The 59,192-nt window shown below is 40.7% G+C and overlaps 1 protein-coding gene across 1 annotated transcript; it reads right to left on the reverse strand.

The window, feature by feature from the left end:
- Nucleotides 1-895: 895 nt before the first annotated feature.
- LOC139665643 (disks large-associated protein 1-like) lies at nucleotides 896-48,096 on the reverse strand (the record flags this gene model as incomplete). The annotated part of the gene is made up of 7 exons (XM_071544725.1): nucleotides 46,627-48,096; nucleotides 35,269-35,483; nucleotides 26,978-27,173; nucleotides 19,562-19,844; nucleotides 2,110-2,234; nucleotides 1,099-1,224; nucleotides 896-913 (listed from the first exon to the last, which is right to left on the reverse strand). Coding segments are annotated over exons 1-7 (2,433 nt in total), but the record flags the coding sequence as incomplete, so codon positions are not given.
- Nucleotides 48,097-59,192: the final 11,096 nt, after the last annotated feature.

Consider the following 59,192-nt stretch of genomic DNA (forward strand, 5'->3'; position numbering starts at 1 on the left):
CACACTAGCACATGATTAGAATTTCAACAAGTTATATGTAATTTAATGTTCAAAACTTCCTAAAATCTATACCTGAGTCCATTTCAACTCACTGTCATGAATGCCTGGTTTATATAATGGAATTGTATCCAATTCTGGACACTGTATCCAATTACGGCCACTCGCGTAATTTCCGGTGTTTACCGACATTTTTATACAGAGTTCCCAACCGAACGCTAAGTGACGGAAATTAATACACATTTCAGAAGCTAGGTATCAAATTTCATAAATATCTATACACATTTAAGCATATAAAACACTAAGTTATGAAATTAGTCACAAACAAGAAGCGGGAAGCCTTAAATCCCACTTTGGGCGACAGTTACTTCATGTAGAGAATCGGTATTGGCTGATAAATGGAAAAATAAGAGCTTTGAGTACATAGCCTGCACTTCTTACAAGTATCTGTAACATTGTGAAGGTACAGGAAGGGTTAATAAAGGGTTAATATTGAGTATATGAATACACCGACACAGACGAAAGTAAGTGTCCGGAATTGGATACGAATTTTGAATCTCAAAAATAGGTGCTCTATCATCCATTTGCAGGGACTGGAAGAAAATCAATTACAATGGAGGGTAGAGACTCTGCAGGTTTTCATTCCAACCAAACACTACACCAGCTGATTTCACTGATTACTTCCAACTCTCTGGTTGAAGGTGTGTTAATCAGTAAAAACACCTGCTGCAGGTATCCTGGACGGAAATCAGGGCCAGTATTTCTGTTACTTTGCTGTGGCTACCTACCTTTTCCCCCAAACCTTAAAATAATCCTAGATCAGGTCTGAAAAAAAATTCTCCCACAATTGACCACTTTTTGTGGTTTTCTATTCTTGAGGAATAGACACCACACACACCTCCAGGCATCCACACGTCTGTAAAGACAAAGGGGTCAACATATACGCACACAGATACGTATATGTACGAATATACACACACACGTAATCACTATCATCATTAATCAAGTACATCATGTACAGTGCTGACCTTGTTTAGTCAAGAAGATGTAGAGATGTATGTTGAGCATTTCAACCAAGCCAACATACACACACACACTAACCTGTGCATTAGCAGCCTCTATGGCGGCTGTCAAGGCCTTCATGCTGTCGATGCTCTCTGTTGAGTTACTGAGCCCTGATTGGATGGTCATGTCGCCTCTTGGCCCCTCTCCTTCCATGTAAGCATCCTGGTTGGTTTTAAAAAATCATGGAACATTGTTGAAAAGACCCGGTGTTAATATGATAATGTCATCCACTGATCATTTGTAAATGATTAGGTTTGGGTGAAGACTGACTAGAATAAGGAACAAGGCAGTCTCCCTTTGGGCCAATCAGTAATAAATATGTCACCTTGTTTTTATGGTGAGATGCATCATGGTAGTTAGGATGGGAAGAAGCAGATGCTAACTCAACAATACCGAAGGATAAATTTGGTGTCAGGTTGGTGTTGGTTTGCTACATGCAATTAAACTAATCATTTACTAGATTTTGCAGCAGCTAGGTGGTAGTTCAACTAAATTCAAATGTGGATAGCGGGTTTAGCAGTTTATTACTTTTATGTAATTTTGAGGTGTAGTTAACCACTGCAACTACCAATTATTTTTGGCAATAAAAGAAAAGAAAGGACTTGTATTTTTTCCATCCATTTATCTGATTCCAGTCCCTGTAACTTTAGCGAAGCATCATAAACTTGTCGTCACTCTTTGCCATAACTTACCTTCTCTTGTGTTCCTACCAGTTACGAACACAAGAAGAAATAGCTGAATATGAGCATCAGTCCAGACTGCGGTTTGCCCTTGGTTCATTTTGTTTTGCTAGGCTTTCCATTCAGGGTTAGGGTTAGGGTTAGTTAACTGCTGGAAATCAGATGTCAACATCCATCTCCATAAAATTATGAGTTCAAATAAACCGTTCTAAACATGCTTGATGTGAACGCACCCACAGAGTAGCTTCCCCACCACTGCATATAGCCAATACAGTATGATATTTGACAAATGAGCATGCATAACAAGTTATATAACAATACAAGGGACAAATTTAACATTTATAAGAAGTGAAGCTGATTCCAGTACCTGCGCAGACTCTGTGCTGCTCTGGGCCGTGATGGAGATGTAGGGCTTGGATGACGTGGAGCAGGTCGAGGTTCGGGGTGGCACCGGTGGAGGGGTTTTCTTATAGGTGGTGATACAAGATGAGACTACAGAGGATGAGAAAGAGGGTGGGAGAAAAAGAGAGAGAGGAAATGAGGGAAGAGAATAAGAGGAGATGGGGGGGGAGAGGAACAAAGAGGGAGAGATGTCAAAAATATATTCAACAGAAAACAGACGCTGGTTTTTAGGCTTGCCAGAAGGTCCAGCTGTCTGTAGGATTTTCATTAGGTCCTTGTTGAACTGCCATACCTGAAATACCTGTGGCAATGACCTTTACTGTTCATCTGATGAACCGTAAGTTACTGTTCCTTCTAACACTAGTTTTCACTGCTGTTGTACTGGAAGACTGTTCAAATTGCTTGTGGAAGCGTTTGGTTAGCTAGCAGCAGATTCATTTCAAGTTTCCTGGTTTCTTGATCATGATTTCCCGTCATTTACCATTAGATTAGATTGACTGATTTAGGTTCTGCATTTTGTTTGTTGGAGTTCATTGTAAGTGCGTCTAATCCTTTGTTGAGAAAGTAATGTTAGCATAGTAGGCCTTGCTAAGTGAAGTCATTCCTATGTTTCCAGGGTCCTATGTTCCCCAGATTTATATGGCACATAATGGGAACATGACAAAGGGTCCTATGTTCCCAGGGTCCTATGTTTCCCAGTTCTACATATGTGCTCTCCCAGGATCCTATGTTCCCAGGGTCCTATGTTCCCAGGGTCCTATGTTCCCAAGGTCCTATGTTACCAGGGTCCTATGTTCCACAGCTCCATATATCACATAATGGGAACCTTAAAAATATGTTTGAGTCAAGTTTTGAGTCAAGTTTGACTAAAAGTTTATCCACAGAACCACCCAGACTCTTTAATATTCTCTGCCGGGTCAGATTTGACCCGGAACACCGCAGATGTAACAATTCTTTTTAGAGACCTTCAAAATCAAATAAAATGATAACCATTGGTTTTGCTGTGTTTATATAGCTGTTTTGAAGCCTTGTTCCAATAAAAAAAACCCAACCCGAACACAATAGGAGGGTTAATGTGTGTTAACAGAATATTGAACTGGGGAACATAGGACCCTGGGAACATTAGATACGTGTATGCTAGCAGTTACGCTAGTTGTTACGTTGTTATGTTGAATGGGTGAATGGTGGACATGGAGAGGAGTTTTCCTTTTCTGGGACATTCAAAGTAGATTTTAACAACAAAGGATTTTCACATACACTGTATCTGTCTTGTATACACTCAAGGAGGAAGCCATCGCATCAGATCCCATCTTTAACCGGCAGCCTCTTGCAGAACGGTGTGCAATCAAGGTTTCCGCTAAGGTTTTGAATGGCTTGCATTTGGACTCAACAAATGCAAATTAATTGCAGTAGCATCTGGAGGCCATTCGGGCCACAGTGCTCATTGAGCCAGACAAGATTTCCAAGGTTAACACTTACGGAGAGGAAATTTAATCTGACCTGTGTTTGTCTTCTTTTTCAGCCCCGTCTATAATATCTAATAAAAGAGAGAGGACATGGCAGAAAAGCTCCTGCTATGATATATTGTGTGCTGTGAGCTTCAGAGCTCTCTGGGCTTTATGTAGGAGTAGTTCTATGATTTGATGCCTTTTACAGAACACCTTTGGGAGTCGGGTTAGACTGATATATATCGGGCCGATATTTGCCTTCTATTAAAACACGGATATCAGCCAGACAGTACCGTCCACCTCCAATATGTTATATAGGTCTGACTACAGTTAGTGAATACGTTTATTTTTATATCAGATGTCTGACCAGAGACATCAATGCAGTGTGGTGTGGGAGGATTTTACTCACCAGCCTGTAAAACCTGTAATGAAACCTGCCTCACCCTGCCCTAAGGAGCTGCTAACCCACATGCTTTCAATGCAGTTTCAGTGTCCAATGATGGTCTAAATGCTGCTTCAGAGGCTTTTCCACCCTGACAAGAATACAATTCTGAAGAAGAATACAATTCTTCAGTCCAAAAATATCAGCCTTGGTCTTCAAAAACCCATATCGGTCTAACCCTGTTCTTGTTTCTGTTTGGGTGGCTCAGTGATGAAGGCCCAAACCTTGTACTTTTCCCTCATTACGTTTTCTGTCTCTCTTCTACTGTCCCTGTGCCTCACAACTGTTCACTATCAATTACCGTAGAAAATGGCATACAATATTCTTCAGAAAAACAAAGTAAAAGCTGTTCCTTGGTCAACATTTCTACTCAAAGTCGTTTTGTCTCTCTCTCAATTTTCCTCCGACTGCTGTGAAGACGAACAGGGAAAGAAATAGATCCTTATGTCCTACTTTCCTTTTTTTCCTGCTAGTTTTGTGGCTCTTACAATTGTGTAAATTAGATTTCAATAAACAGGCTTGAACTTCAATTTATTCTAATTGATTTTCAATTTACATATCACAGCGGAGGAGATTAGGAGGGATGGAAAAGTTAAATTCATGATAATTACCCTCACTCAATTGAATGTTAATCCATTTAGTGAAGTGGATGAGTAAAAGCGTCTTTGGATTAAAGTTGAAAATCACTTTGTAACTGAGGCCTGTCCAATGTGGGCCCACTGGTGGTGCAATTTGTGTCACCCAACGATTCATGTATACCGCATATTATCCATCTCTTTCTGCCGTTTGTTCCACTTTGGAGTGGAAAAACAGCAATTTCCACTCATCCATATCTCCACTGTTTCAAAATCCATATCCATACCGCCTATTTACCCACTGGCTCCACAAAATCCAAATATAGATGTGAAATGATATTTATTCATGCTTCTGTGTTCATAAACAACATGTAGCCCCGGGGTGAAGTAAACCAGCTTGTTAGCCATTCAGCTAGCTGCTAATATATCATATCTAAATATCAATGCCCCGCTGGGAAGAAAAACAAGCCACCAAAACACAACAGACCCATACAGAAATCTGTCTCTCTCTCACAGGAGTTCATAGAGACAGACATGCACATATATCCTTAATACCAGCATAGCTGTGAATTGTTATTGATGTTTCATTCTGCAGCCCAGTACCTCAGTAAACTATAGTGATGGAAGATCCATGAACGATTTATTCATGGTGAATGACTCAGGAATTACCCAGGAATTACTCTGCCATACGAGTCGTTAGTTTACAGCTTTGCAGCGCCGAATCTTTTCATAGTGACTCAAAGAACCAAATCTCACAAAAGAGCCGAACTTTGCATCACAAATAAGCTGATCAGGCTAGCATTAGCTAACTTGCTACTGCGACATTATCTGATTATCATACTCCTGTAGGATTATCGCTATTTTAGTGAAGCAAGTACAACACACAGGTAATAACAAATGGGTTTCTTTGTCAACATATAGTATAGGCTAAGTTTCAAAATCCCTGGAAGATCCCTGAACGATTTGTTCATGGCGAATGACTCTTCATAAGGAACTGGGAGTCAGAAATTACTCTGCCATACGAGTCATTAGTTTACGGCTTTGCAGCGCTGAATCTTTTCATAGTGACTCAAAGAACCAAATCTCACAAAAGAGCCGAACTTTGCATCACATATAAGCTGATCAGGCTAGCGTTAGCTAACTTGCTACTGCGACATTATCTGATTATCATACTCCTGTAGGATTATCGCTATTTCAGTGAAGCAAGTACAACATACAGGTAATAGCAAATGGGTTTCTTTGTCAACATATAGTATAGGCTATGTTTTAAAATGTACACACACACACATATACACAGAACTCAAGGGTATTGGAAGTTAAGTTGCTGTAAAACACAATACTTTTGAATTGTTGATAGCTAATATTGTTGATAATTTGCTGGATTACGCAAAAACTTGTTTGCATTGTTTGTAAAAACTTGTTTGCAGGATTTGATGTTACAATCCTTTGTGCCATAATCCAGGGAGGGGAGTTGAAAGGAAAATTGCATTCCATTGTAAGATTATAGATGCCAATACCAATTTTACAAATCTTAATCTTAATTTGTGATGTTGGTTGTAAATGAATATTATGTTATTTAAATTAGTATAATGTCCTAATTCCAATTTAAAGAAGTCACTAATCTGTAATAATATTTTGAACGGACCCAACAAATGAATGAATAACAGACTCAAAGTACTCAGGTATCCCTTTAAAGAACAAAAATAATTTATTTGGCCATCCAAATTTTTTACATATTTGCAGTGGTGGAAGAAGTACTGAGATCTTTTACTTAAGTAAAAGTAGCAATACAACAATGTAAAGATACTCCATTACAAGTAAAAGTCCTGCATTCAAAATCTTACTTAAGTAAAAGTACATAAGTATTGGCAGCAAAATGTACTTAGAGTATCAAAGTAAACGTATTCATTATGCAAACTGCCCCCATTTAGAGTTATATTTTTCATAAATTATTGGAAAATTAATACTGATTTATTGACATACATGTACATGTAAGCAGCATTTTAAAGTTGTCAACGTGAAGCTAATCTTAACAATTTAGCTATACTTTTGGGTAGTCTAATCTATAACAATGCTATTTTATAGTTGATGATGATGATCAAATGTTTTAAATATAAAATATTGATCTGAAAAGTAACTAGTAACTATAGCTGTGAAATAAATGTAATGGAGTAAAAAGTACAATGTTTCCCTCTAAAATGTAGTGGAGTATAAGTACAAAGTAGCATAAAATGGAAATACTCAAGTAAAGTACAAGTACCTCAAAATTGTACTTAAGCACAGTACTTTAAAAGTAAATTCCACTTTCCACCACTGCGTATTCTGCATACGTTATTGAAGAGCTTGATGATTTGTAAATGGAATTTTGACAGCCTCAAAACCGATGTTTTGCTCTTACATAGTGTCAGTCCTATCAATAGCAAAGACAACAACTTTCGGGGAGAGAGAAAAAAAATACACTATATATAACCAAAGCTACTGTTGGGGTACTGGGGTGATAGCGCCTCAGCAGAAGGTGCCATTGTGGTATGACAGTGGATGCCTCTGACCGCCCCTCTGAGGCCTCCTTTTGATGTGAGCATGGATTAACCGATGTGCTGCTTCTGCATTTCCAACTCCATCGCAGTTCATTGAGAGCATGTTACATTAGGATTACCCCGAGGACAACTACAGTGGAAGGACTAAAGAGCATATTTAAATGTGGAATAGAGACAATTTAGCCCGTTTGTTGTTTGTGTTTCCAAAGCACTCGCCACGACTTCAAAACATCTCCAAGAAGGCAAAGGCCTGTGGTAACATCAGAGGAGAAGAAACAGAATCCAGAAACAGATTAAGTTAATGGGGTGTGCTAATCGTCTGTGTACTTATGAAAGCACTCGATACAGCATGTCCCCTTTCTGTTATTATAGGCACTTCAAAGTCATTATTGCCCACAACATCTGTCCTCAACCCCCCAATCCCTGACTGTATAATTCTTAGACCTATACACAGACTTGAGTGTTGGCTGTATAGATGCCTGAGGGCTAAACATGACCTCCCTCTATGAGGATAATCCTGTATGTTAACATGGATACTGCCAGCCTTGCAGGCTAATGCTGTCCTACATGGGTGGATGCTGCATACACAGCTTTTCAGAAAAGAAAAAGAGGGGAAAAGACGAGGCGTACGGTAATACCTACTGTGGGTTCAAATTTGCAAGTTTTTAAGAGCGTCCCTCCTCCTCTCTGTCCTCGTTTTCATCAGTCTTCCGCAATCCTTCACCCGTCGCCTCTCCCTCTGCTCTTTCTCTCTCTCCATAAGGAGACGGGCTGTCACATTTCTAAGCGTTTCAGCAGAATATTCAAGTTGTGCGTAGACAGGGTCAGGGCGCCTCGTCGCTCGTTTTTTTGTTGCATCAGCACAAGGCCAAAGGTTCGTTGGAGACCATTTTGAAAGCTGGATCTTCAGCCTCCTCAGACGGGCACTGCTGCTTCTGGAAGTCAGCCTCTCTCTCCCCGACCATTGAGATGCCGGTTGGTTGAAGCAATAAGAGAGTGAATCATCCAGCAAAAGCCTTGTGTTGCTTACACTGTCTCTCTCATGTGAAGATAGCGTTTCGTGACCTGACGTCCAAGTCCAGTGCATTGAGAAATATAAAAAAATGCAACAATGAAAAAAATCAACTCGTTTTTCACATTTCCTTTTTCAAAAATTCAATTCAAGGCAAATATAGAAATACCTAACAAATTAGATACTTTTATCTACCTCCCATTAGTCATATTCAATATATATTCAGTCATATATAATGATCCCATGATAATAAGCACACTGCATATTACATTATATAAACTAGTGGAAATATCTTAGTGCTCATCCTTTTTTATTTTCTGAACAGAAAAACAACAAAGGAAGACACTGTGCTTGGATTCTAGTCTTAATAAATGACCTTCAACTCAACTTTAGCACAATAAGCATCAAACAAAACCGGTCCATGTGAATGTTTCATGACTATAAAGCTGTATAGATTCATTTAAAAAATGAAAAAAAATTTATGTTTTTAGATTTGTGTCGGCAAAACAATGGCTCAGGATAAATGGAAGCTATAATAATGCAGGTAAAATGAAAACCTATGTATACTCAACTTCTTCCACCTGTGCTTTTATCATTATTATTATTATTATTATTATTATTATTATTGCTACACCTGTAGGGTGAATAAAACAACTCATTGTGGTCTGAATCCTCCTCCATCTACTAGTCTTTGGTTGTAGTAGAAGACCAAGGTAGACAGTTTGTTGACACTGGTTTGATTGGACCAATTTATGCAAAATAGTGTAATGATTGGCAAAAATTACACAGACTCTGTTGATTTGGTCCTTCTGTGTGGAAAAGTTGCGGTAATTTTGCAAAATTGCAAGTTCTCACAAATATTGCAGGCATTGGTTGAATATGCCTTAATTATTGAGATTGCAAAATATCATACTCCTGAAGGGACTGATTATCACAGTGTTATTGCATAATTTTTTCCCTCAACCACTATGTGTATCTGACAGATTTGGGAATTAAATCCCCCAGATCTGAGAAGAATTTGTGAATTTGCTTTGAGTGCTCGGCTAAAAGGTTCACTGACTTCGGTTTGCAAACTATAATATGCTTTTATTGCCACAAGTTGAATATCATGACAAAATTTCCTTTGTGAATTGCTGTTTTCCCTGGCATGGAACAATGAGCATAAGTTTCATTAGTATTGATTTTAATCAAGAGTGTATATATGTGTGTGTCTGCTGCCTGACATTCGTTTAAGCAGATCATGGTGGTAGGAGGGGGTAGAGCAGGACTACAGCTGTTCTCTCAATGTCACAGTGCCAAACTAACACTCAGTACTGTACCAGCACATATTTAGAAATGCACACATGTATGTATATATAAATATAACTGTACACACAGGCATGTCCAGACAGACACAAATAAAAAAACATGTACACAAAGACAAAAGATTCAGACACAAACACACTAGATTACATATGTAATCTTCCACATATGTAATCTTCTTTACTCATTATCTCTTTCTCTCTTGGTCTAACTTAAAAAAAAAAAAAATGCATGATGCCAATACGCAATGCCAAACACATGCATCAAAGATATGATAATATCAAATCCAGACAGCAGCTAGAGCACTATAAAGCTAAAGCATAATAACATAAAAATGGACATACCACCTGCAGGAGTGTAGTAGCCTGTATCAGTTGCCAAACAATATAAACCTACTGTAGAACAACTGTATGACATCATGACATGAGCTAGCACATGCAGTAGGCTATACCAGTCCAGCAGTAAATGGGATGTCAAATCAAAACACTACAAAAAGCTTAAAGCTGAACAGTGCTAAGCAAAAACAGCAAGAAGCCTGATAAGAATATGCTGAACTGAAGCTTCCTGCCTTTCATCTCTGGATACTTCTCCATCACTCTTGTACTATCAATTTTCTAGGCCTTCTCTATTTGTAGTATTTCCAAATATTCACAAAAACTCCTTGCCGCTGGTACCGATTTGACCAATAGAGTAAAGTACAGCACATACAGTTATTACACATTCATAAAGGCACTGTGCAATGACATTTCACTGAGAAAGCTGAGTCCCTTCTCGAACAGTGTCAGGTTCTCTTATTCTTAAGGCTGCTTGTGGTCTTTGAACATAATGCTGAAGAGTGCGAGCGCGCTGCCTAGAGCCTCTGCATCAATGCTGCATGTCTGGCAGACAGCTGTCACGCTCATCTCTGATGGTCTGTCGGCCCCCGAAGAAAGTGTAAATCACTCTCAGACAAGCGATCTCGAGGCTGATGCGAGAATGTTGAGTGTTCTCCTTCAGATGTCACGCTTGTACTAGTCCTCTGGCTTGTCAAACTTTGTTCTCTGCCCAGTTCTGTTGCGATACCATTGGGCCGCGAACCAATTGTTGCAATCTGGTTCCGGTTCCACTATCTGAGGCGTCATCCTCTCAAACACAGCATGCCGCTTTGCACTGCCTTCAATTCCATTTCTAAATGTCTATAGTGTTCCAAAGGCATTTTGGACTGCAGGCACACGGTACAAAACATGACCTTTAGAATCCATGAGGCAACGCCATTGCACGGGGACGCACGTCCGTACCTTCAGCCCAATGGCATCCCTGGCAACGTCACACTTCCCTGCTCAATGGACTGTATCATGCTCATTTGGCTCTAGCGTCCAGGTGGGCTACTGTGTTACTATGATGAAAAGCTGAAGAAGCAGCGGGTTTGTTGTCTTCATGATATTCAAGCCAGCGGAACAGTGTGTCACTTCTGTCTGAATCTGTAAGCTTCATTTATGACCTTAGCTCAGAATTTGATGATGGGTTGAAATGGACCGGATGCTAGACGGTGAAGGGCTTTATCTGGACCATGGCAGGAATCTCTTACCCCTTTTCCACCAACATGGCACGGGATCCGTTCCAGTTTGCGCACCTAATTTTCGACCAAAAATTCAGAGCATTTCAACCAAAAATAGATTGGTTCGGAACCCGAATAGTTGGTTCCCAGCTGTAACCAAAAAATAGCAGGTTTTCAAGTGAGAACCGTGACGACATCAGTGGGCATGTCATATTCTACAGGTATAATAACAGAACAAAAGCTCGCAGGTAATCAATGCGATCCGCCATCTGGCTAGTACTGTTTACTTCCGGTGTGCATTGTGCAACGCCCTCCGTTGATGACGCTTCCTTGATTACAGTGGTTCCGCTCAAAACTGGTGGAAACGCGGGCCGGTTCGCTAGATAGCACCAAGGTTCCAAGAATCCTGAACGGAACCAGTTCAAGAACCAGAGCTAATTTGGTGGAAAAGGGGTCTCTGGTGTTGGCTTCAGCTCTGGTATACAATGTGCTGTTCCTCCTATATTTCATGATGGCTTCTTATACCAGCCCTACCTTTGGACTGGTACCACCACCATCACCATAGTTTCTTCTAGTCACCTTAACTACTGTTCTGGAAAGACATAACTCAACCGACTAGGCACACTGGAAATTTGCAGGAACTGGCATTATTGTTCCGTTTTATAACTTTTCTTTTTCACTTTTCTGCTACACATGTACAGTTTCTCCCAGAATAAGTTACCAGTCCCGTCTTCCCTGCAGAGAGGACATCTGGATCGCCTAAACATCCTGCCCAGACACATTCACTTCCATCGTGGCAACGTGCCATCGACTCGCCAGGCCTGCCCGAACACCAGCTTCAATGTCGGGTCAAGGTCAGCTGCTCTGCCACCTTCACTGATTACCAGCAGCCAGCAGCCAAGGAGCGGGGGGCTGGGGGGGGGGGGGGGGGCAAAGGTCCTAGGCTGGACTCAAACCCAGGCGGGTACATGGTAGGTGCTTTAGCCAACTGAGCCACCAGGACGTCCAAATGGCATGTCCATTTAAAACAAATGGGTTTTTTTTATTGAATTTGACATCTTTCCAGAAAGTCAATCTGTCAATCGGCTGATGAAAAGTGTTCTCTTCAAGGATCCCTTCAGAATCCTCCCATTGGTTTTTGAATATATGCACACGAAGGCCAATCTCTCACTGTCCCTTGTTTATGTGAATATTTAGACAGTTACATGGCTGCTGTCTAGTCTGCCCTTCATTTAAACGGAGACAGAGAGAGACAGAGAGAGAGAGAGAGAGAGAGAGAGAGAGAGAGAGAGAGGGATGGTGGGAAAGTTGGATATGTGAGGCAGCCCAAAGAGAGGAGGTGATTAACTGGGCTTAAACTGCGCATCACTCCGCTCTGCTTCTTAACTCGGCCTGACCTCATTTGAAGTCGCACTTTATTACTGGAACCTCTGAACATCCTCCCTTCTCTCTCTCACTCTCTCTCTCTCTTTCCCTCACTTTTTCCCAGTATCTCTTTTGCTCCATCTCTCCTGCTGCAGCTCCTCATCTTTGCCTCTCCATGTGTTTGTGTTTCTTCCTTTCTCTCTCGCTTGACATTTCCCTCTTCCTTGACCGCCCTCTTGCTCGATCTCTCTCTCTCTCTCTCTTTATCTTTCTGCAGTTCCTCTTTCCCATTCTTTCTCTCTCATTAAGCAGAAACTTCATTATGCCTCAGCTGTCAGGCTGTTCTCCTCTCCTGTCAAGGGCAAGGACGTCGGCTCCGAACCACTGCAGGAACTCGGCATTAAAATGCATAATGAGACGCAAACACTCTCAGCTGATTCAAATCTAATGAATTGCCCTGTCAACACGCAAGTCACATCATCCGATTTGACGGCGCACATGCTTCAATATTGGCATCAGGCACCCAATGCATGCTGGGATAGGCTCCGACTCCCCATGACTACTTATGCAGGTAGAAAAGATGAATGTCTGAATGAGTTTCTTAAAAAAAAACCAAAATGCGCATCGTGTCTTTGAATGCTTTATTACTTCATTGATTTAGGCATACTTGTCCATTTTTACCCAGCTTCTGCTCTGCTGAAGCTATAATGGTTGGTGTGTATGATCTGTATATGCTTCTAGCAATGTGTTATGCTGTTGGTTGCAGTTTGAAATGTCAGTTAGATGATCTTATCCTCAGCCACGGGGCGTCCTGAAACATTTACAACTACAGAACAACCTCCCTCTCTTCCTCATGCTTCACCCACTTCATCCCCCCCCTCTTCTCTTTGCATCTCTCTCCCGTCTCTATCCCAGGCTTGGAATTTCGTCATTTTAGGGGCAAGGCCATTTGACCTTCGGTGTCACAAAATTTTTTAGGGCACAAAGGCCACATGCCAGGGCACAAAGGCCACTGAGTGAAATAAGAGGATTTGGAGCCTACAAATAATATCCTGTTAAGCCTGACGGACCTGGTACCGGGTCCACCCCTGTGGTGTAGTTACGAAAAATCGCGATGGAAGATCTTCTAATAATAGATGATATGAATGTTATACTGTTTTGAAAACATGGGGTCTTCAGCTTTCAGAATCCGTAAACCAATTGTATGTTGTCCAAACTATGTCTTATTACGAAGTATTTTAACAATAAAGTCGTACAAATATAAACTTCATAAATATAAGAGCAAGTTGTGATCAAAAGATCCGAGATAATTTTCTCGTCAGTCTACAATAACATGCTCGCTTGGTATTGCTGGAAACTAGAAATTCCGAGCTTTCCAATGACCCTAAACGCACCACGATTGGAACGATACAATGTCCGCCATTTCCGGGGAAATAGCAGTCAAACTTCACATTTTACAGTCACACTGACAAAAATCTATGTTCTTGCCAAAATATTTCACCAAGGCTTATGTTATTTTTGCCAAAAAATGGCCGATTTTAGTTACTCACGTTTCTACCGTAAGATTGAGACTGTTTCTGACTCATAGCGATATTCCAGGGATTTTCACCAGCCATTTCAGTCCAGACAGACTGGCTCTTCGTCGCCATCTGGTGGCTGTATCGAAGTAAGTTACTAACGTATTAAGTATTAACGTTAAGTGGTATTAAAAACAGAGAGGTTTGATTCAGTTAAATACTGAATAAGTCAGCTATCTATCTATCTATCGATAACTAGCTAGCTGGCTTACCTGCATATAGTCCTTCTCAGTTGCGCTCCCGTTTTCGATATTCTGAAATGAATTCAATGTAGCCTTCTCCACCCCATTTCATTTTGTTTATTGGACTATGAACAGCACAGATTGGAGTGTTGGGGTTAGGGTTATTGTCTGATCTGAAATCCATAATATACTATAGATGAGTGAACAATAAGAAATGTTGCCAAAGTCATTCCAAGTCCTACAGTGGTATTTCAGTTGTACAGCAGGCCTAAGTGGACAAATCAGTTCACTGGACATTGAAACACCATCAACCAACGCAATGTCCACTCGTGTGAATGGAGTCGGGCCTCAGCTTTAGTCTAGGTGTGTGTGTGTGTGTGTGTGTGTGTGTGTGTGTGTGTGCACGCACGAATGAATATGCGCAAATGTGTGAGTGTTTGAGTAAATATGAATGTAGCTGTGTGTGTGTGTGTACTGTTATATGTGTGTCTGTGCCGCGGCTGTGTGTTCACGTAACCCCTCGGTTGACAATACAAGAATCCCTAGAGGAGCAGCAAATGTAGGCCACCTCTAGTTGAGCCTTTGAAAATAAAGACAACCAACCCTAATACCAAACAGACTAATATGCCACACTGAGTCCCCTATGGCAATCACTCTGGCCTATTCTCATCTGAATACTATGGATGACGATCGCTCTTTTTTGGGTTTGTGTTTTTTTTAATCAGATTATCTTTGTGACATTTCGGTTTCACGGGATAGCATACTGCAGAATATGTCTGGAAGAATGTGAGAGTGAGAGAAAGAGAGAGAGAGAGAGAGAGAGAGAGAGAGAGAGCACAGATCACATAGGCTGTGAGCCAGATTACATTCCATAATGTCACAATTACATAATATGCACTTTACCCACTGAGCAGCCAAGACATTCGAAGACAAGTCACTATAATCTGGGCTAGGGCTGAACGATTTTGAAAAAATATCTATTTAATTGCGATTATTTTGACTGATATTGCAATCGCGATATGATTTGCGATATTAGAGGGAATGATAAATTTTACATCATTATTCTCATTTTCATTGAAAAACGTATTCAAATGATTATGGTGTGGTTTTTGCAGGGATCTGTACCAAACAAAGATGTTTTCTTTAATCTGTAGAACATGATGTGTAGGCCAGGACATCTCTGCAGCACCACAATATTTCATTTAAAATGGTATTTTGACACACATTTCACCTTTAACAAATATTGCGCCTCCTGCGATTTGAAAATTGCAGTAGGCCATATTGTGATTTTGATAAAATTTTGATGAATTGTTCAGCCCTAATCTGGGCACATACATTTTATGGTATGGAACAACTGCTAAGGTAGATAGATTTAAACAAGCAAGCACAAAGCTGTGCCACTATTTCCATTTCCATGTTAAAATTCCTTTTCATCTCCCCTTATGGAACAACTGCCCCCACTGAAGACTCAAACCAGCAATGAAAAGAAAAGATAAGTTAGTCTACATGCCAACGTTTTCCCCAAATGGGATCTCATCTGGAAGCGGTTTAATCTACTCATATAATCTACAAAACTGCAGTCCAGATTAATGGGAAGGACAGAATCATAGAATGAGACTTCCACTGATCCCTGTTGGCCTACATTGCCTTCAAGAGGAATCCTGGTTGTCTTTTTCAAGCTGCATGTGAAGGCAGCTTCATACATGACAGCTCACACACCCAGAGACATAGGCATGTGTTTGCATGCGCAGACATAGCAAAACATACACATACACATTTTGTCTCATGTTTGCTGCTATTTGTTTCTTCGGTAACACTTCAGATTAGGGAACAAATTTACACTATCAATAAGTTGCTTATTAACATGCATATTAGTAGTGTATGGGTTCATTTTTAGTCATTACAAACCACTTATTATCATCTTATTCTAGAAATACAGTTTATTAGCGATGGATTTCCCTCAATAGCCTCCTAACTAGTGCTTAGTGAAAAGCATTCTAAGAGTCCAATTCATGTGCAACAACTTCCTTACTGACTGCTATAATAGTTTACATGCAGAATAAGGTGCATAATGACTAATAATGAACCGATACACTACTAATATGCAACTTATTAATAGTTAATATGTGTTCCCTAAAGTGTTACCGTTTCTTCTTCATCGACAATCAAATTACAAAGTACACACACCTACATCCACATCAACCAACAAACTAGGGTTTCTGAAGGCTGATACTGGTATGTTCATCCAATATTTTCTACTGGTACTCATTTTTAAAAATTGACCATTTTAATGCCGAAGATATTACAGGTATTCAGTGTTTCCCCCATAATTGTATTCTAATAAGTAGAAAAGCTTCTGAAACAGCATTTAGACCATCACAGGACACTAAAACTCTCCACTGAAAGCCAGACTAATGCAATTCTTTTAGGTGGGTTAGCTTCTCCTAAAGGCAGGGTGAGGCAGGTTTCACTGCAGGTTTTACAGACTGATGAGTAAAATCCTCCCACACCACAATGATTCCTCTGCTCAGACATCTGCTATAAAAATAACAACAGTAAAAAACATACTCAACTAGCTGTGGTGAGGGAGGAGCCGGATGACATTGACTGCTTGTCGGAAGGTCCAGCATCTCCATGTGCTTGTGTGTCTAAGAGCCTGTAGTATTTTCATTAGGTTGAAGAGCCATGACTGAAATGCCTGTGGTAATAGCCTCTATAGACCAGTTGATGGACTGTAAGTTAGTGCTCCTACTGCCTTCACTGCAGTTACGCTGGAAGGCTGATTTTCCCATTTCCCATTTCATTTTATCACAATATTTGTCAAGACACTCACAGCTGGTAAGCATGCAACTGGCACTAAGATAGTTTTCATCTTTCACATAAAAATAACCATAAATGACATTGTCGATGTGTCTCAGTGTATTCTGTGTACCCATGTATTCTCATGTCTAAATCCCCCTGTTTGCCTGAAATCGGCTTTTCAATTATGTTGGACACTACTTGGGGCGGATACTATTTGCTATGAGCGTGTCTGAGCGGTGACTATCAAGGTGAGGCTAGCAGCTACAGAGCAGGGAAGTCGTAGGTAATAAGAAAATTTTTTTGTTTGATTTTGACAACATTGATAATAACGAATTTTAGGGTGCTTTCACACCAGGCTTGTTTAGTCAGTTTGAATTGAACCCCGGAGTGTTTACCCCCTTGGTTCGGATCGTTCGGGGTGGTGCGAACACCCTGATCGAACCCTGGTGCGGCCCAAATAACCGCTCTCTGGTCCACCTCGAAGAGCAGGTCTCAGGCCGCTTCCAAGTGAACTGTGGAGCGGTTCATTTCTGGTGAGAACACCATTCGAACCGATCTCAGGAAGCGAACCATTTAATCTGAATTCTATTGGTTAAAAACAACGTCTTCACATCCTGTTTTGGTGACTGGTGAAACTAGCGTGTGCGTGGATCAACTTTCTGGGATTTTTGCATGATTGCAATCGTCAGCTCTATAGTTTGGACTGGACCAATTTACCTCACTCGCCCCGTATGGCAAATGCCAACAAGACGTAGGATCTCATCAGAGCCAGCCTTCTTCTGTGATAAGACTGTCTGATTGCAGCGCCTTCCTCGAAATGTACCAAATTACCAGAGATTTTTTGTATTGGGGGGGCTCTCTCTCTCTCTCTCTCTCGCTCTCTAAATATGCTAAATACGCTAAATATGCAACCTTCAACCAAGAAAAACAACACAGTAAATATGAAAAAAGCACAGCCCAGCAAAAAGTCATGAAAATAACCTTCATACGACTAAGTGGACGCACCCGACGTACAACATACACTAGTGATGCGCGTCGTAAAAATTAACATTCTGATTAATAGCAGATGGGTTGCGGGTGCGTGAAATAATACATAATTAACGAGGAAAATATTGTTTATTTATTTAAAACCAGCCTACTTCAGTGTAATATGTTACCATATCATCACGCTTACATATATCCCATTGAGAAATAATGGTAATGTGTGATCGGGTGCGCATAAAAAAAAAAACTTTTTTGAGTTCATTAAATACCTGCAGCGATCCCACCGCAGCAGAAACGCTAAGTGTGTCTCCCCATTAAGAGAGACGCTGTGTAGACACTAATAACAATTATTTCTATTATACAAGAGAGAAACGGGACCAGAGCATAAATATGAATCTGTATTGCAAAGGCACAGTTCACCATGGAAACGTTTAATTACTGAAAGCAGCCTCTCTAATCTTTAAAGTAAATCGTTAAAGAAAACACTCATACTCACACTCATCGCTAACGTACACACACAAATTCTTATCATTTCAGCCGTCAAAAAATCTCGGAAATTTATTTTTTCCATCCTGAGAGACTGAGGCTAATTACTGGCCAATCCGGGAGGGTTGGCAACCCTATCTGGACCGTTTGATTTTTGACTTTGTGAAAGCGAACCGAACCAGCTGAAAAACGAAACAATGTATCATTCTCACATCAGGTGCGAACCAAGAAAGCGGACTACCCGGTGTGAAAGTGCCCTTTAGCACTTTCCAAAACCGAGTTCCAAAGTGTATTACAACAACAAAAAGTCAATAAAACAGCATATGAGATAAAGGACTTAAAGATAGAAAACACCATCTAAAAGAAAGAATACACTGAAATGGGAATAATAATTGAAATAGAATAAAATAAGTTAAAATAAACACTAAGAGAAGGCCTTTGCATAACAATGGTGACTTAAATGATGACACCCACTTTTGCTTGCCTGATTGGTTGATGTTGCACACAGTCAAGAATAGGCCTAAATAACAGATCAGGGTACCACTTGTCACAACAGCCCTTATAAGGTAACTAGGGCTGCAACTAACGATTATTTCCATTGTCGATTAATCTGTTGATTATTTTCTCGATTAATCGATTAGTTGTTTGGTCTATAAAATGTCAGAAAACGGTGAAAAATGTGGATCAGTGTTTCCCAAAGCCCAAGATGACGTCCTCAAATGTCTTGTTTTGTCCACAACCCAAAAGATATTTAGTTTACTGTCATAGAGGAGGAAAGAAAGCAGAAAATATTCACATTTAAGAAGCTGGAATCAGAGAATTTTGACTTATTTTTCTTTAAAAATTACTCAAACCGATTAATCGATTATCAAAATAGTTGGCGATTAATTTAATAGTTGACAACTAATTAATCGATTAATCGTTGCAGCTCTAAAGGTAACCTGCACCAATCTGGGCGCAGCTTATCACCAATTACATGCTTGCAATGCCTGTGGGGGCTTTACCTCAGCCTCAGGCCATATTCAGTATCGCATGAAATACCGTGATATTCACGAAATATCGCGATATTCGATAATATCGAATATCGGCCCAAGCCTATAGTAGTGACCAATGTTGGGATGGGACTAACAATACACTTCACTAGCTCAAGGCGAATAGGCCCACCAACCTGTGCTGCTCTGGATGGTCCTGACGGTAGTGGCGGAGGTGCGGGGCGGGGAGGCCGGCAGCAGCAGCAGCGGACTGCCCCCCTCGCCCTCCTCCTCCCCGGAGCAGCCCTGGTCGATGGCCCGCACGTAGCTGTGGCTCCGCATCCGGAAGCACCCGGGCATGGGCAGGGTGTCCATGGTGTCCATGCTGTCCATGGCGGCGTCCATGGCCTGGGCCTGCATCTCGCTGTAGACCTGCTCACACACCTGCTCGATCTGCCCGTTCACCTCCACCTCACTCACCTGGAGGAGGGGGTGCCGGGAGGACGGAGGGTGCGAAGGGTAGCGAAGGAGGAGGTGGAGGAGGCCGGAGGTGGGATTGGGAAAGAGGCGATGGACAAGAGGGATAATGGGGGGAGGAGAGAGTAGAGAGGGCGGAGGTGGAAAAGGCAGCAGGGAGGAGAGGGACGCAGAACGTGGAAGGAGGAGGCGAACGAAGGAGGGAGTGGCAATAGAGAAGACGCAGTGTACAGGAGGAGGGAGGACAGAGAGTGGAGGGAGGCAGGTGAATGGACGAAGAGTGATCCGGCATCAGAGGGGCGGCTGGCGGAGGGGGAAGAAGGGAGTGAAAAGAGGAGAGGAAAGGAGCAACGAAGAGGGTGGGGATGGGGGGACGGGGGGGGGGGGTTGCAAAGAAATTCCCGACAAATTATCATTCAGACAATCGCAGAAGGTGCGGATTCTTTTGGTGCATAGGTCAACTGAAAACTAAAGAGATGAAGGTCGCATATCAATATTTGAAGGTAAAAAAGGAGCTCATGAAAAAAAAAAAAAAAAAAGCAACGTCAAGATGAAGAAAAGTGCTATAACAAGAGCCAGTAGGACCCGACATGGCAGGTGTTACTTTTATTGGCACTTCCGCAGACACCTACGCTGGCACTTTGCTCTTGGTCAATAACAACCCAAATTTGCATATTCAAATGAGGTACACTTTTTATTTCACAATAGCTGAGTGGCTGTAAGTTGGCATTTATAGTTGGATTTTAATCATTGGGGCTTTTGGTTGAGTTTATTATGTCATGTTGACTATTTATTTTCACCATTTGCCTTTAATAAATTAGTTAACATTGAAGTTAGATACAAGCTCATATCTCTAATGTTGGCTGGTTAACAATTTTAAATTGCCGTTGCAACTTTAGCTACTGATACCATAGCTGATAGCATAACAACAAACTACCGTATTTCCTCTAATATTGGCCCAGGCCTTTATTTACCTCAAGTGCAGAGGGTACCAGGCCTTTTCTGGAAGCAGGCTTATATTAGAGACAGGCCTTTATTTCTAATTCCCTCTGTTTGATAAGTATATTTGCTCATATTTTAGTACGAAGCCTCCTTGTTTTCTGATCTGCTTCTGTTGGGGTTCGTTAGGTAGCCGTTTTTTTGTTACTGCAACGCATTACCGATAGTTACGGTAATCGACGACGGCACGCTCCAGAGACTTCCGCCAGCCGAGCCGTCTTGTGGCATACTGCCATCTTGTGGCACTTGTACGTTACTACAAACTACAGTTACATTATATAACAGGCACCAGGAGTTTACCGGTATCCACCGTTGTTTTTTCTTTTGTTTTTTTCCCCGGCCTGTATTTGGGGCCGGCCTTTATTTGTTCGTGTCGACCACGGCCCCGGCCATTATCGGAGACCCGGCTTTTAATTGTCTACCGGCCACTATTAGAGGAAATACGGTATCTAGCCTTGTTAGCTGTATCTATGTTCTATACCTAAGAAAATGACAACAATTAAAGCATAACATGACATCCCAAAAGTCCCAATGCTAGAAATCCAACTAGAAATGCCGATTTACAGCTTTTCAGGTGTTATGAAATTATATCGGAAGTGCAACTCCTGTGAATATGCATACTGGGGTTGGATGGTGTTGAATGCCACTAAGAGAGAGTTTGACCAGGAGGCATCTGCCAGTGGAAGTGTCGACTGCAGAGGTAGAAGTGGCGGCAACTCACTTTTCACACTTGTTGAAAGTGAATATGTCACCCGCACATTTCGAAACACATTGGAGTCACTCTGTCATCACTGGAGACATGCAGCATTATGCTAACAGTGAAATTGTTAAAATTTCATGTGATCATATTGAACAACTGTGATCACTTTGGACCCCTGTTGGAACATGTGACCACGTCCAACACCTCATGTTGGACGGTTGTTCTGATCACAAAACTTGGTAACATGGTGAGGATGTCTCCAGCAATGATGAATGCTTCCAAACGTTACATTAAAGCTGTAAATAAAAAAAAAAATAAAAAAAGAAGGACAAAAGGAGGAATTTTTTTAGTTTTTCCCACTTCCTCAGTTCCAGTTCCAGCAGTAGTAATACGAAGATGCATGCAATGATCTCAGTAATGCAGCATCAACATAGTATGTTTGGTAATTTGTTAACCTTTCTCTTTATTTACTGGTAGTAAGGTTCATATGTTTTCACAGTGGTCAGTGCTATTGCATAAATAGTAGGTAGTATGAGTTTTCAGACACAGTTCATGATTAGATTAGATTAATTTGCCTTTTTATTTACTTAGTCAAAATGTTGTCACCCTCCTGTAATAAAACGTGAAGACGAGCGCTCCAGCGTCTTTATTTAGTCTATATTAAGTGCTCAGGTCAAATAGCTTTGTTTAACTAATTATCCCTCTTTTTTTTTAAAGAAAATGGTAATATATATTGGAGTGGATCATTTTACAGCAGTTTAACTAAATATTCTCAAAAGGAAATGGGAATCTCAGTACAAATCTCAAACTAATTGGTTTTGGATTGACGCATTAAACATTGACACATGCAGCTGGACAATAATAACCCGGGTAAGATCATCACTCTGATTATGAGAAACATCTTACTGCTTTCACTCTGGGTTTTCACGGTCTGTCAAACTCAGAGTCACACAGCATTATGGGTACATTTTGATGTCAACAAAAACCATGGTTTTTGTTCGTATAACCACCAGGTACTGGAGGGAGATATACACAAGATTCTTTATCACGCCAAAAATACAATCAAAATTTACAATATCCATTAAACCAGACTGTTGGAGAAGCTGTGGCGAAAAGAATGCGAATCACTCGCATGTGTTCTTTTTCTGTCCATTACTAAAAACGTTCTGGCGACTAATTCTAACTTCTATCATGAAGATTTTCCAAATTAAACACTTGAACCAAAATGTATTATTTTAGGTATATCACCATCTGAACTCACATTAGAAATAGACAGATACCTATACAGGATACTTAGAATTGCAGCTATGAAGCAGATAACGAGGAACTGGTTAAAACCTACTCCACCTTCATTTAACAACTGGAAGTCAAACGTAAACAGCATTTTAGAAATGGAAAGAATCATTTCTAGAATCAGATCACAATTAAACAATATTGAAGGATTCAGCCTTGAAGAGTTTGAAGAGTTAACTTTTTTTTATATGTATAGGTATGTACAGATGTGCATGTATATACAGTATGTGTATGCATACTGTATATACTGTTTATGTATGTGTGTATATGTATGTGCACCATCATACTAGCCTATCTTTTCTCATTCTTTTCCTTCTTTTTATTTTACTTCATTATCATTATTATTATTTTTTTTTTTCCACTATAAAATATATAAATATTGTGTGAATGCTATAAGTACGAACATTATCATATGTAAGCAAATGTAAATTTACGTAAACTCTTGCAACTCAGTACTGAAGACCTTAATTGGAATATGGACAATAGCCAGGTTACTCCATGCATGTAAACATAGACAGTGTCTCTCTCTGTAACATTACACACACCTTATTTGGGTAATGATATATATAGAGTCCTTGCTGCAGCCACTGAGAGGGAACACACCTCCAATCAATGACTCTGCCTAATGACTTCACAACACAACAACAGAAGTGAAAGAGAAGTAGCAAGGGAATAATTAAATTCACGACTCAGTTCTAATTAGGCAAATTAGTCATTTATCCTTCCCAATGGTTTAAGACGAGTTGAGCGTCTATATAGAGTGAGTCATTTTTTTTTTGCACAGATTACTGCTAGCTATTAATCCCAGGGAGGGAGTGGGACACAGCAAAAATAAGTGTACCAAGAAGAATGAGAGTTGAAACTGTGCTATCAAGTATTAATATTGGCTGTCGTGAAAATAAGTAGAATGTTACCTTCTTTTGTTTTCCTTCTCGTAGAAAATCACATATACCCATTAAAGTGTAGCCTGTTTTTAACTGTATCTCCATTTTATTGCTTTCTTGTGTTGTGGCACACGCTTTTATTTAAAGTTCCATCTGTTTTTAATTGTATCTCTGTTTGTTTGTTTGTTTGTTTTTAGCTGTAACTGTTTCTCTTGTATTACCTTTTATTCCTATTTTTTATATATTTTTTTCGGCACACACTTTTATGTAAAGTTTGATCTGTTTTTAATTGTATCTCTGTGTGTTTTTAGTTGTACCCGTTTACCTCATATATTACCTTTTATTCCATTTTCTATTATTATTATTATTATTAAAGTGAATCAATTGAAAAAAAATTATGTCTCTTCCTTCTTTCAACCTACAGCATCAGATCTTCAACTCTAGACAAAGTGCCTGTGTCTGACAGCCCATACTGTTATTTACTTTCTACTATTTACTGCACATTTTGAGTAAGTAGCTTGCAAAGTCACATTTTACAACAATATAGCACAAGAAAAACAAACCCAATTTGACCAGACCATAGTTGACCACATATCATGACCATATCATCAATTGATATGAATGATGGTTTCTTTGTTTTTCCATTGCATGCTAATTACATGCTAGTATACAGTACACGTTTTCAGATACAGCCAGTGAGTGGCAAAAGGAAGAGGAGCCAGAGGAAGAGAGAGAGAGGAGGGAATGGAGAGAGTAGAGGGGAGGTGAGGGTGAGCAGTGAAGAACAGGTCATTTACAATGGTTTCACATGACTGAACTGTTTGACAGGGCTGTGTTTTTATATGAATTCTCTACCTTTCACTCACACACACACACACACACACACATACACACAAACACACAAACCTCCCTACAACTGTAACATTCCGTTTCTATCCTTTTTCATTTTCCAATCACCGAGTTTAATTTTCACATTGACTCCTAAATTGAAAGCAAATTGAAATTGAATGGATCCCAACCGCGAGACAAAAGCCTATTGAGGAATGTGGTGGAGTTGCTTAATGGGGGGTTTTATGGCTAGATCCATGCTGGGTAGGACATTAACTGGGTTTAAAAAGAGAATTCAATCAGTGAATGATTATTACGGATAGGTGCAATATGAGTAATACGAGTGGAGGTTCAAGGTCAGGTTAAGGTAGGACGAGCGAGGGCTTAAAGCAATACAAACGAGTTTCAGGGTTCCTACACATTTTCAATTAAAAACTTCCATACTTTTTCCAGACCTTGATTTGTTTTGAAGATTTTGTCTGGTGTTCAATATGATTTATGCAGACAGACATCTTGCCCCTGCTAACTAGGTCATATCACTGTATAGATGAAGATTGTTCTTCACAGCGACAAATATCACAATATGTGAGATGATTGGCAGGGTTCCTACACGGTTTCCATTTTAAAATTCCAGATTTTTCCCGGACCCTATCTTCTTGACTGGATTTGATTTTGATGTATTTGATATAATGCATGCTGACAGCGGCTGGGTAATAAGAGCGTCCCTCTATCTGAACATTATTCTTCCATCAACAAAAACTGTGGACTCCAAGTGGTTCTACAACAACATAAAAGCTAGAATTATGTGTGTATCGGACCTGAACCACAACATTTTCCATACTTTTCCAGACAATTTTTCAAATTCTCAAACTATTCCAGACCTGGAAATGATCAAATTCATTTTTAATACTTTTCCAGACTTTCCAGACCTGCGTAGGAACCCTGCAGTTTGTAGGTGCTCTCATGCGGACTTCCAGAGAGTCCGCTACCCTGCAGGCTTCTAGTGAGATTACCCACAGCTCTTTGCAATACGGATATGGATATTTTTTTTCTTTAAAAAAGATTGAAGTTAAGTGTTTCTGCTCACTTAGTGGTTTGACAAGCCTCTCCTGTTAGGGTTTACAGCACCAAGGTGAGTTCCTGAGCACCAGGAAGGGCCAACGAGATCAGCACCAGGGACCCGGGAAGAAGTTTAGTTGCCTGTTTGCTCCCCTCCCCCTCTCCTAGAATCAATACATTTACTTTGTATCAGAGACAGTACTGGTTGAGTGTCTTGGTTTATTGTGAATCCCTGTCCTCTCACCCCCCGAGTTGCCACACCTCCTACATAAGTCTCATGAGACAGTAGAAAGAAAAGATGGGAGAGAGAGCTGGGTTCATCAGCCCAACAAACTCAGGGTTATTATTATTTTTCTTTTTTGTTCTTCATTCTTTTTTTTTATTTTACGAGACAGCCAACATTTGGTGAACTTGCCCTTAAATCCACATCTCAATCCTATTTTGGTCTTGCAGATTGAAAGATGATTTGGTCACATAATCCCTCAGCAGCCGTGGAAAGTAGAGGAAATACAGTAAACGCAATAGTATGTCATTTTACCCATCTTTGCATATTTGTTTGACTGGTCACTGGCTATAAAATACAGAAAGCATTACAACTATTCTTGGTGCTACACACAAGCAGTGTACTATTACTATTGCTATTGCTGATTAATATTTATTGTTGTTGTATATTACTGAATATTTTCTATTATCTTAAACTACATTTGTTAATTCATTAATAATGTTATGAATGACAGAGAATGACATCCTACATTTCCATTCATAGGACATAATGAGCATGATATGCATGTTTATGCCAATGATTGACATTTTTTGGTTATTATCATTGACTTCATTCTGTTGTACATACTTTGTTTACATTAAGTTTGTGTTTAAATGTTGCATTATATGAGGAATGAAATGGAAATGGTGCTGTATTTTCTCACTGCCCACTGGTTTTGAGGTTTTTATCTCAGGCGAAACACTGAAAATTTGTCTCGTCATGGGATGGATGAAATTTGACACATGACTCTCTTCCTCGGCATGGCCCTTATGGGGCTGACATGCTGGCAATGCGCTGTGCACAGACCTGGGCTCAGATAGTATTTAAAACCATTTTCATAATGCAGCCAGCTGATCTTATGCCATGAGGAAACTATAACTAGGCAGCAAATGGTAGCTATGACATCAAGTGAACACCAAGGATTACTTTTCCTGGACCACTAGCCACAAATCACAGTGCACAATTGACAGTAAAGCACATGAAAATGATTTCAAACACTATCATGTACGCCCAAGCCTGCCAATATTCCTTTGTGTTGCCATGGCAAAGCGGTTCGGCGGGGCACATCGGCACGGTGATTGTCATCACGGGAGCAGTGTTGCCAACCAACCTGACTGATGGTGCTCATGGCCCTCATGTAGCTTTCATTGCGCGAACGGTATTGGGGCGAGGACAGCAGCGATTTGGGGTCGAGGAGGGTTTTGGGGTCCAGGGTGTCCAGGCTTCTATTGATTGAAACCTCACTCACCGCACGCAGGTAGCTGTGGCTCCGGATCTGCAGCTTGGGGGAATGCTCCGTCGAGATCCTGACAAGAGAGATGACAAGAAAAAATAAGACTTAAATACAAGGGAATCTTAACAGCGATCCACAGGTTCATCCGTAGCAGTCGGCCCCAACCATGTGCCATGGAGGGCCGAGAGTATGCAAGTTTTCCTTCCAAACACTACAGCAGCCGATTTCACTGACTAGTTCCTCCTCTCTGATTGAAGATGTTAATCAGTGAAACCAACTGCTGTAGTGTTTTGGTGGAATGGAAACCTATATACTTATGGACTATATACTACATGGACCATAGTCCATGACACTGGTCCATAGTCTCTAACTTAAATAGTATTCTAGGCCATTGGTTTTCAACTACAGTGCATCATAGCCCTGCAGATTTCATTCCAACCAAACACTGTAGCAGCTGATTTCAGCGATTAGTTCTGATTAACATACAGAAAGAACTAATCACTAACTAATCAATGACATGATTGAAAACCACGGCTATAGGCCACTATCTGCAGCTTGGGAGGTGCATTGCTGAAACTGAAACTCTTGATGGTATGATACAAATAAGAAAGTAGTTAGAGAGGATATTTCAAGGATGCTTAATAGTATTGTATAGGCTACTATCCACAGCCTGAGTGCGGCATCAAAGTCAATGAATGGACAGAGAAAAGGACAACAGAGTAGGATTGTGTAGGATTGTGTCGTCTCTAAAAGCCAAAAATGTGGAGCTGGATGTGTGCTAACCTTCGGCAATGGGAAAATAAATACCTAGAATACACTAGTGAACATAGTTTCTAGACTTTGTAGTAATCAACGGTCTCTCCAACCTCTCCTGCCCCATGGCATAATAGATGCTGTTGTCCTGGAATAGAAAGGATGTAGCATCGGTAGCTGCTGTCAATGGGCTCCGCCATTATAGTAGAAGAGTCTCTCCAACAGAGCTGGTCATCCATCAGGGACCAGAAAACAACACAAACCCACTTCAGATCACCCACACACTGCTTTATTTCCAGTCTGATGGCTGACGGCTTGTCTGTGTGTGTGAATGTGTGTGTGTGTTCTTCTCTGAGGGTCATGGAGAAGCTTGCGTGAACTTAGATCTCAAGAGCTAAGCCGTCTGGACTTAATCTCCGGTCAGGGACGCCCATGGCGGTGTGGTCTGGAGGTTCCAGACCAAGCACGGCCCAATAAAGGCCAATTTATACTTCTGCGTCACCATAGGTCTTTGCAGTACCTTACGTGTACCTCCCCAAAAATGTAACTGTGTAGGGCGACGGAAGGCCGCAAGAACTGTGACTGGCTTCATATCGCTTCCTCCTACCTGTATCCGGTTGAGGAAGAGAGACTAGCTGAGGAGGTTTGCAAATATGTTAATTTGTAGGACACCTCATCTCTGAATTATAAAGACTACCGGATGTCACTGAATTTGTGGTGAGAAATATCCCAGAACACGAGCTTCAGAGCATGTAAACACTACAAATTTTTGTCTGTATATTCAAGAAAAAAGAGCTCTGGTATCGGAATCAGTATCGGTATCGGCAGATATCCGAATTCAGGTATAGGAATCGGATCGGAACTGAAAAAAAGTGGATCGGTGCATCTCTAGTTATTATTACTTGTTATACTGTGTTAACAAAGCACAACAGTGCCATCTAGCGTTTCGCTGGTCTGCGCGCAGGATCAGAGAGAGATGTAATACACCCTCTGACAAAAAGAGCGAGTCCCTTCACATCAAGATTACAGTGTAGTAAGTATGCAATCAACTAAATTTCTCTCCTTCCTTCGATCTCACCTTAAAAAACGCAAAATGAGTAATCATTGGGACAAAATGGAAATTAGAACCATTGGTACAGTATCATCGGCTATCATAGGAGAGCGCATAGCTATTTTAAAATACAACATGGCGACAGTTTTAGACAAGCAGACACTTTGTAATGTTCAAATGTACTATAAGGTGATCCACCAAATTTGCATGGAGAATTACAGTATCTGTTTTCCAGTGTCCTGATGTAGTATGAAGCGTAACTCGTCAGCACCGCGGCCAACATTTTACCACTAGGTGGCGACATGATGAGGGAGTGAGAGCCATCACTGTGCCTCCTGGAGCGGTTCCACACGTCACCCCACGCCCAATCTCGGAACCCATTGTCTATCGGTCTGACGACGATTAGTCTCTGGGGGCGACGGACAATATTTCGGGGTTTCCGGTGTAGCCAGCGGACATCTGGGCCAAGACTTCCTCTTCCGTGCGCCGGTCATTGTTTACAGTCCGATTAGCAACTTGAGACGCGAGAGTCGAACGTTTCTCCACACAATACACAAACATCGATACTTTTTGTAGGTGTTTTAGGTCCAGACGACATTTCGGCTAATCTCTATAAACAGATATCTGCATATGAGACGTCGTCTCTCAACTCCAACTCCATTCTTGAGTCTAATCGTCGTCAGACTGATAGATGATGGGTACTGAGATTGGGCGTCTATCGGTCTGACGACGATTCATATTTCGGGGTTTCCGGTGTAGCCAGCGGACATCCGGGCCAAGACTTCCTCTTCCATGCGCCGGTCATTGTTTACAGTCCGATTAGCAACGTTTCTCCACACAATACACAAACACCGATAGACGATGGGTTCCGAGATTGCCCCACGCCAAGGTACAAACCGATCAGAACTCCAGCAACAATTCAGCAAAAAGTCGGTCATTATTATCTGCTTGATCTGTGCTATTGATTGTGTCAGCCATGGCTACGGGTGTCAAAATTGAACACACAACAGAAGCACTGTGCTCAAACACACCAGAGATACCCAGGGTTGGGATCAATCCACTTCCAATCAATTCATCAAGCTGAGCATTCCTTCTGATGTATTTCTTTAAAAAGACAATCTCCTTGTGTTGAAATTGTTTCAACATTTGGAACTGTGAGGAAAATCCACTGCCGGGATTGACTGAATATGAAAGTGAAGTGAACCAAAGCTGTATATGTATTTTTTTTTAATCATGTCAGAGCACATAGCCTCTGGGTTATCAAAGGAAAAGGCTGTTTTCTCTAGAATATTGATTATCGCTGAGCCTCGGGATCACAGGAAGTAGTATTAAGCCGCCACCTGAGGGGCACGGGATGGCTGTGTGAGCGGGGGGATAATACAATTTCTCTCCCTCTGTCTCTCTCTCACACTCACAGTTAATCGAGTTGTTCACAGAAAAGTAGAATTTCTTTAGGCAAGTGTCCATCTTTGTATGTCTCTGTAAGAAAGAGGACAAGTGTGTGTGTAGTACTGTGCAAAAGTCTTAGGCACATGTAAAAAAAAAAAACATCTGTAAAGTGAAGATGCGTTCAAAAATGATTAAATGAAGACTGACACACTAATGCAGAAAACAAATAAACATCTAAGACAAACGTTATATAAAAAATCTAGGGTGCCTAAGACTTTGTGTGTGTGTGTGTGTGTGTGTGTGAGTATGTGAGAGAGAGAGGAGAAATTTTAAGGCAAAATGAGGTAAAAACATAAGTGGTGTGCGCATGAGAGAGAGAGAGAAAATGAGAGATGACAAGAAAAAGAAGTAGAGCGGCAGAGTGAGAGTCCCTAGGCTACCGACTGTAATTACTCTCACTATTTAGAGTGATGTGAGATCTTAATTAGAGAAAAGTGATATTTCTGGCTTCCTGCCGTACTTCAGGCTTGGGAGATACAGTAGGTGTGATTCACATCTCTCTCGGATTGTCTCTGAAACAATGTAAGACGTAACACACAACAAAGTAGTGTGTTAAATAACGATCTATGCTGGGGAAGATGTGCATTTAAAGCAGCACTGATCGATAAAGCAGCAATACCGGAGGAGGCATTCTCATTACTGTGATTTGGCTATTTAGTATTGTGAATTTGCTATAAGACTTCATCACGATGTACAGCAGTGGTTCTCAACGTGGGGTCCGGGGACCACCGGGGGTCCTTGAGGGGGTTCCAGAGGGAAACTTCAGCATTATTTCATTTACAAGAAGTGAACACAATTAGAGAATGTAGAAGAATGACTGTTTCACTGTTATCTCTCAACCTGCAATACAGATAGTCTTGGAATTCTGCACAAAATCAACACAAATATTCTCAGATTTTGGTCAGAGAGGCAAAATCTCATCAAGTGGGGGGGTCCATGGCCCTAATGTGGACTACATTAGGGGTCCTTGATATGAAAAAGGTTGAGAATCACTGGTGTATAGCACTTCATTTTCTACAAATCAGGTTTGTTCTTTATTGAGCAGTATCGAATTAATAAAAGGAAGTAAAAAAAAAAAGTATCATTGTGAAAAAAAACCCTTCAAATCTTCACATCTCATGTGTGAATTTTCACACAACTCCGACAATCGTCTTCTCGTACTCAGATGAAACCCACATGAGGTGACAGGACACGAGAACCAGGGCCAGATTAACCAATCACAGGGCCCCTGGGCACACACGTCCTGTTGGGCCCCCCTCCCCCCCCTCCGGTACACACCCACACACCGTGACTCAAGATACTAGCCTGTTCACAAACAATACAAAGGGAAACCTTTTACAGGTTCAAAGTCCATCTAAAACTCAGTTTTAGCAATTACAAACTGCCATTCCTTCTATCGAGAGTTCGCTCATTCAATTTGAGAGTGATAACATTCGTCCAACCCCAAGGCAAGCCTTAGTTTTAGGTGGCGATATATAGCAAACATCTTTTCATGATTGTAAGACAACATATACTGCAGCATTGTATAATAAATCACTTTGTTGTATAAGCAGTGCTTCTATGTATGTATATAACATGCATTAAGCTGTGCTTGCTAACGGTTCAGTTGCCAGTGTTAAGTAGCAAGCTAGCTAGCCTAAAGTCACCGTTTTCTCCATAGAAGAGATGAAGGCAACTGATCAACTAAGGAGCCAGAGAGCTTAGATCACATTCAAATAAACTCATCATTAACCTATATCATGGGTAATGGCCATGCTCGTGTTTTAAGCAATGGTTATTTATTTTTGTATGGAAATGCTTGCTGTGAGTAAACTTAGAGAGAGAGGAAGAGCATCTTGCCGCTATTCAGTAAATTGAGTTACGGTTGATTTAACACTCCCTCCGTCATTTATTCATGTAAAACACAGTGGTGATTTGTTGGCTGACAGTCTTTCCTTCTCCCAACACGAACCAGAGAGTTAAGTGAATGAATTAAGCCTCTGAGTTGTTGTTGCTCCTCTTTTGTTTAAACTTCTGACTCATTTCTTATCTTTGCGCTTTTGCCTTTTCGGATTTAGCGGACGGACACTGAAAGAACCCCAATCTGCTTTCTTTGGAGAACTTTTACCGTCGCTGTAGAGTGCACCCGGAAAAAGCTTGGTTCCTGAGTGTTTGCAGGCTTTTGAATTACATGTCAATTATATTAATTATATGTGCTCGGTCTGGCTGGGGCCCACGGTATGATGTGGTTCGGTTTGTGTTTCTGAGTAGCCGGCAAGCCAAAGAACAGCAGGATTCGAAAATAATGAGGCACTTACCCGCACACCTCAACAAATAGAAATCAAATCAACATCTCAGCAGTAGAGTGAGAGAGCAATGAAAGAAATTATAGACACTGACAGACAACTAAGTGTTTCAGGGTTATTTTTCTCCCTAGTCCTTACTTTGTGAAACAGATATACATTTAAAACCATGGGCAATTAAAACAGAAATCTGCACCCAACCCTGGCCAGCCTGGTCTGTTGGAAAGCAGTCAGACTGCTCGGCTGGAGATGTCCACACGACCTGTGCCATTGCAATGCGACAAACTGATGAGTCAGCAGTGTAGGTGAACGTGCTCTTTAACATTATCAACCGGAACATTAGTCATTTTTTCAGGGCTTTTCTGTCGTATTTTAAGACACCCACTGAGACATTTCAACAGTACAAGCTGACATTACAGGAGCTACACAACCTCATGTATAGCGCAAAGGGACAGGGCTACATGGTTTTCACTAGATGTTTGTGTTGGATCTCTGCTCTAATGACCTAGCTTACTCACTCTCTATTGTGAAAATGTGACTATTGTCTATTACAAGCCATCGTAAATCACGTGGACGGAGGGGCTGTGCCAGAGACTTGTGTAGGAGGAGATAATTCTATCTATCGATGTTGCAATTCCTCAGGTCAGAACTTACTTAAAGGAATAGTTCAGCCAAAAATGTAAATTCTGTCATCATCTACTCCCCCTCATGCCAGTTGAAACACAGGTGAAGTTTGTCCATATAACACACAGGGAGGTTGCCAGCACAACTCCATAGCAGCCTTCTCCAAAACAACTGAAGTCAGTGGGGACCAGTTCTTCAGAGTTCCAAAAAGACCTACAGTATATTTACACCATCATTTAGTGCAAATCTTAACTACAGCTGATTGATTTGCAACACATAATGGTGTATAGGCTTTTCTATTCACAGTGTGATTGTTTGGCTGTTTTTGTTTTGGAACTCTAAAGAACAGGTCCCCATTGACTTCAGTTGTTTTGGAGAAGGCTGCTACCAAGTTGTGCTGGCAGCCTCCCTGTGTGTTATATGGACTAACAAATTTCACCTTTGTTTCATTTGGCATGAGGGTGAGTAGATGATGACAGAATTTTCATTATTAAGTGAACTATTCCTTTAATCTCTCCCTACGTGTGTGTGAACATATAATGGACGGAGAGTGCTTTTTCTCCCTTTACCAAACTGATAGAGAAGAAACACTGTGCTTTTGCATAGACTGTTGGACTTACTGCTGAAAGAGGGAGCAGAACATGCGTTCTGGCACTAGTTGTGAGTAACCTCAGTTCCACTGAGTTGAGTTTTATTTTTTTTTGCGGCGAATAAAACATAGACTGAACTAGCAGGAAAGCATCTCCGTGTCCTTCCCTCTGTTAACACACTAAAATTTAGAAGTGCTCTCCTAAGTCTTTGAAATATTAATGCACCCAACCCCAACCCTCTGCCCCATCTCCCTGTCTTTGTATATCTCTCTTTCATCTAATGACTATAATGAGAGAATATGTCAGACCTGCTGAAGTTAGATACACCAGAGAGAGGTAGACCCATACCAGGTGGAATAGACGGTGTCTGAATAGCCTCATGTTCCAGCTCTTGGCTCTCAGAGGATCATGGTTTATCCTAACCTGAGATTTCTGAACCTACCAGTCTAGAACCAGCATAGGGAGCAGGGAGTAAGGCAGTGCAATAGTGTTGTCTATGGACTGTGCTTCATTGAATCTCCTTGTTAATGCAACTAAAAGCATTTAAGCAAGAAACACGAGTAAGGGGAATTTTCCATGTTTTGCATGTGTATGTGCATTGTTTCAGGAAGAAGAGAAGGGGAAGGAAGGAAGGAAGGAAGGAGACAGAAGGGAGGAAGACACCAATGGCACAGGAAAGGGAGAACGAAAGGACTGGAGTACAGGGATAAAGGAATGGAGGAAGGGAAAAGTGAAAGAAAGAAGAAAGGATGGAATGAATAGCGGGTTAGGACTTCAATTTAGGGTTAAGATTAGAATTAGGATTAAGTTAGGGCAATGATTCTCAACCGTTTTCATATCAAGGACCCCTAATTTAGTCCACATTAAAACCACGGAGCCCTATTTGACGAGATTTTGTCTCTCAGACTCAAATCTGAGAATATTTTTATAGTTAGATATGATTTTGTCCAGAATTCCATGATTGTAGGTAGAGAGATAACAGTGAACCTATGATCAAAACAGTCATTCTTCTACATTCTCTAATTGTATTAACTTCTTGTCAATGAAATAATAGTCAAGTTTAACAATTCATCAGTTTGCTGGGGACCCCCTGGAACCCCGTCAAAGACCTGGTGGTCCCCGGACCCCACGTTGAGAACCACTGGGTAATGGTTAAAGCAATATTCCACTTAGTTTTAACATGGGGGGTTATTCAGCGCTTGACCGCCATGAAAACCAGAATACAAACTACTCACCAAGATCAGATGCAGTTGGACGAGTTTGTAGTGTTAGGATTTTTACTTCCCATTCATTTGAATGAAGCCACGAACATAGACTGAACGTCGGTGGACAGATTGAAGTGGAATACTGCTTTAAGGGTTAGTTTATGGTACGCACGTAACGTTACGCCCAGAAACCCTAAAGAGTGGCGGGTCTTACTGTAGAGTAGTCATCTCCGTCAGCGAGGGCTGGGTGGCTTTCAGGTAGCTGGCCCGGCGCGCCTGGACCTTGGGCGAGGGCTTGGGACTCCCGTCCGAGTCGCCGCTGTCGTCCTCGGCCATGGCCTTCACGTAGCTGCCGCTCCTCATCCTCCGACAGGGGATGTCCTCCTCCTTGCCCAGGGGCGAGAATCCGCTCCACTCGTCCTGGGGTACCTGGGGGTCGGGCGGACGGAAAACGGCAAAGACGTCAGGCGGGTCCGCGGATCCGACCGGACCCCAGCCGCCCCCCGCCCCGCCGCTGCCGTCCGAGTCCCAGCCGCCGCCCTGGCTAGCTAAACTGTCCTGACGGTACATGCGGGTCGACCCACACCCAGCTCACATGCAACAGAACGATTAACACAACGCACAGCAAGACACAGCATCCGAAAACATAGACTAGACTAGACTGATGGCTGGCTGCGGTTGGTCCTCAGATACATTTCTCTCACTCACTCCCCCTCTCTCCCTCTCTCTCTCTCTCTCTCTCTCTCTCTCTCTCACATACACTCGTCACATACTGTATATGCACAGTGCTTTGGTACAATCTGGTAGCCAATTAGCATGGAGAGCAGTATGTGTGTGAGTTTGCTTGGTCGTGTTTGAAATGCCTCTCTGGCAAATTCATACATCTGCTTCCCGGGAGTTACCTCAGTTCACTGGGACACTCGACGAAAAACACAGGAACTTGCGCGTGTGTGTGTGTGGGTGAGGGAGAGAGAGAGAGAGAGAGAGAGAGAGAGAGAGAGAGAGAGACAGCCAGTGTATATGTGAGAAAGAGAAAGGAAAAGTACATGTGTATGTGTTCTTGTAAAAATGAGTGTGTTAATTTGTGCATGTATGTGATAAATAAGCACATGCAAGAATGCATGTGTGTCCATACGTGCCTAAACTGATCTGAGCTGAAGCTCTGTTTGTCAACTAAGAAAAAACGGTAACACTTTACAATAAGGGTCACTAATAATAAAAATAAAATTAACAGTTAAAAAAATAAAATTAACAGTTAACTAATGTGTCTGGTAATCATTTACTAATGGTGTTCATGTTAACTAAGGTATTAATTTATACATTATTTAATAGTCATCTTTATAAACTACTAATAATGTATAAATTAATACCTTAGTTAACATGAACACCATTAGTAAATTACATATTAGTTAACTGTTAATTAAGGGTTAGTTAATGCTTATTAAGCATTAACTTAGTGACCCTTATTGTAAAGTGTTACCCAAAAAACTGTATGTAAATGCATGTAATTCTGCTCTTCACTTTTTTAGACAATTAGATTAGACAAAATCTTAATAATCCCAGTGGGGAAATTTGGTCATCTCGATTCTTTTACAATTTAAATTGAAAGATTAAGACATTTACTCATTGTATTGTGCATCATTCTGAAACTACTACAGTTTTAATTTCCTGCAAATCGGATTTATTGGACAGCTCGTCCAACAGCAGTGCCATATTATATTATTCTACTATAAAAAGGTGGATAAAATAATGGAAAGACCTAACAATTGACTATCAAGGGATAAAATGACTATTGAGGGATAAAGGAGGTGGAAATCTACTTCTCATAAAAGTTCAATGATGTGAAGATCCGCTGAGTGGGGCGATGGAAGGAGCTTGACTCCATCCTGCTGTTCAGGAAACCACTGTTGAATTTATTTTAGCAGTGGGCACGGGGACATTATCGCCTTGGCATACGGGAAACATTATGAGGGAACAGTGTGTGCGCCCTAGGGTGCTCCTGGTTTGTGTAAAATGGCACATCCCTCGGCTGTTACACGACCATGCAGAGCAATCATCACACCTAATGACTCCCGGTAGATGGCTGCCATAGCGATACAGATCCGCCACCATAACAGTTGGTGACATTGTGGGCTGAAGGCTTCCTTTGTGTTTTTCCCAATCATAAAACAGTCTGGATGGAGGGAAAAAAGGCTGTAAGGCATTCAGACCACCATTACTTTTTTCCGTCGCTCGGGGCTCCACGCTCTGCACAGGTTATTCGTCTTTGTGCAAGAGATGAAACATCAACATCATCAGTATTGTTCAGACTGTCACAAGGACGCTGATTCAATTCTGTGGTCATTTTTTAGTCTATGTTGTCATGATTTTCCAGACTGTTTCCCCTTGCCATATTAAATCATCTTGCAGTTTTTGTGATCAGTGTTCCCACAATTCAGACACTAGATTATTTATCCTCTTGGAACTCTGTTAGTTGCCACATGTTCCTTTGAAAACTCACATATACAAGTGTTGATGGTCAGACATGGGCAGAAATATGTGTCACTAGAAACTGAAATTGGATTATTTATATTTGAATTTGAATTGTGAGAATTGTGAGTTTCAGAGCAAATGAATTCAATTTCATATTACATTCAGTTTCAAGTTCATTGGAATTCAGTTTCAAACGAATAAATTCAATTTCAAATTATGCTATTCAGATTCAGTTTTTCAACGCAATTATTCAATTTAAACAATTCAAATTCAAATTCTGTTTTTTCATGCAATTATTCAAGTTGAGCAATTCAAATTCAAATATAAATAATTCAATTTCAGTTTCTAGTTACACATATTTCTGCCCATAGTCGGACCTCTTTTAAAGCTGACACATACTGCTAATTGGCATTCAACTTAATATGACTGGCCTGTGTAGCTGCCTCTGTAATTGTGATTTAATTAAAGTTAACATCCTTTTTCATGTGGCGTTGCCGATTTTGTCCACCCCCTGTATACCAGTGAAAACAAAGACTTCACATGTGTTGTTGTGACAGACTGTGGGCTGGCTAGACTTTAGGCAGTTGGTTACTTTAGCATTATTTGAGCATGACTGGCTGTCCTGCAGGGTTCGGTCATTCAAACAAAGCTTACTGTGCGGTCAGTTTGTACTTCTTGGAATTACATGTGTGAAAGCGCAGGATGGATAAATATATAATTTAAGAAGGTCATTTAGACAAGGATTTACAAGTTTGCGGTTATTCTTGAGGAACTGTGATTGATTTATAATTTTTGAGTTTGGCTTGATGTCTGGATGACAACATTGTTTCTCCTCCGTATGTACTTGATTGGTAATTCAATGAGATGAGCTGTTTTGTTTGTTGTGTTTATGTGGTTATAGTGTGTATAAGTGTGTATGACTGTATGTGTGGTGGACCCCAGGAAGAATAGCCAATGCTTATGCTGGTGCTAATGGGGATCCTAATAAAGACACAAAGTTTGTGACAGAGGTGGAAAGATCAAATATTTTCCTCAAGTGGAAACACTGCTACTTCAGTTAAATGTTCCTTAAGTTAAACTAAGAGTCTTTGTCTAGAAAACTGCTCATATACATGGATCTTAATGAATTATTCATTTTGGGGTGGTCATTGAAAACAAAATATTTGTGTAAGAAAATACTTGTAATAGTCAATTAAAAGTAGGATTATGTGCTACTCCTCAACTATAGTACCAAAAATAGTGGTTACTTCCAACCTCTGGTTTCATCTCATTAAAGCATTGTAAATTGCTTCCTTAAGTCTGACTACTAGAAATGAGTTTTAAAGGTGCGACATATAGCTTTTTAAACATCTGTATATCATTGTCAAATGAATTGCGATACCTTGATATAATTACTATAAAGAAATAGGACAATGGTCGCAATGACTAGTGACCTCTTCCTGTTTTGTGCCGTAAAGCAGTGTCCTCCAAGCCATGATTATTTTATGGCTTGGATGTTATCTATCGGTTTTATACTTTCTTTTTTTTTAATTATGTGTTTTTTTAAGTGAGTGGTTCTATGTGTTTGTCTGTGTTTAAGTGAGCTCACTAAGACAAATTCCAATCAACTCGATCATCAACTTGATATGGCAATAAAGTATTGAATCTTGAATCTTGAATCTTTTTGTGCCGTAAAGCAACCCAGCAGGTTTCCCGCCAAATCTGACCCGGTGGCAGACAATATAAAAATGCAGCGTAGAGGCTAGGTCAGTCTTCTCGCCAATGGTAATGATTTATTGGTGTTAAAATGCTTCACCTAGCACCTTTAAATGTATTTTGAAACTGTAAAGCAAAAACGGTATTTTAATCTACAGTATGAACACCCTTTGACTTGCAGATGTGTTTCTAAAGGCGTAGTAAATATCTTGAGGATTTTCTATGACTGCATCCACGCACAAAGCCGATCCGTCTTTGATCTTCTAGTTTACAAATCCCAAGCCAATGTCAGCTCATTTTTAACTGTCATCAAGAGGTAATTCTCACATCCCCCACCCCACCCCCCACAATCACAGAGACAGGCGAGATAAAGGAATACAATGTGGGGGGGGGGAAAATACATACGGGGTAAAGGAAGCGATAAAGAGAAAAAAACGGAGTAAGAAAGGGAAAGAGTCGACGGAGACGGCAAGAAAGAGAGACAGACACCGGGAGAATTCCGCTGCTACTCTGACTAATTATATATGAATCACCAAGGGAAAGAGACTGAACGGATCTGCTGGGGCTGACGCCTGTGTATGTATGTGTGTGTGTGTGTGTGCGTGTGACGTCAAACCGACACAAATGAGCAGGTTGGCTATAAAAAGAGAGTGTGGGGAAAAGACCAGCTGCAGTAGCATCAGCAGCGCCTCGCTCGCCCACGCACAAGCCTAGCTTTCACTGCGGCTCCACAACTGACTCTACTGCAAGGGACCACAGTTTCTTAGCCTTCTGTGCTGTTAAGACAGTAATTAGTGCATTAGACTCTTAGGTCTGACTCGGCCCAATATAAGCTGTTTAATGGAGCTCCGGTGTGTAATTTCCTAAATCTAAACTTAACCTTTGACAGAAGGTTGGCATCAACGGTACCGACCTGCTCCGAGGACGAAAGCTCAGCCGACGTTGGATTTCAACAAGAAACCGTGTTTTTAAAACATAAAGCGTTATTTGGGTTACCCACTCATCGTTTTTTCTTGCATATGAGATTCACAATGACTCAGTGTGTATGAGCGCGGACTGTGTGTTTGGCATCGCAGCCGGTGGATTGTTTCCTTGGTGACGCTCGGCTGCTTTGATAGCCGATAGCCGGGAACGGTGGAGCCGGCTATTGCCCTGTTGTTGAGGTCGTTTTTTGGGAATGATAAGTTTGCAGCATGAGCATATGCAGAGGGGAGCAGCTTTAATGTGTTAGTGTGACAGAGGTTATACCCCCCCCCGGCTCTGATGTGCAATCAGAGCATTCTGTTTTATTTGTACGGAAGAGGATTGGGGCCACAATGTGAAACATTTATTTGAGTTCTGAGTTTAAAGCCAGAATTCTGAGATTAAAGTCAGAGTTCTGAGAAAAAAGTCAATTCTGGGTTCTGACTTTAATCTCAGAATTCTGGCCTTTTTCTCAGAATTCTGATTTAAATCTCAGAATTCTGATTTAAATCTCAGAATTCTGACCTTTTTCTCAGAATTCTGACCTTTTTCTCAGAATTCTGACTTTAATCTCAGAATTAATCTCAGAATTCTTATTTAAATCTCAGAACTCTGACTTTAATCTCAGAATTCTGACTTTAATCTCAGAATTCTGACCCTTCTCTCAGAATTCTGACTTTAATCTCAGAATTCTCAATTCAATTCAGTTCATTGTCATTATACCAGTCCAGTATAACAAAAAGTCTTGTTCGCCAGTCTCTCTGGTGCAACATAAAAAAAGACACTGCCACAGTAAGAGACACACTTTCAAGACAGTTTTTAGACATAAAATACAAAAACAAAATAAGTAAATAAGAGTAAGAATAGAAAAGAATTAGAATTAAAGTCATGTATAACGAGTGCAAGTCGTCATTGGTAGCATTAAGTCATGGGTAATATTACATAGTCATCATGAAAAGTATTGCACAATGCCATTCTGACTTTAAACTCATACATTTTTCACATGTGGCCCTAATCCTCTTCCATATATTTGAAAAGGAAACTGAAGAAGAAAGGTAGATTGTCAGTGCCACGCTTTGTGTGCGGAGTTTTTTGAATTCTAAGTCTTGTTTGTTCACTCTGTGTTTTTCACTCTTTTTTTGTGCTTCTTTTTTCAAAATGTCCCTGGGATGTTCAGTACAGTACACCAAGCTCCCAGCTCAGTGATGTCACATTATGGTGACCAGCTGGATAACAAAGTATTTCAGGGGGACATTATTTACTGCCATCACATACACTGTAGCTGATTCCAGCCTGCAATTCAAACAACATTCCCTACAAAATGATGATCTGTGGGATGTTTGCAATAAACCAAATAGGCTGCCTCATATAGTTGTGAATGGTCAAAAGTCTGGACCCACCTGATTGAATGTACTTTGTTTTTCATTCTCTTAAAGCCATTTTGATCTAAAGGCTGGATAAATGCTTGAAATGCGTTTCTTAGACAAATATAAATATTGAAGTTGATCCTATGTATGAATTTCTGTCCAAAGCCTTTGCCTTTCCAGCAAGGCAAAGGGCGGCTACTTTAAAGCAGTGGTTCTCAACGTGGGGTCTGGGGACCACCAGGGGTCCTTGGGGGGGGTTCCAGGGGGTCCCCCAGCAAATTGATGACTTGTTAAACTTCAGCATTATTTCATTTACAAGAAGTTAACACAATTAGAGAATGTAGAAGAATGACTGTTTTGATCATAGTGTCACTGTTATCTCTCTACCTACAATACAGATAGTCATGGAATTCTGGACAAAATCATATCTAACAATAAAAACATTCTCAGATTTGGGTCCAAGAGACAAAATCTCATCAAATGGGGGTCCGTGGCCCTAATGTGGACTAAATTAGGGGTCCTTGATATGAAAAAGGTTGAGAATCACTGCTTTAAAGAATCTAAAATATAAGATAGTTTTGATTTGTTTAACACTTTTTTGGTCACTGCATAATTCCATTTGTGTTATTTCACAGTTTTGACGTCTTTACTGTTATTCTAACGTGAATAATAGCAAAAATAAAGAAAAATGTGGTGTCCCCAATCTTTTGAGAGGCAGTGTATGTCAACAGATAATATTTTAGCAGAGGTTTGCCACATTATTTGGTATGTGAGAATTTGTTGGTAGAAATTTGTCATTGTTTTGGTTTGTCTTTCATCTGTCTTATACATCAGCTACCATGACAACATGCTACTCTAACCTAAACTAAATATAAATCAAATCTCAATGTCATGCCAACAAAACTAAAGTGAACCGGAGCTGAGCTGGGCTATCTCTGCCAAATGCATTTAAGACTCATTGTCTGTCAAACTGCTAACATGATTACAGTATTCTTTTTTTATAAATGCTCGCAACTCAGTTGATAAATGAGTCACACCGCTGTTTGTCGAGAGACTGAATGAAAGAGAGAGACAAAGACAAACAGAGAAAGAGAGAGAGAGAGAGAGAAAGAGCAGAGAGCGAATGTGGAACATCAACTCTAAGCCACCCAATTATCTCGTCGTCTCCTGCCCACACAGGTCTACTGGATCCTGAAATACATAAAGCTTAATGATCCACGGCGCTCAGCTGGGGTCAGAAGTGGCACATATTGATACACAGTATAAAACACTGTACCAATTATTCTTTATGACTATCATGTACAAATAATAGAAAACTAATTAACTAAGTGGGGTTGAGGTTCCTTCATTTTAAAAGGAACATGTTACATTTGTGATCCAATCATGAATTTGACATGTGTCTTAGATGTGTGTTGTATGATGTAATTAGGCAAAGGCTCGTGCACACACTCTCACACACTCTCACACACACTCTCTCACACACACACACACACACACTCTCACACACACACACATATACACGCTTAAACACTACATCATGCAGCACAGCAAAGCATGGACAACAAATAAAAACACAGCACAGCCAGTGTTGGGGAAGCTAATTTGAAAGTTTTGTTTCCCAGCTACCAGTTTCTTCACACTGGGAGAAGTTGAACTACAGCAAAGATGTTTTGTTGAACTACAGCAAAGATGTTTTGTTAACTAAAGTAAACAAAAAAAAAATAGTAGTAGCAATGGAATGTCATATAATACAAAATCACATGACTGACAATGTTTTATTTTATTTTAAATAAAGAGAGAGAAGTGAAGCTATTACATTTTCATGTAGTCTGGACCAAAACCCAAACCGGACTATTTGGACTTTTCAAAGAAAAAAGTGGAAGGAAGGTTAAAGGTAAAAATAATATGTGAAACCAATAAATAAAATTATGAAAAATTCAATTCTCTTTCTTCCCGTTATAGCCAAAATAGTTTGTAGCTGCAGTAACTACATCTCAAAATGACAAACAAATAAAATAAACCACTTAAAAACAGGCACACAACACAGGCTACTGCAAAATATAAACTGGTTTAATTATATGTAGTGAAACTCCTCCCCAACACTGGACACAACACAGCACCGCAAAATAACAATACAGCACAACACCCACTGATCTAGAAGGAAACGGTGAGGAAAAGTATAGGAAATCTGGTAGAGAAGCAGGAAGGGAAACTACTAAATTAAAAAATGAGGTCTACAAACAGGAAAGGATGCCGGTCTTCATGAATTCAAACCAAACGGATGTTGTTGCCTAGCATTCAGAGAGTAAGGCTGCTACTGGCTCTGCACTTACTGCTCTCTTCAACTCAAAAGGAGGAAGGTGGTGGAGGAGGAGGAGGAGGAGGAGGAGGAGGAAGAGGGATGCTCTCCAAACCAAGAGGGAGTAAAGGAGGGTGTGGGTGGGGTTGGGTGGCTAAAGAAGCGTGTGGGTGAGTTGGGTGGGTGAAGGAAAGGCAGGAGGGGAGGAGGAGGAGTGGTGGAGGAGGAGGTGGCAGTGGGATATTTGGGAGATGAGAGTAGTTGAGTGGGGGTGAGGAGCAATGTTCCCTCTAAGGCTGCGGACACACTAGAAGACTTTTAATATTATTCATCTCATTAAACTGTTGTAAAGCCAGCTAGAAAAAGAGAGATACCCGAAAAAGCCACAATGTGTGGGTGTAACTCCATTCAGTAATGTTATAAGGGAATAGTCTGATATGGTAGATTTGTATGGAGCTAAACCACAGAACTTGAATGGATAGAACGGTCATTCCCATTCAAATGAATGTCCCTGGATGGTCGGAGTGGCGGCCATTTTTAGGTGTGCCATTGGGCTAGCTTCCATATAAACCGACTGGTGGCAAGTCACTGAGGTGAGAGGTTTAGCAGCAAGGAAAACTGGTGGAGGCTACGGAGTCATTCCTATGTTCCCCAGATTTATATGGCACATAATGGGAACATGACAAAGAGTCCTATGTTCCCAAGGTCCTAAGTTCCCAGGGTCCTATGTTCCCAGGGACCTATGTTCCCTGGGACCTATGTTACCCAGTTCAATATTCTGTTAACACACATTAACCCTCTATTAACCCTATTGCGTTCGGGTCAAATATTATCCAGATTTTTTTATTGGAACTCTTGTTTGGGTTGGGTTTGATCCACAAAACTACCCAGAATGTTTTATTGCTGCATGCCATACTATAAAAACCAATGTTCTCTGTGGGTCAGATTTTACCCTATTTTTGATGATTTGATGATTTGGTTTGATGAGATTTTCAACAGCAAGGTAAATGTGGCCTTTGGACCACAACATTAAAAAAGTAAATGCAGATTTTGTGGTTATGAATGGATAACAAGTTAGTTATGAGGTAAAACACTATATACTCAGGTTCCCAGTATGTGCTATATAGAGCTGGGGAACATAGGACCCTGGTAACATAGGAGCTTGGGAACATAGGATCCTGGTAACATAGGACCTTGGGAACATAGGACCCTGGTAACATAGGACCTTGGGAACATAGGATCCTGGTAACATAGGACCTTGGGAACATAGGACCCTGATAACATAGGACCTTGGGAACATAGGACCCTGGGAACATACAGTAGGACCCTTTGTCATGTTCCCATTATATGCCATATAAATCTGGGGAACATAGGACCCTGGGAGCATAAGACCCTGGGAACATAGGACCCTGGGAACTTAGGACCTTGGGAACATAGGACCTTGGGAACTTAGGACCCTGGGAACGTAGGACCCTAGGAACATAGGACCCTGGGAACGTAGGACCCTGAGAACATAGGACCCTGGGAACATAGGAATGACTCTGCCAGGCCACTACACGCACTACTAACACTAGCTACTTTAGATACCTTAGCTGCAAATAGAGTGGCCGGTAATCCCGCATTAATATGCACTGAAAAAAACCCCAAAGAAATAACACAGCTCTCTCCGTCAATGTGGGCTGAGGTGGGCTTTATGTTAGCTAGGCTAGTAACTTACATTCCTTGTAGGAAAGGGATTAATTAATTCAGGACCCTGCAGATATAAATATGTTGTATATATCAAACATTTTTTATATTTTTGATATTAAGTCAATCGGTGTGGTTAACATTGAATCTGTAAACCCCTCATACTACCAGATAATCTTTGCTGACCATAAGGTTCTTTTACTTGTTTTTAAGGCACTGCATGGTTTAGCACCTGCATACTTATCTGAATGCCTTAAGGAATATGTTCCAAGTAGCTAGGCTACTTAAGATCATCAAATGCCGGTTTATTGGGCATCCCCACTGTTAAGCGAAGGAAGTGGAGGCTGCTTTTTGTTTCTATGCACCTATCTATGAATTTGGAATATTCTCCCAGTGCATATTAGTCAGCCTTCACCTGTAAATAGTCTTAACAGACAACTAAAAACACACTTTTTTAAGCTGCCATTCCAATATTTATTTTATTATAATTTTTTTTTCATCAAATCAAATCCAATTTTTATTATTATTATTGTTATTATTATTTTATCTTTATTTTATTTTTATTATTGTATTACTGTCTTGCTTATTATTTTACCCTCATCATTTTCTTTGTATCTCTTTTGTTTCCCTGTTTTAAATGGTTGTTTGTGTTGTTTCTATTTCTTTTAATGTTCCATTTTATGTCTAGCACTTTGAGCTGCAAACTAGGCATGAAAGGTGCTTTACAAATACATTTTATTATTATTATTATTATTATCAGTCCTGATCATTGGACCAATGATCCTATAGTGTGTCCCCAGCCTTAGCCAGTGATTTCCAGTCATGTGCCATGGAAGAGCTGCAGTTTTCCGTCCAAACAAACACTGCAGAAACCGATTTCACCGATTTGTTTAATCAGCGCTAATCAGTGAAGTCAGCTTTTGTCGCGTTTGGCTGGAATGAAAACCTGCAGACTTCGACACCAGGACTCGACGCCACTCGCTTGGAGGAAAACATCGGTGAGGAAGCGAGTCGTGGAGAAGGGGTCAACAGAGGGGGAGGAGGGTGAATCGACTCGGTTTGGATGGGGGAGCGAGGAGGAATTATTTACCTGTAAGAAATGGCATGTGCGCTCCTGCTGCTGACTGCCCTTAGCTTTGACTAGCGCTCTATCTAGGTTTAGGTTACCGGATCCTGGGCCGGTTCGCGGCTGGCTGTGGCTGCTGCTGTTGTTGTTGTAGACCTCGCGGGCCCTGCTCACCGTTAGGCTCGACGACCATGCCCCTTTCTTCACCAGGGACCCGTCCACCAGACCCAACGGCAGCAAGGGGCCCCCTCCTCCGCCGATACCGATACCGCCACCGCCGCCGCCGCCGTTATTGCTGCTACCACTAACCGTCACACACGCCGCCGCCGCCGCGTACTTCACGTCGTTGTTGCTCCGGGACGCTTTGAGCGCCGCGTGGTGGTGCGCGTGGCCGTGGTGCGTGTGGGTGTGCGCGTGCGTGTGGGCGTGGGTGTGGGCGTGCGCGTGCTCGTTGAGCGTCCCGTACGGGTCCATCATGAAGTACTGCTGGGACTGCGAGGGCTGCAGGCTGGGGAGCGGGGACTGGGGGTACTTGTCCGGGTTGTTGCCGGGGTTGTAGCGGGCCATCGTCATGGCGATGGGCGAGGGGGACATGGGGGACATGGAGGGCGAGGGCGACGGCGGGGGGGGGTGGTGGTGGTGGTGGGGGGGGTGGTAGAGACACAGCTCCCGCTCCAGGTTGTCGTCCGAGCTCCAGTATCCGGAGCCCGGCGCCGACGCCGAGCCGTGGAGCTGGTGGTGGTGGTGGTGGTGGCTGCGGTGCTTGGGCTCCGCCGATCTACAGCGCTCTCGGCTCTTGCTGCGCTTCCGGTGGCGCACGCCCACCGGTGGGGTTTCGCCTTCTGGGCTGGTCCTTGAACCCCCGCCGCCGCCACCGCCGCCGCCGCCGCCACCGCCTGCACCGCCGTTCACGCTCCCGTTACTGCCCCCCTTGGTGGACTGCGTGTGGTGCGGCCCCTCCAACGAATGCGACTTGGTGAAGAGTTTCTGGACTGAGTGGACCAGATGGCGGATCCTCCCCGGGCTGTCGTTGTTGTTGTTGTTGGCCCCCATTCCCCCACTGTGGCTCAGCACTCCACGTTTGTACTGCAGCGTGTGGTAGCCGTCCCTGGGAAACGACGGCTGGCGCTCAAATGGATCCGCAAAGTTCGCCGGCACCCGGGTCGGCGTTTTACCTCCGTAGCCCGATCCTCCTGCATACGGTACCACGGCCATACACTCATCCTTTACCTCGGCATGGTGGGATGAGGAGGTGGAGTGGCATCTCCTTGGGAAGGTTCCATAAGGGACTACGCTGTTACTGTCCAATGGGTATGAGGGGCGCTGAGCATTGTAGTAGGGCAGCTCAGCCGGATGCGGCATGGGAATGGGCACCGGCATATCCATCTGGCTGATCAAATATGGCTTTCGGTCAACATGGTGACCCAGTGGATCGTACGATTGGTCGTAAGTGACCACATGGTGGTGGCTCCGGCTACTGGACAGCCCTTTCATGACAAAGGAAGGGGACGGGTGGATGGAAAGAGGAATGGTATGGATGAGAGATACCAGGCAGGCCCGTGGTCAGAGAAGGGCTGCAGAAGACTTTCCCTGAGAGGAGAGCTGCCGACTCTGGAAGACAGGAAGGAGGAGGAGAAATAAGAAATATAGTTAAACCAACAAGGCAACAGTAAACAAGCTGTCCCTCGCGAATTATGCAGGCGGCCCTTGGGCCAATCAGTAACTATCCCATCCCTCTGACACTGCTTTTCCACCAAATTAGCTCTGGTTCTTGAACCGGTTCCGTTCAGGATTCTTGGAACCTTGGTGCTATCTAGCGAACCGGCCCGCCTTTCCACCAGTTTTGAGCGGAACCACTGTAATCAAGGATGCGTCATCAACGGAGGGCGTTGCACAATGCACACCAGAAGTAAACAGTAGTAGCAAGATGGCAGATCGCATTGATTACCTGCGAGCTTTTGTTCTGTTATTACAGATATTTGTTTTTATCCAAAAAACAAGCATGGACCAACTATTAATGATAAGAAGACGTAGACGACTATTACGTGCACCTGTAGAATATGACATGCCCACTGATATCGTCATGGTTCGCACTTGAAAACCTGCTATTTTTTGGTTCCAGCTGGGAACCAACTTTTCGGGTTCCGAACCAATTTATTTTTGGTCGAAATGCTCCGAACGGTTCAAAATTAGGTGTGCGAACCGGAACGGAACCCGTTCCATGTTGGTGGAAAAGGGGATAAAGTTTCATCAAAATTGGACCGTGGTGTTATGGCAGTTATGGCCTTTCGAAGTTTGGAATTTTGACCTTCAATTATAGCATCCACATCAGCTCTTTCAAATGGGACCAAGGTCTTATCCCATGCCTTCCTTCTGGTTTGATGTTCCTCCTCTTCCCATAGTGCACAGCATCTAAACATCAACATCTGCTAAAGATGTGAGTGAGATTTGGGAAACTCTGGCTAAGTCCCTAAACAGAACTTAGTTATAACTTTTTTACCTTTGAAGCCAATTGTCTGCTTGCAGGGCTTGTTTGAAATTATTAAAATTCTTAGACCAATAAAGAAGGTTTAAAATTATATTCATTGACATCTAAATATGCAATATTTGTTATACTAACATTGTTGGGTGAAAACTATCTTTTTTTTCACTTCAATTTAAGGATTACATTGTCCTGTATGGGTTGAGAAAATTCTCTGACATCTTGGTCTTAGAAAACCCTTTCAAAACCCATTGGGTAACATTAAAGATGCATTGTCATCAAGCTAAAAATAAGGTTGTTTCTCTTAGTTCCTCTAAAGTTGACAATTTGGAGATACGTTTTTTACCTCACAGCGACTGCATATATATTATTTTTTTTAGCTTTACAATTCTTCACCTTTTTCATAACACACAGATCTGACATTGTCTGTGGGCAGTCTGTGTGAGTGATAATGCTGTTTTGTTAGCCAGGAAGCATCTCACTTGCAACAGGAAAAGGCGGGACACAGCAGGAGGTGATGAGATTGAGTAACCAACCATGTCATTACTGAGCTTTAATTGTGTCATTACTGAGCTATTATTGGCTGGTGAGGCCCTCTAATGGCTCAGGGGGTGGCAGCTCTACCGCCGCGGGACATTTAGTACCTCAGGGGGTCCGAGATTGTTCTGGATTGGGGTTGAACGACTGCTGTGTGAAGGGTTGGGGTCGATACCAATTCAAGGTCAGGGTGTTTTATCTAGACCCGATCCAAAGTGGAAAACTGCTGTTTAAATATGAAAAGATATCAAACTCATTTGTTTCAGAAATGAATTAATGAAGTTTGTATTAACCCTCTTTACTTTGACACAGTGGAAACAGGGGCTCATACTAGCGCCCTTCAAGTTTCAAGCTGCTCTCTCTAGTAATGGCGTGTTCTGACTGCCTCACTACATGTTTGTAGGCAAACAAAATAAATACACAGAGAAGTACAAATGCTGTACAGTCTCACTGTGCCTAGCTAGGTGTGCAGCATAAACTGTTGCTATAGTTGAAGTCACTACAGTCCTGAAATAATCAGGATAACCATCATTCACCACTGTATTAGAACAGTATACAGTATACTGCTACGCTCCAGTAGGTTAGCTGTCATCCAGTATCATAGTAGCCTGTTAGCAGAGGTGTGACCAAGTAAACTTTGCTCAAGTCCCAAGTCAGTCTCAAGTCTTCAGGCACAGGACTCAAGTCAAGTCCCAAGTCTAAATGTAGATGACCAAGTCAAGTCTCAAGTCACAGCAAGTCAAGTCAGAACAAATCAAGAGTCCAGTATCAATTTAATATCTTAAAGAAAACTAAATATCTAGGACTTTTCAATGCAATATGGTTTTAGTAGGATAAAAACCTGGTAAGAGCATCATGAGTTTGATTTCTATAATCAGTTTCAACTTCAATAAATTCAATCATTCCATACAAATTCAGAAAACAGAATTTCAATTCAGTCGTCTGCTGGAACAAATCTCATCACTTTCAATCTGAGTCATTTACACAAACACAAGATCTCAAGTCAAGACTTTAGAAACCTTTTCAAGTCATCAAAGTACAAGTCAGAGTCAAGTCCCAAGTCACCAGAACCCAAGTCAAGTCAAGTCTCAAGTCTTCATGCATCAAGTCAAGTCTCAAGCTATTAAAATTGTGACTTGAGTCTGAGTCCAAGTCATGTGACTCGAGTCCCCACCTCTGCCAAACTTAATAAATTCCACATCTGTCAGGCAAAACTGCTTTGCTAGCTCAATAATAGTTGTAACTTCAACATTTGCCAGCAAAAACATTCTTTTTTTTACACACATAGATTAACCACCACAGTTAGAAACACACATGGTGACACAAACACAGGGAGAGCGAGCATCACTCAGTTTCATTAGCATTTGGCAAACTTAATAAATCCCACACCACAAGTGGGGATTCATTTTCCAGACTTAAGTAGTTGGCCTGAAGAAAAAGAACATTTGGCTTTCATCCACTTCATTCTGAGCTTTGCGATGAATCTTCTTCATGCCTCCTGTCCACACCGATTTGAGTCTGATCGGCAGTTCATGAATACACCTCAGCTAAAACGACAAACACATGCGCGTTTGCACAATTCATGCATCTTTTTCACCCCACGAAGACAAAAAAAGTAGGAAAACTCAAACAGAATGAATCCTTTTCCTCTGAACAAGTGAAATTGAAGAAGGATATACTGTAAGTCTAGCCTTACCCAATTCCAGAGGTTGATTTGTTCATATTTAACCAGGAAGATATAGAACATGTTTTCCTTTTACAGTGAACCAAAAAAATCAATATTCCAGCGCACACCAGGATACTAGGATTGACACTAAAAACAAAAAGGAGTGAACTACACATTTCGCATGTTGCTTCATCAGATTCGCTCTGTGCTTGATTGCCATCAGGTGTGTCTTTAAATAATCAGGTGCTGATTAGTGGAGAATCCAACAGGTTCACATTCCCTGATGCAAATGCACTTCAAAAAGTCAACAATAATAGGCAATAGTACAGAAGCGTAATGCATTCACTTGAGAAAAAAAAATTGCCCTGTTTTTCTGAATTAACAAGATAATTATCTTAGAAAAACAGAGAATTTTTTTTTTTTTTTTTTAAATGGTTTGTTTTTCTGAATTAATGAGATAATTATCTCAGAATTCTGAGAAAAGTTTTCATGGAAAAAAATTATTCTGCTCTGTTTTTCTGAGATCTCGTTAATTCAGAAAAACAGAGCTTTTTTTTAAAAAATAATTCTGGTGTTTTTCTGAATTAACGAGATAATTCTCTCAGAAAAACAGAGCAGAATTATTTTTTTCCATGAAAACTTTTCTCAGAATTCTGAGATAAGTATCTCGTTAATTCAGAAAAACAGGGCAATTTTTTTTCTCAAGTGAATGCATTACGCTTCCGTACAATAGCAAATATAATTCTACCGTACAAAATTAGATATAAATATTACATTTCCATTTCCATAAGATAATGAGATACAATATTAGAGTACAAAATACATAGTCTGGCTATTTCATCTCTAATACTACAGAGGATATAGATCCAGAATGCATACACTTCCATAAGATAGAGTGCAAAGTAATATATCAAAAATAATAGAAAAAAGTAGAAAATTATATGTTAGATTGAAGAAGAGGGTACTATACAAAATACATAATACATTTCACCATGATACATTACAAAAGTCGGAAGAGGTGAATACTACTAGAGTAGATATTAAATATACCTGTCTTAATAAGGGAGGGGAGGGAAAGGGGCTCCCATAGGAGGAGGAAGGATATACTGTAAGTCAGTGGTTCTCAACGTGGGGTCTGTGGACCACCAGGGGTCCTTGAGGGGGTTCCAGGGGGTCCCCCTTATTTCATTTACAAGTTAACACAATTAGAGAATGTAGAAAAATGACTGTTTTGATCATAGTTTCACTGTTATCTCTCTACCTACAATACAGGTAGTCATGGAATTCTGGACAATATCAAATCTAACAATAAAAAAAAAGATCAGATTTGGGTCCGAGAGACAAAATCTCATCAAATGGGGGTCCGTGGCTCTACTGTTTACAAAATTAGGGGTCCTTGATATGAAAAAGGTTGAGAATCACTGCTGTAAGTCTACCCAACTCCAGAGGTTGATTTGTGATTTTTTTTAAATGAAATGTCCCAGCTTCAAAATGCATATAAGACTCTGAGCTGTCACATCCAACATGTTTTTTTTTTGTCTCAAGAGGCTCACTCAATCCAATAAACCTAAACTTACAAAGCCAGTAGTGGGATGGTATGGCTTCATAGTGGATGCCTGGAGTCTGCATCTGTAAAGTACCACTTGGGCCAGCGCATTCATTCTGCCTGCATTCACTCGTGTAGGTTAACAGCACTGTAGGAAATCCCTTTACGCTGACCTTATATAACGGAATGGCTTCAGATCTCAGGCGAGCCAGCAAAAATGCTCTAGGGATCAGACTGCTAAATAGGCAGTTTCATTACAGATGAACAGCCATGCAATACCGCACTGTGTGTGTGTGTGTGTGTGTGTGTGTGGTGTGTGCATGCCTGTGTGTTACACTTGTGGTACAGGTACGTGTGTGTGTGTGTGTGTTTCCTCTGTCCTACTTGGCCTGTCCCATGACTGCTTAACACAACTTGACAGCTCCACTGGTAGAAGGGCTGCTAACAAGCTCTGTGCTATAGTAACTCCCAGCGAGCTGAGATAAGCCACACACACACACACACACACACACACACACACACACACCCTACTCTCCCTCTGCAGTTCCACAACATTAACTCTCACAGATTTACCTTGAAAATGAAATCATTACATATTATATTATTACTGACTACTTGCTGTAAAATCATCACCACTGGCATAATCCATGGAATTACTTTAACGCTATAATGTAATACGGTTGCTGGTTACTTTTGGATTATTTTGCCTCCGAATCAATAGAATATGAATTTAGACAACTTGGTTACATTTATAAAAAAAATTTAAATTTATGTAGAATAGTTTTTGAGTGTATAATCTCACAGCTAAAATGCATTTTTACCCCTCAAGTAATGTACAGTTTATACAAGTAATCACCATGTGCAGTCAGTATTTTTGATTTTTTTTTTTTGCCTTGAGTCAGCCAACTGATCTGAGTATGTTAGTATGTTAGTGTGTTAAAATAGGCAAGTGTGGAAGTCAGCAATTACATTTACTCACATTACTGTAATCAAGTTGCTTTTTTATGTACTTGTACTTTGAGTATTTTTTTAAAAATATGTAATTTTACTACCTAAGTATGTTTTTACTGAAGTATTGTACATACAGTATTAATTATTAGAGTTGTTCTGATACCGATACCAGTATCGGAAATGCCTTTTATTTTACTAAATAAAGGAATTGTTATTTATTCATAGATTTATTTAGTTATGTTCTTTTTCAGTTATGACTGACTGTCAAACTAGATAATAAAAGAAAGTTCTATGGCATTCATTCTCTGTATGTATTTGTTCATGTTTTACAAAGGTTCATGTTTTACAAAGGGTTTAACCTGAGCCAGGCCATACAACACTGACAGCAATCATATCACATCCATACAGGGTTAGTAGTATACAGATGTTAAAAAATAATAATAATAATATATATATATATTTTTTTTAACGCATTGGTATCGGATCGGTACTCTGTATCGGCCGATACGCGAGTTCAGGTATCGGAATATCGGAAGTTTGAATTCTGTACTCCATCCTGTTAGAATTGCATGGGAAAGATCACATGCAACAACATTCTCTTTTCTTTTTTATTTTTGGTACTTTTTTATTTTTACTTAAGTAGATTTTTACACCAGTACTTACCACCAGCCTAAGTAAAATATCAGCAAGGTAACTATACTTCTACTTGACTAGGACATTCTAGTACTCTTCCCATCACTGGAAATAGGAAATGCAAAAATAAGTATTTGCCGGTGCTGTGACCCAACTAGTGATCCAAGGTCAGTGCTGGTATTCAAAGCTTTGATGAATACTGTCCCAAAGGCAAAGCTAGAAGAGTTGAGAAAACAGTAAAAAAAAAAAAAGTTGGCTTGCCTGGTGATTCTGGGGCTGCTTCCAGACTAAGGCTTCTGCTTTAGTCTTTTGTGGAAATGGGCATTCTCTACAGGGGTAAGGCCACCTCTGCCCCTCTTGAAAACTATACTGCGTTTTTATTAAAGGAATACAGACGCATTCATCTGTGAGTTTTATTGCCAGCGTTGGCCAATTAGCAAACGTTACACTCGCTGGGTAAATTGGTCCTCTAGGGAAGGAGGTCGCCGCACACACGCAAAACACATGTACTCACACGTACACACACGAATGCAAAACAGGAAAACACACACACCCATATGCAGACAGAATACCACACAGAGCAGATGGGGGAGGAGGAGAGAGAGAGAGAGAGAGAGAGAGACACCCAGAAAGAGATATATGCCAGGCGTGATTACTGTGCAATATTTAACATTGCACATTGACACACTGAGGTGCTACACACAATGCTAGAATGGAGCAGTGACACGCATCATTTCACCAAATTTTGCCAAAATCCAATCAGTGGCGTCCAAGATATTGTATATGAAATAACTACATAATAATCTGACTATACGATCATTAATGAGGAATTTTCTTGGTCATGTTTATGCTGTTTTTAATGGTACTGCTATCATTCCTGAGCTGTATCAAATGTTTTACTGACTATTTAGATATAGTGTGGGTACTTGTTGTCATTGGTAGTTTTATTGTTGTTGTTTCATTGTTGTAGTTTGCTTTTTTTTTTTTCCCTTCCTTTCCTTTTTTTCTTTTTGCCTTGGATTTTAAATACATTATTGTTTTATGATGTAATGTTTACTTGTGTGCACCCCAGGAAGAGTAGTCGCTACCTTGGTGGTGGCTAATGGGGATCCAAATAAAAAAATAAAAATTAAAAAAAATTGTCAGTCCCTCTCCTGATTTCACTGTGGGGGAAAATAGTTAATTCCTCCTAATTGCCTACATGGATAATGGAAACCAGTAGGCTATGATTTTACTACTCTCCAAATATCTGAAAATTATCAGCATACATTGAATTGATGTTGTCTATTCCTAAGAATAGACCACCAGGGGTCCTTGAGGGGGTTCCAGGGGGTCCCCAGCAAATTGATGAATTGTTAAACTTCAGCATTATTTCATTTACAAGAAGTTAACACAATTAGAGAATGTAGAAGAATTACTATTTTGATCATAGTTTCTCTGCTATCTCTCTACCTACAATACAGATAGTCATGGAATTCTGGACAAAATCTCATCAAATGGGGGACTCTATGGCTCTAATGTGGACTAAATTAGGGGTCCATGATAGGAAAAAGGTTGAGAATCACTGCTATAGACTATACACTAATCTAAATCACTATTTATTTGTGCAAGGTAGTTTGGGCATGATGTGTCATCCTCACAATAAATCTTCCAGGGGTCTTTATTTATCCTCGGCGTTCTTTTGTTCTGGAGTAGTACTTTGATGCGGAGGACAAAAAGAACAAAAACAGGAACAAATATTGAAAAAGACATAATGAATCATCGATCTGTCCACGCGAGCCGTGACTAAACGCGGGCACTAAATTAAAAGTGACGGGATCTCAAGAGGGACATTTGTCCGCGATCGAGTGTGACATCTGCTATCTGTGCATGGATGCAGCTCGCCCCGATCCATTATTACAGATCTGCGGCTTTATTCTGACACACACACCCACACACTTATAAATAAATGCAGACACATACTCACAAACACACACACACAGATATAGTTGATGGGCTTCAAATGTCTTCCGTTACGCAATGACTCGTCTGACTCAGCCCCTGTTAATTTCTACCTCTCTTCTAGCTAATGTGCCCCAAGTTTTGAACGTAGCCCTGGATTGAACGGTGGCTTTTCTATGGATTATTATGCGAGGGCAAGTCCAGAATGACTATGTTTCACTGGAAAAGACAAGATCTCATTGTACTCACACTCTTGTCTAAAAAATGTACTTAAATAGAAGGGGAAGTGATTCATTTCAAAAACAGTATATATATATATATATATATATGCAGTTAGTGAGGAGTTAGAAATTACAAGCAAACTAGATTCTTAAAGGGAAGAGGAAGGGAGAAGAGAAAAATTGTTTAGAATTTTGGGGATTTTTTTTTTTTTTTTTCTCCTTCAAACAGCCCTGATCCATGCAAAACTATTTTCATTCATTCTTTATTCAATTACATTTAGACTGCGATAAAGATTGATGCGGAAAAAGGGGGGGGGGGGGGGGGGGGAGTTGACACACATGGAGGGGAGTTAAGGATGTAGGTGTGTGTGTTTGAGTGTGGATGTATGTGTGTGTATGTGTATGTGAATATGTATATATATATATATATATATATATATATATATATATATATATATGAATGTATTTCTTTTTATATTATCACTGCTATTATTATATATATATGTATGTTTCTTCTATATACATGTGTGTATGTATGTATATGTGCGTATATATGTATGTATGTGTGTGCATATATGTATGTATATTTATATTATTATTATTACTGTTATTACTGTTATTATTATTATTATTATTATTATTATTATTATTATCTTTTTGAATAATTAATGTATTTGTCAAGTTACCTGCATCCCTCACATTGGGAAAAAAAAAAAAAAAACTGGATTCTGACTAGCTGGAGGAGGGTCAAGCAAATGCGATGAGTGGACAGCTACTTATGAATCACAATGAAATGTATAAGCTTTTTTTATATTAAAATTACAATAAATAAAAAGGATATACAGCCTGTTTCAAAAGTAGTTACACGTTTTATAGAGATACTGCCTGTATTATTATATTACAGTCATGGCTGGAAATTTGATAATTGATCAGAGGAAATGGATCCTGAATGACTAAAACACAGCTTTGTTTCTCATTATTAAAAGTTGTAAGCTATACCTACTTTTGAAACATCAAGTATAATAGATTATCAGTTTGTGTCTGTCTGTGACCCTGTGTGTGCATGTCTACATCTTCCTATAGTCCAGTCATTGTGATAAGTAGTTTTGGTTGACATACAGTACTTCTCCTGCTTTTCTCCAAGGCTGTGAGCTGGGTTATTTTGCCACAGCGCGGGGAAGTCATGGCAACAACAGCAGTGGGGGAAAGCAAGAAGAAAAGAACAAAAAAAAAAAAAAGCGACACATTCAAAAGCCCAGTGAGCACCAGGCTAGATGCCGTTTCAAGGTAGACAGCTCATCAAGATAAGTGACGAGTGCTGGAGTGGGAACCTGACTAACTGAGGGGCAGGCGGGTGGCACTAATAATACACTTCCTGTCTCAAGGCAAAAAGTTACATATTGTAGCTTTAATGTGTTAGCAAGTTTTAGTTTAGACTGAGTAAGAGATAGACATTGGTCTTTTACCTGCCCTGACAAAGCAGCAACACAGCACAATAACAACACTATCTATAGGGCCTCGCTGTTTAAAGTTATTCATACTTATATTCCACATCACATGGCCAATTGTATCCTGTCTTCTAGCTGGGTTTACACAGAGCATTTATACCAGGTTGGTGGATCTGACCCGGGTTTGATTACTGTGTAAAGATGTCAAGCTGGGGAAAAGGGGGGTTAAAATAACCCAGCTCTGACCCATCTCACAACCTCAGAGAGAAGCAGGAGAAATATGTCAACCAAAACTACTAATCATAACAGCTGTACTGCAGAAATATGTCAGCCACAACCACTAATAATAATTGCTGGACTATAGAAAGATGTCAACCAAAACTACTAATCACAATGGTTGGAATAGAGAAAGATGTCAATCAAAACCACTAATCATAATGCCTGGACTGTAGAAAGATGTCAGTCAAAACCACTAACCATAATAACTGAACTATAGAAAGATGTCAATCAAAACCACTAACCATAATAACTGAACTATAGAAAGATGTCAATCAAAACCACTAACCATAATAACTGAACTATAGAAAGATGTCAATCAAAACACTAACCATAATAACTGAACTATAGAAAGATGTCAATCAAAACCACTAACCATAATAACTGAACTATAGAAAGATGTCAATCAAAACCACTAACCATAATAACTGAACTATAGAAAGATGTCAATCAAAACCACTAACCATAATAACTGAACTATAGAAAGATGTCAATCAAAACCACTAACCATAATAACTGAACTATAGAAAGATGTCAATCAAAACCACTAACCATAATAACTGAACTATAGAAAGATGTCAATCAAAACCACTAACCATAATAACTGAACTATAGAAAGATGTCAATCAAAACCACTAACCATAATAACTGAACTATAGAAAGATGTCAATCAAAACCACTAACCATAATAACTAAACTATAGAAAGATGTCAAACCAAACCACTAACCATAATGACTGGACTATAGAAAGGTGTCAAATTAAACCACTAATCATAATGAGACTATAAAGATGTCAACCAAACCACTGATTATAATGGCTGGTCTGTCACCTTGCTGCTTTCTGCTGTGCCAAGTGGTATAATCAAATGTGCTTGCATGTTGTCATGAC

This window comes from Centroberyx affinis, unplaced genomic scaffold (assembly GCF_046629955.1).
Source record: "Centroberyx affinis isolate AG114_WGS23_722 - 3 ecotype Tasmania unplaced genomic scaffold, CSIRO-AGI_Caff_v1 ptg004644l_1, whole genome shotgun sequence".
Lineage (NCBI taxonomy): Eukaryota > Metazoa > Chordata > Actinopteri > Beryciformes > Berycidae > Centroberyx > Centroberyx affinis.